Raw genomic sequence first — 72,089 nt, 5'->3', positions numbered from 1 at the left:
TCAGAGAGACACACAGCAGAGAAAACAGGCGACCCAGCTCAACTCATCTGAGCTGACCAAGTTGACTAACCATTGCTAGACCCATTTGCCTGTATTTGAACCATATCAATCTAAACCTTTCCTATCCAAATGTTGTAATTGTACTCTCCTCTTCCCACTTCCTCTAGTAGCTCTTCGAAGTATACACAACAACACTGAGGGAAGTAGTTACCTCTCAGGTCCTTTTTAAATCTCCCTCCTCTCGTTTTAAACCTTTGCCTCCTAGTTTTGGACTCCTCATTCCTGGGGGAAAAAAGACACTGACTTATTGATACCCCTCATGATTTTATAAAGCTCTATACAGTCATTTCTCAGCTTCCTACCTTATTGATACCCCTCATGATTTTATAAAGCTCTATACAGTCATTCCTCAGCTTCCTACACTAGGGGAAAAAGTCCAAGCCTACCCAAACTTGCCTTATAGTTTTAACCGTGCAAACCTGGGAACATCCTTGTAAACCTTTTTTTTTTATTTAATCCTTTCTAGCTTTCATTATTTTGTTTACATTAATGGTTGTGTTAAATGGTTCTTTTGCCAGCATCAGAAAATGTGCAGAGAGAATAGAACCACTTTCATTCCCCCTCTCTCTATGAATATGTAGGCCCCTGACTCCGTCAACCTTCACTGATACCCTCTGCTTTGCTGATCACCATGGTAAATTAATCAATTATTACCACAGGGACTGAGATACAGTGAAAAACATTGTTTTCAGTTTGTGTCTTTCTTGCCTCAATAAAAAATAGTTTTTATCTGCCACATTGTGCCTTACCATAGAACAGAGGACAGGACAATACACCCTATACCTATTGGCCTGCACAAGAAACTATTATCCCTCCATTCCCTTAATGTTCATATGCCTGTCTAATTACCTCTTAAATGCCTCTTAGGTGTCTGCATCCATCATGACCTCTAGCAGCCCATTTTAGGCACCTGCCACCTTCTGTGTAAAAAAAACTTTCCCTTCTCATCTTAAAGCTACGCCATCTAGTACTTGACATTTCTACCCCCGAAAAAGAAAGATAATCTTCCATGTCTATTCCTGTCATAGTTTTATAAACTTCTTGCATTTAGCATTGCAATGAAAATCACAGAACTGCTGGTGCTAGAAAACTGAAATAAAAACAGAAGTTTCTGGAAAAGCTCAGCAAGTCAGGCAGCACCTGCGAAAAGAGAAACAGCTATCATTTCAGTCTGAAACACTTTATCAGGATTGCAATGGCATTATGCAACTGGCACACACATACCAGATTCACAAAAAAATCATTTACAAACCAACCACAAAAGGTCTGTAACTGTAGCTGGCAACTCACTATGAACATTTTAGCCCAGTAAATCTGCATGGATCAAAAAGGCACAACTTAATACCTTTTAACTGAAAGATTTATTTAAGCCAATTTAGTCAATGAGATTTGAAGCTGCGACAGTTTTCTATTTAAAATGAGGATTGCACTTCCTGAATTCTGTTGTTTTTGGCAGCAGTTAACATACCATAAGAGACAGAACAAATACAGTAATTGTAAATGGAGTAGTTTAAATTCCAATAAATGTTCTAAATTGGAAACAAACTAGCCAGTAAAGCTTTAAGAAAAATGGGAGATTTAAATAAATCTTTTAATTTAAATAGAATAATTAAATTCTCAAAAATAATTAAATTTTCAGAAAAATACTGCATTTTGAAGAGCTATGGCATGTCAACAAATACACTCAAAAACTTATATAGTTGTACTGTAAAGAACATTCTTTTTTATTGTTTTTTTAATGCATTTTTTACAACACTACAGATAAGAAAAACCCCCAAACCAAAATAAAAAAATTAATACAGTGCAAAAATAAACATACAATAATAATCATTGAGAAAGCACCCAAATTGAAGTCATGTAAAGTTAGTATCCTCCCCAAGCCCCACAGCAAAAAAAAACTCCAGACCAACCACAACACAATATAGAGAATATAAATCAGGACATTCAAACCCCCAAAACTGTAAATATGCTTGAAAACAGAAGATAATAATGCCTACTACCAAAAAAAAAGCTGAAAGTAAGGGACTGAAAATAAAAACCTTAATTAAGAGGAAGGTTATGAAAGTACTCAATAAAAGGTCCCCAGACCTTATGAAACTTTATATCCATATAACCATATAACAATCACAGCACGGAAACAGGCCATCTCGGCCCTCCTAGTCTGTGCCGAACTCTTAATCTCATCTAGTCCCACCTACCCGCACTCAGCCCATAACCCTCCACTCCTTTCCTGTCCATATACCTATCCAATTTTACCTTAAATGACACAACTGAACTGGCCTCTACTACTTCTACAGGAAGCTCATTCCACACAGCTATCACTCTCTGAGTAAAGAAATACCCCCTCGTGTTTCTCTTAAACTTCTGCCTCCTAACTCTCAAATCATGTCTTCTCGTTTGAATCTCCCCTACTCTCAATGGAAACAGCCTATTCACGTCAACTCTATCCATCCCTCTCAAAATTTTAAATACCTCGATCAAATTCCCCCTCAACCTTCTACGCTCCAATGAATAGAGACCTAACTTGTTCAACCTTTCTTTGTAACTTAAGTACTGAAACCCAGGTAACATCCTAGTAAATCGTCTCTGCACTCTCTCTAATTTATTGATATCTTTCCTATAATTCGGTGACCAGAACTGCACACAATATTCTAAATTTGGCCTTACCAATGCCTTGGACAATTTTAACATTACATTCCAACTTCTGTACTCAATGCTTTGATTTATAAAGGCCAGTGTTCCAAAAGCCCTCTTCACCACCCTATCTACATGAGACTCCACCTTCAGGGAACTATGCACTGTTATTCCTAGATCTCTCTGTTCCGAATTAAGAATTGAATAATGAATTTTTTCAAGGTCTAAACAGGACATAATATCATTAAGCCATTGAGCATGGGTGAGCGGGGCAACATCTCTCCATCTAAGGATGATTAAATGGCTAGCCAGGAGAGAAGCAAAAGACAATATTTGACACTTAGTCGAAATCAAACGTATATCTGTCTCACCCAAAAAACCAAACAGAGCAGTTAAAGGGTTAGGTTCTAAGTGGCGATTCAGAATACAGGATAAAGTTATAAAAACGTCCTTCCAAAATTTCTCTAAGAAAGGACAGGACCAATACATATGAATAAGAGAAGCTTCACCCCTTTTGCATTTATCACAAAGAGGACTAATATTAGGGTAAAATTGAGATAATTTAGATTTAGACATATGGGCTCTATGATCAATCTTAAACTGTAAAAGGCAATGGCGAGCACAAAGAGAGGTTGAATTAACTGATTTGTGAATCGAGTCCCAAATCTCATCAGATAAGGAGATATTTAAATCATACTCCCAAGCCATTCTAATTTTATCCACAGGGGCACGCCGTAAGAATGCTAATTTATCACGAATAAATTATATTAAACCTTTACCCAGTGGATTAATAGAAAGAAATAAATCCATAACATTTTTCTCAGGCATTTCAGGGAAGTTAGGAATTAAAGGATTAATAAAGTGTCTAATTTGGAGATATCTAAAATAATGGGCAATAGGCAGATTGAACTTAGCAGAGAGCTGTTGAAAAGATGCGAAGCAATTATCGATAATAAGATCTTCAAAATGTCTAATGCCCTTCCTATACCAATCATAGAATATTGAATCATACATAGTAGGTAAAAAAAAAGGTGATTATGTAAGATAGGACTAGAAAGAGAAAAACCATAAAATTTCCTAAACTGAGCCCACATTCACAAAGTGTGTCTAACAAGAGGATTAATAATTAGTCTAGACAAACTAGTAGGGAGTACAGAGCCAAGAAATGCAGAAATAGATAAATCTTTAGTGGAACTCAACTCCATTGCCACCCAATTAGGGCACTCAGGTTGGCTATGAAAAAAAGACCAAAAGGTAATACAACGTATGTTAGCTGCCCAATAATATAAACGAAAGTTAGGTAAGGCCATGCCACCCCCTTTTTTAGATTTCTGAAGATAAACTTTATTAATTCTAGAACGCTTATTCTTCCACAGATAGACAAAATAATAGTCTAAGGAATCAAAAAAGGTTTTAGGAATAAAAATTGGGATTGATTGAAATAAATATAAAAATTTAGGGAGAACATACATTTTAACAACAATAATACGACCTACCAAGAACATAGATAGAGGTGACCATTGTGACAGACTCTGTTTTGTAGTAAATAAAAGATTGGCAAAATTTTCACGAGAAAGATCTTTAAACTTCCTTGTAACTGTAATCCCAAGATAAGTAAATTGATTATGAACTACTTTAAAAGGGATGTCACGAAATGCTAATTCTTGTGCTTCTTTATTAATTGGGAAAAGTTCACTCTTATGTAAATTAAGTTTATAGCCAGAAAACTGGCTAAACTGATCTAGAAGTGAAAACATTGGAGGTAAGGATGTGGACGGATTTGAAAGAAAAAGTAATAAGTCATCAGCATAAAGAGAAATTTTATGCTCAACACCACCCCCCCCCCCCCCCCCCCCAGATCCCGGTCAGTTCAGGACAGCTTCGGAATGCTATCGCCAGAGGTTCTATAGCCAAATCAAAGAGAAAGGGACTTAAAGGGCATCCTTGACGGGTGCCACGTTTGAGGTTAAATAACTGGGATTGCTGAAAATTAGTCAAAACAGAGGCAGTGGGACACAGATACAGCAATTTGATCCAAGAGATAAAACTTTGACCTAAGTCAAATTTTTCTAAAAGTGCAAAGAGGTAGTTCCATTCTATACGATCAAATGCTTTCTCCGCATCGAGAGAAATAACGCATTCAGGAATCCCAGTTGGAGAACATTCTGAGAGGCTGCATCACTGTCTGGTATGGAGTGGCTACTGCACAGAACCAAAAGAAGCTGCAGAAGGTTGCAAATCTAGTCAGCTCCATCTTGGGTACTAGCCTACAAAGCACCCAGAACATCTTTAGGGAGCACTGGGTCTCAGAAAGGCAGAGTTCATTATTAAGGACCTCCAGCACCCAGGGCGTGGTGCCCTTTTCTCACTGTTACTATCAGGTAGGCGGTACAGAAGCCTGGAGGCACACACTCAGCGACACTTCCCCTCTGCCATCTGATTCCTAAATGGACATTGAATCTTTGGACACCACCTCACCTTTTTTTTTAATATACAGTATTTTCTGTTTTTGCAAGTTTTTATAATCTATTCATAATTGATTTCCTTTTTTTAGTTTTATTATTATTACTTTTTCTCTGCTAGAATGTTTTGCATTGAACTGCTGCTGCTAAGTTAACAAATTTCACGTCACATGCCGCTGATAATAAACCTGATTCTGATTCACTTTCCTAGTGAGCTTAAATCTGAATATAGCCTAATATCCTTTCTTTGATTAGTTTTTACAAAACTACAAAACTTTATTGACTTCACAAAATACAATGATCAGATATTTACAAAACTTTTAACAATTTCAAGTTAAAATAGGGTTACTATCATCAACAGAACACTCAATTCCCTGCCCCCACCCCCCACCATTCTCAGAACTTATTCTTCTTTGATTACTTTATGCTCCAATACTTGAAAATGATAAATTCTCAAGGACTGGAGAAAGGACAAGGATTTGAGACCAACTGTTTAGCTCTTTTAGAAGTGGCAAAAACATAAATAAGCATCATGTCCTGGTATTGAAACACCAATGGCCCGGAATGGAGAAGTCCACAGAAAGTGGTAGACACATCCCAGTCCACCACAATCGTTCCCTGCCATGAGGCACATTTACAAGGAGATTTGCCGCTAGAAAGCACCATCCAGGCCATATACCCTTATTTATTTACCTAATGAGATGCAGTATGGAATTGGCCCTTCCAGCTGCACTGCCCTGCAACCTTCAGTATAACTACATGGGATGATTTACAATGATTAATTAACCTACCAACCAGAATGGTTTTGGACTGTGGGAGGAAGCCACAGCACCTGGAGAAAACCCATACAGTCATGGGGAGAACGTACAAACTCCTTACCTCTCGATACTACCATCAGGCATGAGGTACAGAAGCCTTATACCTCATACTGTTAGTTTCAGGAGCAGTATTGCCCTACAAACAACAGGCTGCTGATCCAGAAAATAAACTAGAGAAAATCTGCAGGTACTGGAAATTCCAGCAACACACACAAAATGCTTAAGTAACTCAGCAGGCCAGGCAGCATCATGGAATTTGTTGCCACATGCAGCTGTGGAGGCCAGGTCATTGGGAGTATTTAGGGCAGAGATTTTAATAGGTTCTTGATTGGACTTGGTATCAAAGGTTACGAGGAGAAGGCCTAGAACTAGGGTCGAGGAGGAGATAGAAAAAAAAGGATCAGTTATGATTGAATGGCAGAGCAGATTCGATAGGCCAGATGGCCTAATTCTGCTCCTATGCCTTATGGCCTAAAGAGAAAAGTACAGTTGCCATTTTGGGCTGAAATCTTTTGGCATGGCTGGAAATATTTCATTCAGTCTCACTTTCAAGGGCCCCACGACTCATATTCTTAGTATTATTTGTTTTTCTTATTTGCGAACTTTGTCTTTTACATATTGTTGATCTTTATGTATATTTTCATAAATTCTATGGTAACTCCTTGTTTACCTGTAAATGCCTTCAAGGAAATTAATCTCAAGATAGTATATGGTGACATAGGTGTACCTAATAAAGTGACTTCTGCGTGTACACTGTACGTACTTTGATAAGAAATTTACTAAGAGTTCAAAGACTTATTTATATGGTAAGCTCATGGTATACTGTTTGATCAAAATTTCAAAGAAATACTTTTAGTATGAACCAGAAGATACTTGAACCATATTCAAGGACATATCCTGTCCCCTACCCTATATCAAGCCTTTGCACCATAATCTGTAGGTAATAGCCAAATGAGGGGAATATCCTCTTGCCATGTTTCTTGTCATTTGAATATGAACTTCAAGAGAACGTCAATAAGATGGATGTAGTAATCCCAATTACTTCAGAAATGTTGTATTAAGAAAATTGTAAGTGAAAACATGAACAGTGTCTGCACTGTTGAAACTATATGTAACTATGTGGTTTTATGTAGGTCCTGTAGCTTTAGTTTGTCTGATGGGTTTGTAGTTCCTTTCCGGGGGAATGTGCTAGGACAGTAGCGCGATATCGATACTCAACAGCCTCTCCGGACTCTGGATTGGGGATTACCGAATGTTATGTGGTTTTTCTTGTGTGGTCTGTTTTGTGCTTTTTCATGATATCATTCCAGAGAACGTTGTCTCATTTTTAACTGTATTGTATTTGTGGTTTATAAATGACAATAAACTGAATCTGAATATAAACATGCAGTAGTGTTAGCTGAGATCAAAGTAGTGTATATAATCAATATGATTGCCTGGTCAAATTATAAGACTGGTTGTCCGTCATATCCAACAGCAGTGCAGGAAAGTTTTAAAGTGGAAAAGTCAATGCTCTAGGGCAGATCCACTCTCTTGACCCTGGAAGTTTGGATGCAATATCAGTGGTTGTTACAAATCGGATCTTCCTTGTTTGTAATGGATAGCCATGATTACTACTGTGCCTTACCATGCTCTTTGCTCCCCATGAACTGTTGCAGAACCAACTTCCTGCAAGATCTGTTAATTTCATCTGCGCAGTCTGCTAGAGCTCCCTTCATACATAGGACAGGCACATACATCCCTATCTCACCAGGGTACAAGACCAGACAGCTTCCCTCCCTTGATTTAGCCCAGTTGTTGATGAGGTGTACCAAGGTACGACTGCTGTCAGTTGCAAACTGCTACTTGGAGCCACAGGTAAGAGCTGAAAGTCTGGTGGTGAGTGAACTGAACATGGTGTTTACTATGAACGCAGCAAGGATGAGAAATGACAAGCATGGGAGTAAACAGGACCAAATGCTAAACTCTATGGATTAAATGAAATTGGAATAGTGGAATAGGACTGAGGAAAGCAAGATGTAGGTTTCATTAAAGGGAAGTACCAGTTGAAGGAACAAGATGCTGGAAGTAAAGGCATTATTAAATGCAAAGTCATTTTTTTTAGTGTGGGAGACTTTTAAAAATGGAAAAGGCAAAAGTGAAATATGATTTACAGCAGAAAATAGTTCTGAGTTTGTTCTCTCCTAAACAAATGTGCGTGTAGTGACCCATTTCTTTCAGATTAGGCCTCAAGGATGTTTAATGAGAATCCAAATGAAGATTGAGTGAAGATGTGGGTAGGACAGTAACAAAACAGAAGAGCTGCAGCCTCATGGCACCAGAGATTCAGGTTCAATAATGACCCCGAGTACATTACTTCCAGATGTTCCAGTTTCTTTCCCAAAGACATGCATGCTGGTTGGTTAATTGAATTGGTAAATTGCTTCTAATGCATGGGTGAATAGGAGGAAGTTGATGAGAATGTTGAGATTAGTGTACTTAGGTTGTTGATAGCACAGATTGGTGGACTGAAGGATCCATCTTCATGCTGCATCCCTCTATGATGAAATGTATGTACATGGTGGGTGTGGGTAGTTAAAGAACAATGCAGCTACCTATGTATATTGCAACAGTAAGGTCTGTGAGAGATTCAGTGGGAATGAATACTTTAAAAAGTATACATGCTAAAGAAGTCAAAAGAAAGTCTGCGGTTATTAAACAGCACAAAAGACACTAATCTCATGGGGAAATTTATGCAAACTAAACCAAATGTGTTTTTTAAATTTTCTGACCAAATTCTCCTCCTGGAGACTTCAATCGTTTACTGAGACAGGCTCCTTGGACAGCCTTCAGTAATTGCCTGTAATAATTTTTCATCAGCTTGGCCTGACTGGTGAGAAATTACATGTGATTTGTCAGACCCAAACACAAGCCACTTCTACCATGAATTATTGAAGTAGAAATTGGTCAAGACTTCAAATAATAATTAAATCTAGTAATTTCTGAATAAACAAATGTTTTGGTCAACTCATTCAAATTGGTTTAATAATACCTTCCTCAAAAATACCTGTCTGAATTAGACAAAGTCTTGTAGCTGTTACATTAAAACAAACCGTTGAGACACCAAGCCAGGAGATTGACACTGTATGGCACATTTTGAAATAACCAAGTTCCAAAGTAAGAAAAGATACTTGCAATCCTTTATTACAAAGCCAAAGACCAACGATCTCGTAGTGATGAAAAAACTAATAAAACAAAATTAGCAATTAACGCTCAAATTAGCGAAGTAACAAAGTTAGTTCAACTAACATATTGAAACGAAGTTAGCAATCTGCTTAGCAATAGACAGTAGGTGCAGGAGTAGGCCATTTGGCCCTTCAAGCCAGCACCACCATTCAATGTGATCATGGCTGATCATCCTCAATCAGTACCCTGTTCCTGCCTTCTCCCCATATCCCTCGACTCCGCTACCTTTAAGAGCTCTATCCAACTCTTTCTTGAAAGCATCCAGAGAACTGGCCTCCACTGCCTTCTGAGGCAGAGCATTCCATAGATCCACAACTCTCTAGGTGAAAAAGTTTTTCCTGAACTCCGTTCTAAATGGCCTACCCCTTATTCTTAAACCATGGCCTCTGGGTCTGGACTCCCCCAACATCGGGAACATGTTTCCTGCCTCTAGCGTGACCAATCCCTTAATAACCTTATATGTTTCAATCAGATCCCCTCTCATACTTCTAAATTCCAGTGTGTACAAGCTCAGTCACTCCAATCTTTCAACATACGACAGTCCCACCATCCCAGGAATCAACCTCATGAACCTACTCTGCACTCCCTCAATAGCAAGAAGGTCCTTCCTCAAATTTGGAGACCAAAACTGAACACAATACTCCAGGTGTAGTCTCACCAGGGCCCTGTACAACTGCAGAAGGACCTCTTTGCCTTCAGTCCCATCAGTCTACCCAACACTATTTTCTGCCCAAGTTCCTCCATTACCCTAGGTCCTCTGGCTACTATTACATCTGGGAGATTGTCTGTGTCTTCCCTAGTGATGACAGATCCAAAGCATTCCAATAACTTCCCAATTAGCCTAAGTAGTGAACTAAATTAGCATTCTACACATATTTAAGTGTACTAATACCAGTCAACAAAAAAATTCTCCGTGGCTTACCACCCTGCCTCAATTAAACTAAACAACTAACAAAATGAGAATACTAACTATACCCATTTGATTCTACCATGCCCCAACATACATGACAGGAAAAAGATACATGGTTCCAATAGACAGAAAATAAATACATGGTTCCTGCAGTTGCTGTACAAAACTTGACCAACTATGACAAAGGAACATCTTTCTAATGTCACAGAAGTTATAACCATGGTTCAGATATATGCATCAATTTCTTCTGCATAGGAAACCCAAAAATGCCATTATAAACAACATTTGCCATCTGCTCAATTAATTGACAGATTAGTATGCATGCATGGAATGAAACATTTCAAGCATGGTGGGATTCAAAACACTAACAAAATGCCATTAAAAACAACGCTGGTAACTAAAAAATGTGCATGCCATTCATTTATTCCTTTTGCTAATTTTACATTCCTTCTGAGTAAAATAGTTAAATAATCTGGGCTCCATTATGACTGCATACAATCTTCAAAATACTTTTCTTTACATTTATCAAAATAATTTCCCAAAAACAAAAAAGCATACAACAATAATGAAGCTTTTTAATTTCCTTTAAGTTCTGCAAGCTGGAACTGAATTATGTCAATGAAAAGCAAAAGAAAGGAGCAACTCCAGACATTTTCCCATTACAAAGTACAGTTAGATCAAAAAATTAAAGTGTAAATAACTTGGAAATATAAACTGCTATTCATCGCTTCTTCCCTCAGGATGTGACTTCCCAACTTTATTCATCAGCATCATCAAACTGTCCCTGCACAATAGGAATTTCTACAATATATGTTCTTGATGAAGGAGCATGATCGTGGCTTGGGTTGTACATTTCACCATCTTGCCAAACAAGTGGTCCTTCACAATAACTTTTTCTAAAGATTATTTCTAGGTCATCATCATCTAGAAGAAAACACAGCAGTTAAGAAACTGTGTAACGTTTATGGTGTAGGAATCAAATGAAATGCCTTAATGTGACCCAAGACAGATAGTCAAAATTATTCATTTTAGCTAAGTAATCCAACTTCTATAGTAATCTGTTAGTCTGTTAATACAGTGGGCCTTCCTTATCTGCGGGTTCCGCATACGCGGATTCAACCATCCGCGGAATGGGAAAACCCGGAAGTTATCTCTCCAGCACTTGTTTGAGCATGTAGACTTTTTATCATTATTCTCTAAACAATATAGCATAATAACTATTTACATAGCATTTACTTGTGTTAGGTATTATAAGTTGGAACAGGTACATCTGGTATTATTTAGCGTCAGTTAGTCAAACGTTTCTCTTAGTATATATTTTACCTTTCTATGCATATAAAACACTTAAGAAACGTGTATTTCAATAATTAAACTACTGTGTTGCTTAATAATAATTGTAGCTTTCATTGGGGCAGGGCCTTTCACATGCTCCATTATTCTCACTTTATTCTTTAAAATTGTTCTGATCGTTGACCTAACGCTTCTCTAATGACCGATGGCATTTCACCTCTTTCCGATTGCTTTATTATCTCCACTTTATTTTCAATTATGATTGTTTTCTGTCAGCAGAACAGAAATACTGTGGATTCAGCAGCAGCCACGGGAGGCGGGTCCCGATCTCTGCAGGGTCCTAAACTCCACCGCCCTGAACAGGTTAATTAAGGGACTTGAGCATCCACGTTTTTTGGTATCCACGGTGGGTCCCGGAACCAATCTCCTGCAGATAAGGAGGGCCGACTGTATAGCTTTTACAAATGGCAATTTTACACAACTATTCTGAAATGTCAAAACTCAATGACGAGGTAAAATTAAAAATGAGACCTTTTTCTTTGAATAGCTTTTGATATTCCTTTTGACCTTGAATATATCAGGAAATAAACTACACATAATACATCACATTCCGTAGAAAGAAAAGTTAACATTTCTGCTTGAAGACCATCAAGAGAACTGTTTTGATTCATGTGCAGTTTTTTAAGAAAATATTTTCATCTACAATCAGCATTCTTAAATAGGCAAACACAGGTGGTGATTTTTAAAAAAAAAAAATTCTACAAACACCAAGATCAATGCATCCTGCTGCTCGGGGTGTTGGATTCAGTTAATAAAACTCCCACCTACAGCTTTAAAAGAAAATGCTGCACAAGGGTTACTGAGGATTATCTAGAGAAAATGAAGTCCAGCAGAAATCTTATTTAGTTGCTTAAGATCTAAAAGGGTCCACACACACTGAATTTTAAATTGCTTGATAATCAGACTTGGCAGATTCAGTACTGGTACCACTGCAATAAACCCAAAGAAGGATAGATAAAGAAGAAATTTGATTCTGCTGCTACACAGTATAAAGTGAATGTATCATACTATGTGAAAGCACATACTACATACAAAGTTAAAGGAAGTTACAGCACAATTATAAAAGCTTGACAACATGGCAGTACTTTAGGACTTTCTAAATAGACCACTCACAACTTAAGGGATCTTTGACTTGAAATGTTAATCTATTTTTCCCACTACAGATGCTGCCCTGACCTGATGCACTTGCAATTTCGATTTAACATTTTTGTGCAATGCGCTGCTCACCATAGTCTAGCCCTTAAATTAATGCAATTCCTCAAATTCCATCCTCATAGGCAAAGTTTACGGAGCTATTTACCATTCAGGTACATAAAGAATGGCAACAGAGTTAACTTTGCTTTAGGAATTAATTGTTTATATAACCATATAACAGTAACAGCACAGAAACAGGCCATCTCGGCCCTTCTAGTCCATGCCAAACGTTTAGTCTCACCTAGTCCAACCTACCTGCACTCAGCCCATAACCCTCCATTTCTTTCCTGTCCATACACCTATCCAATTTTTTTTTTTAATAACAATATCAAACCTGCCTCAATCACTTCTACTGGAAGCTCATTCCACACAGCTACCACTCTGAGTAAAGTTCTCCTTCATGTTACCCCTAAACTTTTGCCCTTTAAATCTCAACTCATGTGTTCTTGTTTTAATCTCCCCTACTGTCAATGGAAAAAGTCTATCCACATCAACTCTATCTATCCCACTCAATTTTAAATACCTCTATCAAGTCCCCCCTCAACCTTTTACGCTCCAAAGAATAAAGACCTAACTTGTTCAACCTTTCTCTGTAACTTAGGTACTGAAACCCAGGTAGCATTCTAGTAAATCTCCTCTGTACTATTTTGTTGATATCTTTCCTATAATTTGGTGACCAGAACTGTACACAATACTCCAAATTCAGCCTCACCAGTACCTTGTACAATTTTAACATTACATCCCAACTCCTACACTCAATGCTCTGATTTATAAAGGCCAGTATACCAAAAGCTTTCTTCATCACCCTATCCACATGAGATTCCACCTTCAGAGAACTATGCACCATTATTCCTAGATCACTGTTCTACTGTACTCAATGCCCTACCATGTACCATGTATGTCCTATTTTGATTAGTCCGACCAAAATGTAGCACCTCACACTTATCAGCATTAAACTCCATCTGCCATCTTTCAACCCACTTATTCTAACTGGCCTAAATCTCTCTGCAAGCTTTGAAAACCTACTTCATTATCCACAACGCCACCTATCTTAGTATCATCTGCATACTTACTAATCCAATTTACCACCCCATCATCCAGATCATTAACGTATATGACAAACAACATTGGGCCCAGTACAGATCCCTGAAGCACACCACTAGTTACCAGCCTCCAACCTGACAAACAGTTATCCACCACTACTCTCTGGCATCTGCCATCCAGCCACTGTTGAATCCATTATACTACTTCAATATTAATACCCAACTATTGAACCTTCCTAACTAACCTTCCATGTGGAACCTTGTCAAAGGCCTTACTGAAGTCCGTATAGACAACATCCACTGCTTTACCTTCGTCAACTTTCCTAGTAACTTCTTCAAAAAAATTCAATAAGATTTGTCAAACATGACCATCCACGCACAAATCCATGTTGACTGTTCCTAATCTGACCGTCTATCCAGATAATACTTTCCATTTACCCACCATTATTTTAGTTTTAATTAATTTTGTTGTAAAAGTAATCATTTGCTGCTACATATTATTTAAAAATCACTTTTTATTGCTATTATATATTTTATTGTTTTATGTGAACAGACTTGGAAAAAATCTAACAAAAACAAAAAAAAGGAAAAGAAAAAAATATACAGCACAACCACAGCAAAATCAAATTAAAAATTGAGCAGCAAAAGAGAAAAAAGCCAAAAAGTAAACATACACAGCAGGGGTGCACCGCATCAAAAAACCTCAGACCTCACCCTGTAAGAAAGATCAGTACAGGGCCCCATATCCTTTTAAAGGTGTCCCCTCTGTCCTTATTACATAGTCTCAGTCTCTCCAAATGTAAATTGTTTGCCAGTTCTCTCAGCCACAGATTGTACGTAGGCACAGAGTCCATTTTCCACATTTGCAGGATTAACTTCTTAGCAGTCACCATTCCAAACAATACAGCCACTTTTTCCATACATACTGGGTGAAAATAAGGAGCCTGTTGCTCCGAGGATGGCTATAAGCAGGTCTGGTTCCCACTGCTTCCCAAAAACCTCAGAGAAACAGTGAAAAATACTTTACTAGTATGGATAAAACTTACAACATGACCAGAATTAATGTGACAAGTTACTGTCACGTTTGTCTATTACAAACTGGCAAAACATCTGGGTATAAACTATGCAACTTTTCTCTAGAATAATGGAGTCTATGTAATGTTTTAAACTGTATGAGACTGTCTCTAACATTGACCAATCATGTATACTCTTTAAACATTCATCCCAGACCTCCTCTGTCAGTTCTACACCCAATTCATCCACCCATGCCTGTTTAAAACCAGCAGTATTGACCCGAGCTCCACTATGTCAGATCTGATAAAAATAGGATACAGCACTACAAGTAACAGGATAAAATTTATTTATTGCCTCCAGGGACTCATGTTTGTCCAAAACCTCGAAGTTAGGTATACATTTCCTACCATAATCTCGAATTTGTAAATACCTAAAAAAGCTAGATGCACGGATATTGTAAACTGCTTGTAACTGTGCAAATAAGGCAAAGTTTCCATTAATATACAGGTCACCTATACTACAGATGCCTCTCTGTTTCCAGGTGAAAAAAAAGTATCATTCAGGCCAGGCAAAAAGGAACGATTGTCACAGGTTGGAGTGTCAATATAAGTTTTTGAAGCCTTAATGTGTAGTTGAATCTGCTTCCAAGTTCTTATAGTGCTGCCGACCACGAAGCTGTTACTAAAATGTGACTTATTAACTGCAGTGGGGCTATTAAGGAGAGCTGGTAAGGAAGTCTTCTTACAAAGCATTCCCTCTATGAGTAACCATGCTGGGCACGAGTCTGAGGTAGAAGGTGGGCCTTTTTTCCACCAAGAATGGATAGGTGGGCAGCCCAGTAATACATTTTAACATTTGGTAGAGCAAAACCGCTTGCTTCCTTAGGCTTGGACAAGTGTTTTTTAGTAATTCTAATGGATTTATAATTCCAAATGAAGGGTATAATTGAATCCAATTGCTTAAAGTATGACTGAGGAATAAAACATGGAATTGAATGGAAAAGATGAAGAAATTGTGGCAGTACAATCATCTTGATTGCATTAACTCTCCCCATCAAAGAAATTGGAGGAGTTTTCCAAAAGTAAATATTGCGTTTAACCTGCTCAACTTTGTTTCGTCAATTCACTTGCAAAAGATCATCTGGGTTTTTGTAATAGTCATACCAAGATAGGAAAAATTATCATAAGTTATTTTAAAGGGAATGGACTGTACATATGCTGCATCAACCACTGCCAAAATTATTAATTAGAATCACAAGGGCGGGTATTGATGTTTGTATATACAAAAAGACGTCGTCAGCATATCACGAAAGGTGATGTTTATATCCATGCATATCAATGGGAGATATCAAAGGGTCCTGTCTGATGCTAACAGCGAATGGCTCATTGATAACTGTAAACAAAAACGGAGAAAGGGGGCAGCCTTGACGTGTCCCACGATGAATTGTAAAAGGGGAGGAAATAGAGATTCTAATCAGTGATAAATTGAAGCAGATGGTGTGAATAAATTATCTCAATTTATTTAATGAAGGATGGTCCAAATCCAAATTTCTTAAGTGCAAATATCATATATGGCCATTCCGCCTTGTCAAACACACATTGCGCATCTAATGAGATGACTGCAGCCTCTTCTACATGCTGGCATAAAGCCAGTTTGCTCTGGATGAATGATAGAACAAATGCATTCTTTTTAACTTATTGGCCACGAAAATATGAAAAATCTTTCTTCGTGGGATTAAGAAGCCTCCAAATATCCACTATGTTATACGACTGCATGAGATAATTAAATGTTACGCTATTTTTAAGTGAACAAACTTGGGGATGTTGTCTATCTAGGAAGGAGTCCAAGATGCAATTAAAGCTCCACCTGCAATCATGTTAGTCAGACAGATTAGGCATGGCCTTAAAGAGGTTCTGAAAAAAAATTGGATCATCAAAGTTGGGCCCATACGCATGCTATAGTGTATATAGTATGGAGTTTAATATTCCACTTACTATTACGTATCTGCCCCTCAGGTCAGCAAGTGTATGAATAAACTGTATTTTTTTTAAAAATTAGGATTGCAACACCTCTAGCTTTAATACTAAAATTCGATTGGTAGACCTGAGATGCCCAGGAGGGACAAAGCACTTTTGCTGCTGTTAGGGTGTGTTTCTTGGAGAAAACAAATACTGTATCAGCCTTAAGTGTACGAAGATGTGCATACACCCTCCCTCTCTTCAGTGGACTATTCATCCCCTGTACATTCCAGCTGACAAGTTTAGTCTCACCAATGCTGTGCAAATGCAGATTAGATGTCATGTCTGCTGCTTAACAAAAAATAATATGCTGTATGGTCATGGCGTAACACAAACAGTAACTCGAACAAACAGATGTGCTGTAACAACCCCTTGAGAAACACAACAAACCCACCCAAAAATAAAAACACACCAGCAGCAGTACTTCCACACCCCTAACCGAGAGTCAAAGCTATATCCAAGAGCCAACACTTGGCCCAGAAGAGCGAGATAACTACCCATTATTAAACGCGAGAGAAATGCCTCTTCACAAATACGCTATGAAATAAAAAATAAACAATAACAGTCCTCACCCACATTTTAGTGTGAGCTTATTTTTCAGTTCCTCATGTGCTGAACATAATAAAGTCTCCAGAAGAAGCCGCTAGCAATCAACAACAAACCCAGCACGAATCTGTTTTTAGGTTGATACAGTGTCAGAATGCCAATCTTTTAACTTCTCGGCTCAGGAACTCCTCAGCTATGGCTGCAATGCTGAAAGTACTGGTGGTGTTGTTTACTGTAACCATAAACCTCGCCAGGTACCGGAATCCACACCAAATTTTCCTGGCTTTGCATTTCTCCTCAATGTTCTGAAAATCCTGACATTTCCTCATGGTGGCAGAGGTTAAATCCGGGTACGTGAACACTGAGCACCCGTCATGTAGCAGCAAAACTCTCTCCCTGGACAGCCATAGCACCAGCTCTTTAACCTGGTAGTGGTGTAGCTCTTGGCCTGCCATTTTTAGCTGGTGCTAGGCTCTGGTGGGCATAATCCACTTCACTTGGCTGGTGGAAATGTTCTTCCCCCAGCAACTTCGGAAGCAACGTGGCTACAAATTCCGTCGGCTTATTGTTCTTGGCTTTCTCCTGAACTCCGATAATGCCAATGTTTTGGTGGCAAACCCAAGCTTCAAGGTCATCCACCTTAGCCTGTAGCTGCGTGTTTTGGGTTACTGGCAGTCCCCGAGTTACAAACGTCCGACTTACGGACAACTCGTACTTATGAACCAAGTAAAGAGAATGCCGTCGGCCATCTTAAGTCGGATCGCAACATCGTCCATCATTTTAAGTCATTGCCGTTGACACTGTGTTGAGTGTTTAACTTTGTATTTGGCTTAAATTTTTCTTAGTAAGATTCACTTTGACCCTGCCCCCCCCCACCCCATTCTGGTCAGCTGGTGGCGCTGTGAGATCAGCGCCGGGCTGGAGAACGGAGGTTCGCGAGTTCGATCCAGTGACAGACCGCTCCCGTGCTGGGTTGATGTCAATCCAGTGACTCCCGTACCATTCGTGCTGGGTTGATTTCAAGCTTGCAACTCGACCTCATAAAAAACACTGCCACCTCCAGTTTAAATTCCCACGCAGAATATTGTGGAGGATCAAATACCCAAACCCAGCACAGTCCCCACTCGTCCCATTTAGCCTGTCTTAGTGCGGTGCAGTTTAGCACCGGGGGAAATCAGTGCTGTGGTCCTTAGGACCCAGTGGACCTCGTGAGCCAGCGGAGCTCAGGTCCTGCCGCCCGCAATGTTTCTGTTCCATTGATGGGAAGTGGTCACGATTGAAAATAAAGTGGAAATAATAAAGCGTTTGGAAATAGGTGAAACGTCATTGGAAAAGCGTTAGACTACAGTCCGTCAACGATCAGAACAATTTTAAAGGATAAAGTGAGAATAATGGAACATTTGAAAGGCCTGCCCCGATGAAAGCTATAATTATTACTAAGCAACGCAGTGGTTTAATTATTGAAATACATACATTTCTTAAGTGTTTTATATGCATAGAATGGTAAAATATATACTGTATACTAAGACAAACGTTTGACTGACACTAAATAACACCGGATGTACTTGTTCCAACTTACGTACAAATCCGACTTAAAGATGGACTCAGGAATGGAACTCGTACGTAACCTGGGGACTGCCTGTATTAGGCTATCAAGCCACCTCTCCAACTCTTCAATTCGCCTCTCATATGATTCAGCAGTATCCTCCATTAAAGAAACAGGCTTTCTGACTTCGGCTAAAGCTGTTAGGTTCATGATTGACTTATCGTGCTCAGCATGTCTCCCATCTACCAAACTGTACAGCTCGTTTACTGCCATAGGGACTTCTTCAGTTGTAGTTGGGACCATGGCACTAGCAGTATTAGCTTTAGCTTCTCCTAATATAATTATGAAAATATGTTCAGATGTATCTTATAAAATTAAGAATGATTGGGAAAGGGAACTTAAGTTTACTATACCTATTGAGAAATGGGAAAAAATTCTTCAATTAGTTAATTCATCCTCTATATGTTCCAAACATTCATTGATACAGTTTAAAGTTTTGCACAGGGCTCATATGTCCAAGGATAAATTAGCTCGTTATTATTCCCACACAAATCCTATATGTGACAGATGTCATTCTGAGACAGCCTCTCCAACTCATGTTTTGGTTATGTCTGTCTTTGAAAAATTACTGGAAAGATACCTTCAATATTATTTCAATGGTATTGAGTATTAACTTACAACCTCACCTTATTACCTTAATTTTAGGTTTACCAATGATACAGCCAATTCATTTAACTCCTTCAGCTCGTTGAATGATTGCATTTCTTACATTAATGGCTAAAAGATCTATTTTGTTGAATTGGAAAGAGATTAATCCCCCTACCACATTTCATTGGTTCTCTCAAACTATGTTATGTTTAAACTTAGAAAAAATTAGCTTTATATATGATCCTCCTATTAAATTTAAAAAGACTTGGCCATTTATTCAATATTTTCATATGATGTAATATGGCCTTTTCTCAAACCGATTTCTTTCTTTTTCTTCTGATTTTATACATGTAGAGGGGATCGGAGTTGATGACACCTATGATTCTTTTTCTTTTCTTAAGATATTATAAACAGCCCATGTTTCTTTTTCTTTTTTTTAGTTAGTGGTTAGCCTTGGATAAATTAGTTTTTCATTTGGGGTATATAATTTTTCTCTTTTTTTTTCTTAGTGTTATACCAATTATCTTGCCTTGTATACATTATATTTGTATCATGTATGATTTTGGGACACTTAATTCTCTTGTACCTATTGTTTATATATCCATGTATGTTAACGATTAATGTAATACCAATAATTATGTATCAACGTTTGTTATTTTTAATATGTTGATATTAATGAAAAGATTGAAAAAGAAAAAGTTTTAGCTTCTCCTGGGCCCGCTAGCTTCGTGGAACCCTCGCCAGAAACCTCCTTCTCCTGCGCCCTTTTCTTGTTTCTTCCCTTTACCTGGCTTTGTCATTTCGTTCAGCCCATTACAACTCACTTCAGTCACTTAAAAAATAAGAATTAACTGCTATTTGGGTGAGGCAAAAGGTGAAGGTAGGCACAGCTCTCGGGACACATATCTACTCCATACCAAGACCCCCTACATGACTATTTACTTTATTACATAGTGTAAGTACACTTCTCTGGCTTTGTCACCAAGCCTTTTTGTTTCTAATCAATAGAATACTCACTTATCTTTCCATCTATTTGATTTGCTGACTAGAATGATAAACACATGCAAGCGCACCAAAACAGTACACAACCTTTAATAGTTACAGGAATGGTCTTCGCTCTCCACCTTATTTTTGTTCATTCATACCACCCCCCACAGCTTTCTCCAATTATTAGTCAGAGGAGACTTCTTAAATAGTCTTTCCACTACTGGAAACAGTTTCTCATTAGAGTCTAATATCAACTACAGTAAGCCTCCTCTAAACTTTACGGTCATTCTAAATATGCATTTAGAAACGGAAAAAAAAAGTGAAATTCTACCTCTTACTAAAGGAGATTATAGTCAATGTCGATTAATAACCCAATTTAGATGGCCGGCAAATGGTATAAAATATTTAGGTTTAAGAGTTGATAATGATATAAAGAATTTATATAAATTATATTACTTACCACTATTGAAAAAAATTCAAGAAGATCTTGATAAATGGATGGTATTACCAATAACATTAATAGGTAGAGTAAATACCATAAAATGAATATATTCCCTAGATTTCAATACTTATTTCAATCACTACCAATACAAATATCCCAGAAGTTTTTTCAAGAGTTAAATAAATGTGAGGAAGTTTCTTTGGAAAGGTAAGATGTCAAGAATATCGTTGGAAAAATTGACATGGAAATTTGATCTAGGAGGGTTACAACTTCCAAATTTTAAGAATTATTATAAAGCAAATCAACTTAGATTTATTGCATCTTTTTTTGAGAAAGATAAACCGGCATGGATTAGAATAGGACTAGATAAAATAGGAGAAAATATAGCAGAAGATTTTATAAATAAATGGGAATCTAAATGGATACAGGAAAAGAAAGAATCTCCTATATTAAAACATTTGATTGACTTATGGAATAAGATAAATGTTGACGATGAGATAAAGAAATCCTTATTAGCAAAGAGATCTTTAATTCAAAATAGACTTATTCCTTTTACAATGGATAATCAACTTTTATATAATTGGTTTCAAAAAGGGATTAGATATATAGGTGATTGTTTTGAAGGAGGTATATTAATGTCATTTGATCAATTAAAGAATAAATATAAAGTATCAAACAACACTTTTTTTGTTACTTTCAACTAAGGGCTTATTTAAGAGAAAAATTAGGTCAAACAATGTTATTGCCAAAATCTAATGAAATAGAAACTTTAATTCAAAAAGGAAAGATTAAAAAATTAATTTCTCGTATGTATAATTTGATTCAAAAACAGGCAATTAAACAAGGAGTCCATAAGTCAAGACAAAAATGGGAAAGTGACTTGAATATTAAAATTGAAGAAAAAAATTGGTCAAGACTATGTCTTGAGAGTATGACAAATACAATAAATGTCCGATTAAGATTAGTGCAATATAACTTTTTACATCAATTATATATTACACCACAAAAAATAAATAAATTAAACACAAATTTATCTGATCAATGTTTCCAATGTAACCAAGAAATTGGTACTTTTTTACATTCTACTTGGTCTTGTTCTAAAATTCAACCTTTTTGGACAAATTTAAGAGTTTTATTGGAACAGATTATTGGAATACAACTTCCACATAATCCGATATTATTTTTACTAGGTGATATTGAAGGGATAAAACCGATACCCAAATTGAATAAATATCAGAAAGAATTTATAAAAATTGCATTGGCAGTAGCCAAAAAGGCTATTGGTTACTTGGAAATCGGATACATATTTAAGTATAGATCGTTGGAAGAAAGAAATTTATAGCTGTATTCCACTTGAAAAAATGACTTATAATTTAAGAGATAAATATGAAACATTTTTGAAAATTTGGCACCCTTATTTACAAAAGACAGGATTAAATATATAGGTGCTCCGAAGATGAAATAATTGGTTATTTGAGGAAAGAAATAAATATATATACTAAAGGTATTATGAACTCCATGGAGCATGTGGGGATCTTCCGATATCCAGGCACTCTTTCTTTCTTTTTTTTTCTATAGGGATGCTAGGGGGGAGCGGTTAAGGGGAGGGGGGGAATGGGTAACATACTTTTTTCTCATACTTTTATTTTGTAACTACTTGAAATACAATAAAAAATGTTAAAAAAAAAGAAACGGAAAAAATTTGAGCCGAGGCACAAGATTATTGAAAAGCACAGTAGGAATCCAAAGGAAAACACAACACTGGGAACATGAGACACTTCAGACAGCATCTCTGGAGAAAGAAACAGAACGTCCACCCATCACCTTCCAGCTTTTGTCACTGTTTTCACCCCCGTCTGCCTATTACCACTCCTCTCCTGGATCCACCTATCACTTGCTAGCTTTTACTTCATCCTTTTTTATTCTAGCAACCCCTCCTCTATCGTTTAATCCAGAGGAATATTTCCCTCTGTGAATGCTACCTAACCCACTATGTTCCTCCAGCATCTTAGGTTTTGCTCCAGATTTCAATATCTGCAGTCTTTTGTCTCAGGTAGACTATTAACTCTGTTTTCTCTGCATAGATGTTGCTCCAATCTTTCCAGTATTTTCTATTTTTACTTCTGATCAATGGTTCATAAACTACAACAGCACAGTACAAACTCTTCAGCCCATGTCATGCTGACCTTTCAACTTACTCCAAAATCATTTTAACACTTCTTTTCCACATAGCCCTCCATTTTTTTTTGTCCATGTGCCTACCTATCATCTCTTAATTGTCCCTAATATATCTGCCTCTACCACTTTGTAAAACACTTGCCTCTGACATCTCCCCTATACTTCCCTTCAATTACCTCAGAACCACTTCGTTTCATATTAGCAACTGCCACTCTGGGAAAAAGGTGCTGGCTGCTCTCTTTATTTGTGCCTCTATCATTTTGTACCTCTGAGGAGGAGACCATTGTTTTCTCCCATCTTTCTTCATTCCAAAAGGAAAAGCCCTAGGTGTCTCAACCTTCCCTTGTATGACATGTTCTCTAATCCAAGCAGCATCCTGGTAAATTTCCTTTGCAATCTCTCTAGAGTTCAGCTAGATTTTTAGCATAACTTCCAATGCAATTGTATTGTAAGGCTTATGAGTACTGAGGATCACAACTGTATTTCCACCTGTAGAACATACCCCCCAATTTGTTGTCCACTTCGTATCCATTTTGTAAAAATATACAAAATGGCTTGTTCGTTTCCTCCTGGCGCCTTTAATTTTTTTTGATCCCATTGATTACAATATTCTAACTTCAAACATCACAGAAACCTGAACTTCTCTTCCAACTCTTAACGCACTTTCAAATTTCAACTCCTGAAATGAACATGAATGCAATCAGTCTGCCTCCCTGGCTGTTACTTCCTTTCCAAGATTCCATCATAAATCTGGAGCTTGCATGAAGTTATAGCCAAATTAACTCATTCTTATAAATTAATGTTGTAAGTGCAGGTGTTTCATTAACTAGATTTGACTTACACCACTGACCTTGCCAATCACAAGTTTATAAAGAAGTATAAGATTAAACTTCAATAATGCTTAACAAGTGTAAGAAATGCAGAATGAAAGTAACTTCCAAATGAACATGGTCCAGACTAATTCACTTTTCGGTAAAATGCAAGCATTTCATCATTTATGCTTACTGAGATAATTCATATACAAAATTAGATTAGCTTTAAATATATTAGCATTGGCATTTAATCTACAGTCAGATCCTCCCTGCTTTTGTTTTAAAATATCCAAAAATGAAACTAATTTGATGAAAATAAAATTAAGCTGCAGATTTACCTACTGGAGTAATTCTGACAGAAACAGGTCCTTCAGCAAGGAGTCTGTACCAACCATTTAAACTAATCTCCATTTTATTCTCAGCTCCTGAAACTCGACTATTCTCCAACACACAATGATGATGATGACGTTGACTCAGACCTGAAAGGCTAGCATTTTCATGCCTTACAAGGCACAGAACAAAAGACTGTGTGGCACGCCACTCCTCACACGGACACTTCGCAGTATTTTTTCTTTTTTATTTTACGAGGTCGAGTTGCGAGCTCAACACTCAATCCGGCATGGATGGAAAGCTTACTCAGGAACAACCCGACTGGATTCGAACCCAGGAACCTCCGTACCAGAGTCCGACACTGATGTCACTGCACCACCCGCCAACAGTACTCTGCCAACACACAAGGGGCAATTTAAATTGTCAATTCATTTACCAGCATATCTTTTACATGGAGCACTTGGGGGAAACCCATAGTGTTACAGAGTAAACATGCAATCTGCACCCCCCGCCTTGGGAGAAGAGGACTGAATCTGGGCGATATAGCACCTCCGTGAGCTCTCCAGTATGACACCTTCAGGTTGACTGAGAATCCTCTTCTCACCAACCCATCATACCTTAACAATGGGCCGATTTAAAAAAAAACTGATAATAGTAAAAACAGTCTATTAGCTCACAATAACCGAAAGCCAATTTAACTTCCAATTTCTACAAGCCTATTTATTGCACAAAACACAAGCTAATCATCTATGCACCCACCACCCTAAACAAAAACGTTGGCCCAGGTTAAACATGCAACTATGTAGAAGCAATTTTCAATAACTACAAAATACCATGGAATATCTAACCAATGACTGAGCCCTTTACAAATACATTACCGTAGGGACAAGCTTCATTAAGCTCTTTCTCCCAGTCCTCTTTCTCAGAAAATAGTTCAACACCTATTCCAGACAAACGAGTGGCCTCTGGAGTTGAAGAAATGTCATAGTCACTTAGGTCACTGTCCGAATATTCATGATCATCAGCTTCATCATCTTCTAGTTCATTTTCATCTTCTGTGCTGCAGAGTGAGGTGCTCTGTAGCTCCAAATGTTCTGAATCTGAAACAAGGGTACTATCTTGGTCCTTTCTTGTTTGATCTATTTTAAAAAGTTAAAATACTGCACATTCGAAATCAACAGGGCTTTGACATAATATTTTTAGTGTACAGGCAATTACAATAATTAACTTTCAATTCATGTAAGAGTATGTGCATTCAAATCCAATTTGGAGAAAGACAGTGATAATTAATGGTACTGTAATCATCTCAAATGAAGGCTGTTTAGGTATTGTCAAACCATTAACAGATTGTAACTTTTCAACTGTTCAGTTTTAACTGACATTAAATTATTAATGCTATTCACAAGCACAATTCTGACCACTTAGAAGAACAAACTCTTTGGAGAGAGCACTGAACAGATTTGCTAAATTATATCTATCAATGGAAGTTAGGATTATTTTTAGGCTGATTTGAAATATATTGATGTGTTTAAAATTAAAGGTTTAAATTTTAATTTACTCAAGTGTAAGATGATGCATTTGGAAAGATAAACAGAACAAGATTTACACAGTAAATTACAGGGTCCAGAGGAAGTGGTAGAAGTCGGTACAATTATAAAGTTTAAAAGACATTTGGACAGTTCATGGATAGGAGAACCTTGGAGGGGATTGGGCCATAAATAGGCAAATAGGATGAGCTCAGGAAGGCATCCAGGTAGGCAAGGATGAGTTGGCTGAAGAGCCTGTTCCCATGCTGTACAACACTAACTCTACATAATTTTTAAAAAGCTGACAACACATTTCAAAGCACATAAGACTAAGCAGACTGACATCAGTACCATTAGCACCAAGAGCAGGAAAATATTCTCTAAATATAAATGGTTAGGATTTGGAATGCTCTGTCCAAAGATTTATTGAAACTTTCAGATGAGAACTAGATATACTGCAGTAACATGTAAGAGCATGGAAGCACTGTCACAAACTTAGTAATGACCTGTTTCCGTTTTGAATGATCCTGACTTACTGAGCTCCTTCAGTATTTTGTGTGTATTGTGCAAGATATCTAGTATCTGTAGAATCTCTCATGTTTATGATTCTAAGATTGGTGTAGTTTAGACGAGTGTGCACAATAAAAATCAAGTCTTCATTTTCAATCACAGAATAATGCAGGGAGCAAATCCTGAAAACAGTTAAAATTGAGAACAATGTCCTAGTGTGATACTAATGTTATGGTAGCTTCCCCATGACTTACAAAGAAAATCTACCCTCCAAAACCAATCAGCTTGCTGTGCCTCTGTGGGTGAAATGGCAAAAATGGAAGCACAAAACACTCAGGTGGCAGTAGATGGCTATCATGGCTCTAATCTCTTATACTGTTGTTAAAATTAGACCTTTTCCCAGGGAAGGAGTTTGTTATTCTTGTTAGATCCTTACTTCTTTAGTCAAGGATCAGTAATTCTGGTTTTGGTGCTAGTTAGTATATTTAGTTACTGTCAAATATTGTACACTCCAGATAACCTGTTTACTTTTTGCACCTTCTGTGTAATAGCTTCTGTGTAATTCCTTCACTTCAATGTCCTGAGGTTAAACTGATGGCACTAAATGCTTAATGACAGGAAGGGAAGGGGAAACAAAGGCACATTTCTTCAATTCTCTTCACAATCTTAAATAATCCCCAAGTGAATTACAGTCAATGATATCCTCTGACATGCAGTCATTGCTTTAATGTAGGAAGTGCACAATGGGTTAAACAAGTTACAGATAAGCATTTGTAAATGGGAGTGTTCAGTATAATTTGGCTTGTTGATGAAATACATTCACCACTGTTTCAACAATATGCATTTGTATCTCATTTAAAAAGGCAGGAAACAAACTGAAGGCTGCAAGATCTGATTATTAAGAACATAAAACAATACAGCATAGTATAGCCTCTTTGGTCAATGATGCTGTTTCAACCTTTTAACCTACTTCTAGATCAACAGATCAATCTAACCCTTCCATCCCACATAGCCCACCATTTTCCTTTCATCTATGTGCCTATCTAAGAATCTCAAATATTCCTAATCTGCCTCTAGTACCACTGTTGGCACTGTGTTCCATGCACTTACCACTCCATGTAAAGAAACTACCTGATAACTTACCTACACTTTCCTCCAATCAGAAGTATGTCCTCTGATATTGGCCATTGTTACTCTGAGAACAAGGCGATGGCTCTCCAATCTATCACCCTATCACACTGTGCAACAATTCTGAGGGACCCCTAGATCCCTCAGTTCCTCTACGTTGCCAAGAATCCTGCCATTAACCCTGTGTTGTCTTCAAGTTGGACATTCCAAAGTGCATCAGTTCACACTTTTTCGAATTATTGTGGGCCAAAGGGCCTGTTCTATGTTCTCAACTCCATCTGCCTCTTCCCAGCCCAGCTCTGCATACTGTCAATATCCCATTGTAACCTACAGCAACCTTCAACACAATCCACAAGACCGGCAACCTTCCTATCATCTGCAAACTTACGAACCACCGCATCTAAGAATAAGGTTCCTAGAACAAATCCCTGTAGGGCACTACTAACCACAGACCTCCAGGTAAAATACGCTCCATCTACAAGCACCTTCTGCTTTCCATGGGCAAGCCACTTCTGAATCCATGCAGCCAAGATCCCAATGCCTCCTGACTTTATGAATAAGCCTACTAAGTAAACCTCATTGAGGGTCTTACTAAAATCTAAGTACACCATTTATTCAATGCTCATCTTCAAGTTGTCTTGTCACTTCCTCGAAAAAGTCAAGCAAGCTTGTGAGGCACGACCTGCCACCCTCAAAGCCATGCTAACAATTCCTAATCAGCCATGCTTCTCTAAATGCTCGCTAATCTTGTCTCGGAGGACCCTCTTCAATAGTTTGCCCACCACTAAAGTAAGACTCGCTGGTCTATAATTCCTACGATTAACTTGAATACCTTTCTTGAACAAAGAAACAAATTTTCCATCCTCCAATATTATTGAAGATCAATCATTCAATCAGACACCAATATGGTTTTACTTGTTCACAGTTCTTATGCAGCATTTAACAGAATAAATCCCAGACTGCATTAACGTCCCTCTGGAAGACATCAGAGAATTTTTTACTTGAGAAACAAATGGCAATATTTCTACTTTAAATTTACTAGAACTATATTGAGCTTTCCTCCTTAAAATAGTTGAATGATATTTTCCCCTACTGAATGATCGGAGAGCTAAAGCCACCTCACGTGCAGATAACAGTAAACCTGTTGCCTTTCATCTTGTAATAATGTAAGGTTCCCCACAGAAACATTTTCGGTCTGTATTCCAGGCATTCCTAGTAGTTTAAAATGTTGCCTGTCTTGAATTTTCTTTGCAGCATTTCTCTCAGGTAACTCAGTCTTATGGCTTTGAGGTTTTACTTCTTACACACTAACTTGCATAAGCATCTGTAAAGATTGGGGTTCAGGAATACTAAATAATTTTGTAACTCTAGAGATAGATCATTCTAGCAGCTCTTTTTTTTTGTAGAGTTAAGTTGCTGTGGAGGGGCAGAGGAGATACATTCTCTCACACACCTGTCTGGAAGTGCACAAAATTCTGTTTAACTATCAGTAAATTAGCTTTAAAATGCTCAAAACACTTATGCCACAACAGCAGGGGTAGCAAAACTCAAAAACAGCTCAGAATCTTGGTAAAGCACCAATATTTCCAAATGTTTTAACATCCCAATGTACAAAGGAATTAAATTCCTAGCTCACTATATTATTGTAAGCTTACTCTACCTACATTTTATAATGCTTATATAACAGATCAGTGAATTCATGCCTGGGATTGCTTTCACTTTTCAACTTGTATTTCACCTTTTCCAGTTTTCAATAACGTCTCCCAAATTTCTAACACTTATTTCACAGAGGAATAGGATTTTGTTCAATTTCACTGACAGGAAAATTCTATTCAAGTTCTAAGGAATAAAATATTTCTTTGCAAATGGTAATCACTTCTGTAGCAGTATATAAAATGAGCTTCAGAATATGGCAAACTTGACAGCAAATGTCAAACATACCTTTTCTAGGCTGCAATATAGGTCTTTTTTTCCCTTGCCAAACTGGTGTAATGGCCAACCCTTCAAGTTCTTGCCTTAATCTGTTGTTCGTTTCAATGGAAATCTACAAAACGAAAATAGGTTTTAAGAACATACACGAGGATATTAAAAAAAATTACAACCTAACAGAGCTCAGCTCTAACCTATACCAAAATTCACCTCTTATCTTGCTCTGTAGATTATCCAGCTCATCTGTTTAGTGCAGCGGTATTTCTTTTTAAATGAATTACAAAAAAAGCCACAGATGTTGGAAATCTGATATAAAATCAAAGGAAATTGCTGTAAGTCAGGCAGCATCTGTGGAAAGACTTGATGTTTCAGGCTGTAAACCTATTTTTGCTGAATATTTTAAACATTTTCTGTTTTATGTTATGTTTCCCCATTGTCACTTTCTGCTATTTTAAATAGGACAGACTGCAATTTACCAATGAACAGTATTCCCTGTCAGATTTCTAGAGTGCCTCCTGTAAGCAATGTGCATTTCTACAACATGCAGCAAGAAATCCCCATGCCCTGTGCAACATTTTAGACAAGCAATTAAAAGCTTGATTAAGGAAAAACTTTTTTAAAAAAGGGGTTTCAGAAAGACATGTCCAGGATTTAACACATAAGAGCTGAAAACAATGCAACTGGGGTGGGCAAAGTAAACATGGATACAGCAGGAAGAGAACAAAGCTACCATTCAGGCCATGGTTTCTTCTCATTGCTTCCAATCGGAAGGAGGTACAGCAGCCTTAGATCCCATACCACCATGGTTCAGGAACAGTTGTAACATTTCATCCATCAAACTCCTGAACAGAGTGGATAACTTCACACACTTCAACACAGAACTAACCACTGAACACAACCTGTGGACTCACTTTCAAGGACTCTACAACTCACGTTCTTAGTATTACTTATTTATATCTGTATTTGCACAATTTGTCTTCTTTTGCACCTTGGCTGGTTGTCCATCTTCGTGTGAAGTTTTTCACTGAATCTATTATATTTGTTTTACTGTGAATGTCTACAAGAAAATGTTTAAGGTAGGGTGACCTACATGAACTTTGATAATTTACTTGGACCTTTGAAAATGAGAAATTAAAGAGTCTCCACAAGATTTTCAAGATCATAAAAGTGGGAAGAATGAAATTGCACAAGATGAACAATTTAAATTTGATAGTGTAGAAGCCAAAGCATAAAGGTAAAAGATGTACAAAATTCCTTGTGGTTGCTAGATTTTGAGAATTGTTCAGAATTCTGGAATTCTTAGCCTAAAATAACAGCACAAGTAGAGCAACAGATCAGGCGTGCCACAGAAAGACAGTCACATTGAGACAGCATTAACTAATCTGGGATAAGGCAAATAAATAACCAACCACAAACTATTTCCAACTGGACATGAACAAAGATGCTGAGCAAACTAGCCCTGGACACTTGAAAACTGCACAAATGTAGTGTAGTTTCAGTTGGTGGACTAATGTCCTCAAAAAGATACTAAAGGAAAAACAAGCACATAAGAATGTCTTAGAAGTTCATAAAGGTCACATTTAAAACAGTATTAAAATAAACAGTAAAATAAAAACTTATTATAGGAATATTCCAGATTTAAAGATTGCCCCTACATGATTTAGACCAGAGGTCCCTAAACTGGGGACCATGTTAATAGTAAGGCTCCATGGCATAAAAAAGGTTGGGAACCCCTGATTTAGAACATTAGTTTGGAAACCACTGGATGAAACACATGACCCGAAATATCCCAATTCCCTCCACAGCTGCTGCTCAACCCACTGAGTTCCTCCAGCACTTTGTGTTGCTCCAGATTCCAGCAACTGCAGTCTCCTGTGTGTCCAAGAACTGATGATGTCTCAGGGCACCGTACCTTCTTCAGAATATCACTGCTGCCATCTGACACCAACTTGAGATCTCATCATCACCAGGCTGGGGGGGGGGGGGGGGGGGGGGGGGAGGAATAATCACAATAGACCTCATGCTGATTCCCCAAAGGGAGGCAACCTGGTTCCTACAACCCAGTCCCCATTAAACCAAGCAGTATCAAGGCATGAAATTCATTATAGCATAGCCACCATTATCTGGCTATGCTGCCCCCAATTGTGATTCCCTTGTCTTTGAGTTCCTCCCGGCATTTAACTCTCCAAGCGAGACAAGTACTACCAGTGCTGTTTCACCTCTTCCCTCATCAGCAGTCCTGCCAAGTGAGGCAACACTTCACCTGCAAGTCTGTCAGGGTCATCTACTGTATCCGACACCCCTGGTGTGGCCTCTTCTACATCACTGACATCCAATATAGATTGGGAGTGTGCTTTGTCAAGAGCATTCACTCTGTGCACTGTAACGTGTGATTTCCCAGTTGCTGCCCATTTTAATTCTACTTCTCAATCTGCCATGCTGGTCCATGGCTTCCTCTTCTGCCATGATGAGGCCACTCTCAGGTTGAAGAAGCAACACGTATTTTATCTGAGTAGCCTCCAAACTTATGGCTTAAATATTGATTTCTCTAACGTCTGGTAATCCCTCTCGTCCAACCCCCCCCCCCCCCCCACCCTCCACCAACCCTCTGCTTTCTGTCTTTTTACATTCCCCATTCTGGCTCTCCTCTTACCCCTCTCTCTGCTCTTCTGCCCATCACCTCCCTCTGGTAGCCTTCCCCCTTCCCCTTTTCTCATGGTCCACCCTCCGATCAGATTCCTTCTTCACTCTTCTAGCTCTTCCACCTCTCTCCCAACATCTCACTACATCACCATTCCCCACCCATCTACCTACCTACCTTCCCCCTCACCTCTCGCTTGCAAGCTTAGGCTCTTTCCCCTTCCCCACCTTCTTGCCCCCTCCTTTCCAGTCCTGATAAAGAGCCTCTGCACGAAACGTAGGCGGTTTACTCCCCTCCAAAGATGCAGCCTGACCTCCAGAGTTCCTCCAGAATTTTGCATATTGCTCTGTACTTCCAGCATCTGCAGAATGTCTTTATTTGCGGCTGTTTAGAGGCTTTGGATACTCAGGGTGAGTAAAAGCCGTCGACGAATCTTCCCCTCTGACCACCTGCACGGTACCGAAGGGGTGAGAGCAGCAGGGAGTCGTACGCCAACACGCCGACAAAGACTCGCACAGGCGGTCCGCCGTGCTGAACCGTCTGCGGCTGCGCAGTTTGGGACTCCGGACAGAAGGGCGCTGGCTCGCGCCACCGTTTCAGGCACGTGCCGACATAACGCTCTTTACGCGCCTCCGTATTCGTGACTACTGATTGGCTGAGACTTGAGGGAATGGCGTTGATTGGGTCAGTTGGTTAGACAGGTGACCGTGGCTTGAGGGAGTGGCATTGACTGGTCAGTTGGGTGGACAGGTGACCGTGGCTTGAGGGAGTGGCATTGATTGGTCAGTTGGGTGGACAGGTGACCGTGGCTTGAGGGAGTGGCATTGATTGGTCAGTTGGGTGGACAGGTGACCGTGGCTTGAGGGAGTGGCATTGATTGGGTCAGTTGGATAGACAGGTGACCGTGGCTTGAGGGAGTGGCGTTGATTGGGTCAGTTGGATAGACAGGTGACCGTGGCTTGAGGGAGTGGCGTTGATTGGTCAGTTGGGTGGACAGGTGACCGTGGCTTGAGGGAGTGGCATTGACTGGTCAGTTGGGTGGACAGGTGGCTGTGGCTGGAAGGAGGCAGGGTGCATTGGCCAACCCAGTAAGGTATTTTGTGTAGCTTGATGAACATTATTCTGGACAAGTCCGGTTATTGAGCATGTTAGGTCTTTGGCGATGCCGGCCTAGCAGATTTTACGAGTGCAACACATTTTAATTCGTGTTTTAAAATAGTACGCAACATTATAATAAATTTGCCAGTGTGCTGATAGTTTTACAATAAAGTGTGGCAAACACCACCTGGTCAAACATGCCAAACGATTAGGCTTTCCGAATACAGGTCATTCCTGGGTTAGGAAAGCCTGAGGTATAGACACCCATAAACAAGAGAAATTCTGCAGATGCTGGAAATCCGAGCAACGCACACAAAATGCCGGAGGAATTCAGCAGGCCGGGAAGCATCTATGGAAAAAAGTACGGTCGACTTTTCGGGCCGACACCCGCCAGTCAATTTCCATGCCGTTCAATTTAAAAGTCCGACCTAAGTAGACCATGAACGATAGAATTTGTTTCGTCTCCCTGTATACCTTTAGTAATTTTCTTTATTGATCTTTTGATCCCGTTCATTACAATACTGTGGAGGCGTGGTTGCATTATTGAGTATTTTTGTGTATTTTTTGATTTATGAACAGAATCGATTTTTTTTCTAAGTTATGGACAGAATCGATTGAAAGACATCGATGAGAAAAAAGGACCTAGGCATTACCCGGGGATGTGCCCTTCAGCTGAATAACAGATTATCAGAGTTTTTCACTGTGTTTTCACTGTGTATTAGAATTGAGTAAGAATAGACGAAGTATGCAGATGTTTGAAGGGTGAAAATGACAGAACCAAGAATATTATGAAGAGCGGAAAGTGGAGATGCAGTGAGTAAACTGCTGATTTTAGGGCCCTGAGAGGCAGGAGGCGGAGTAGAGGGCGAATCTACAAAAAAGAGGCCGTCGGATTAGCTAATTAGGGAAAACAACATTTCTAATTGGTCAATAAAGTGAAAGCAAGCTGTAACTGAGTGGACCATCAGGCAAGGTTCATTGTATTTCTTCTGTGAGCTCCAGTGCTCCTCTTACGGGATATGGAAAGACGGGGAGAACTCCAGAGTCCCTGACAACAACACCTGCAAGAAGTGCATCCAGCTGCAGCCTCTAACAGACTGTGTTAAGGTTTCGAGCTGGAGCTGGAGCTGGAACTGGTTGCACTCCAGAGAATTCGAGAGACCGAGAGATTGATTGACAAGATATACCGCCAAGGCACCGGACACAGGTAACTGAGTGACCGTCAGAAGGGAGAAAGGAGATAGGCAGAGTACTCCTGAGGCAGTTTCCTCTGCTTTGGATACTGCTGAGGGGAGGAGGTGACCACAGCGGTCAGGTCTCCGGCACTGAGTCTAGCTCTGGAGGGAAGGGAGGGGGTGCGGAAAGAAGAGGCGAGATATGGTGATAGGTGATCCGATGGTTAGAGGAACAGATAGGAGGTTCTGTGGACAAAACCGGACTACCTGCGGGAATATCTGCATTCCTGGACCGGATGGTATGTTTTCTCCCGTGTGCTATGATCAGGGGCATCTCAGATCGAATCCATAGTGAGAGGACGAGGAGTCAAAGGCCGCGGTACCAACGAAATAGGTAGAAAGAGTGTGGGAGGCTTGTAACGTGAGTACAGGGAGTTAGGTACTAAGTTAAAGGACAGGACCTCTGGGGTGGTTATCGCAGGATTGCTACCCGAGCCACGTGCTAGCGAGGCCAGAAGTAGGAAGATTATGCAGTGTAATATCCGAGATGGTCCAGGAGGGAGGGTTTCAGAGTTTTGCATCATCGGGCTCTCTTCCAGAGAAGGCGGGATCTGTACAGATGAGGCACAGTATTTGGCATCTGAATTGGAGGGCAACTAATATCCTTCCTTTTCCTAGCTGGAAGGGTTGCTGGTGCTGCATGGTGGGGGGAGGGGTGTTATCTAGAGTTGCAAGGGGATGGAAACCAGAGCGACAGGGAAAGATGTTGGTAAGCTTACATAGAAAGTCAGGAATCGAAAGGTTGAGCACAGGGGCAGTAATGTTCCTAGTTGTGTATCCTGTGTTTTAATGCAAGGAGGATTGTAAGAAAGGCGGATGAGTTTGGGGCTGGATCAGCACGTGGGACTATGACATTGTTACCATCAGAGAGACTTGGTTGCAGGAGGGGTATGACTGGCAGCTCAATCATCAGGAGTTCCGTTGATTTATACGTGATAGAGCAGGAGGGATTACTCATACAGGACGGGTCGGAGAACTTGTCTGTTGAGGTTTAAGAAACAAGAAAGCTATAACTAGGGAATAAAAAAGGGATGTCCTCAGTAATGGGATTAAAGTGTCGATCACCCCATAGTGGTGTTTTCTTGGACTTTGTGGAAGGCAGGGCCCTAGCAGAGTGATTTAAAACGCCCTTAGCACCAGGTGAGATGCCGGAGGACTGGAGGATAGCTAATTATAGGTTAGTGAGCCTTACATCAGTAGTGGGTAAATTACTGGAAGGTATTCTAAGGGGATGGACATATAAGTATTTGGATATACAGGGACTGATTAGGAACAGCCAGCATGGCTGTATGCACAGTAGGTCATGTCTAACCAATGTAATAGAGTTACTAGGAAAGTTGAAGGCAAGGCAGTGGATCCGTCTACATGGACTTTGACAAGGTCCTGCATGGGAGGTTGGTCAGGAAGGTGTAGTTGCTTGGCATTCAAGCTTGAGGTAGCGAATTGGATTAGACACTAGCTTCACAGGAGAAGTCAAAGAGTGGTAGTAGATGGTTGCCTTTCTGACTTGATACCTGTTATGGTGTACTCTGGAGTTAGGATATATAGCAAATATTAACTTCACCAGCAACTAGCCTTCAGATTTGAATGTGGATTGCGGATTGAATTTACAGTACAGCTCAGAACAATTAGACTTCAACTGCTGGCATATGCATGAATGTGGTCTACAGTCAATGGAGATTAACATTCATTTTGAGTGTCTGATGTGTGGGTGTGAAGAAAGAGGTGTTTGAAAATTATATGCAATTCAAAGGAAGCATTGTAGATGCATTGACCTGCATCAACTATAGAATTGACCTGCTGTTACCTTTGATCTTTAGCATATAAAAATGTCATATAATATTGGAATGAGCAGACCTGTTTTTCCAAGCGTGTCTCAATATGACGCCTGTTGCTTGTTTTTGCTGAATAAAGCATTTCTATATCCACTAGCTTCAGTGTCTCTTCAGAGATTTTGTTCATGTTACAACATATGAACGTGTGGGGAAGCAACAGTGGCTGTACCTGTGGCACTGAGTCTGGTCCTGTAGCTCAGAAGGGTAGGGAACTGAAGAGGATGGCAGCAGTAATAGGGGACTCTAGCCAGGGGGACGGATAGGTGATTCTGTGAACACGAAAGGGAAACATTGATGGTAGTTTGCCTCCCAAGTGCCAGGGCCCGCAATGTTCCTGGATGCGTACACAATATCCTGAAGAATGCAAGTGAGCAGACAGAAGTGTGGTACGTATTGGTAGGAAAAAAAAGGGAGGAGGTCCTGAAAAAAAAATATAGGGAGTTAAGAAAGAAGGGGAGAAGCAGGACCTCAAGGATAGTAATCTCAGGATTGCTCCCTGTGACATGCGACAGTGAGGATAGGAATAGAATAGGATGGCAGATAATTGTGTGGCTGAAGAATTGGAGCACGGGGCAGGGATTCAGATTTCTGGATAATTTGGACCTCTTCTGGGGTAGTTGGGATCTGTACAAAAGGGATGGGTTGTACTTGAATCCAAGGGGGCCGAATTTTCTTGCGAGCAGGTTTACTAGAGCTGTTGGGAGTGGTTTAAACTCATACAATAGGGGGATGGGAACCAGTATGATGGAGCTGAGGATGAGCCAGCAGGTTTACAAGTAGATGATGGGTGTAATATGAATGTAAGGAAGGACAAGCCAATGATTGGGTAAGAGTTAAGTTGTACCAGAGGCAAAATTGAAATGGGTAAATATTACAGGACTGAATGTGCTGTATTTAAATACATGTAGCAATTGGAATAAGGCAATGACAAAGGTTATGACACAATTGTAATGGGGGACTTCAACATGCATAGGGATTGGGAAAACCAGGTTGATATCATGGTATAAGAGAGTGTTACAAGAGAGGGAATTTCTTGAATGCCTACGAGATGCTTTTTAAGAGTAGCTTGTGCTTGAACCTACTCTGTGAAAGGCTTTCTTAGATTGGGTGTTGTGTAATAACCCAGACCTTATTAGGCAGCTTAATGTAAAGGAGGCAGTGATCATAATATGATTGGATTGATATTGCAATTGGAGAGGGAGAAGCATAAGTCACATGTATCAGTATCGCAATGAAATAAAGGGGCATGAGAGAGGAGCTTGCCCAGATGGATTGGAGGAGGATATTTTGGTAGGAATAATCCAAATAGGACATACATGGTACATGGTAGGGCATCGAAGAATGGAGTAGAACAGAGTGATCTAGGAATAATGGTGCATAGTTCCCTGAAGGTGGAATCTCATGTGGATAGGGTGGCAAAGAAAGCTTTTGGTATGCTGGCCTTTATAAATCAGAGCATTGAGTATAGGAGTTGGGATGTAATGTTAAAATTGTACAAGCCATTGGTAAGGCCAAATTTGGAGTATTGTGTCCAGTTCTGGTCACCGAATTACAGGAAAGATGTCAACAAAATAGAAAGAGTATAGAGAAGATTTACTGGAATGTTACCTGGGTTTCAGCACCTAAGTTACAGGTAAAGGTTGAACAAGTTAGGTCTTCATTCTTTGGAGCATAGAAGGTTGAGGGGGGACTTGATAGAGGTATTTAAAATTATGAGGGGGATAGATAGAGTTGACGTGGATATGCTTTTTCCATTGAGAGTAGGGGAGATTCAAACAACAGGACATGAGTTGAGAGTTAGGGGGCAAAAGTTAGGGGTAACACAAGGGGGAATTTCTTTACTCAGAGAGTGGTAGCTGTGTGGAATGAGCTTCCAGTAGAAGTGGTAGAGGCAGGTTCGGTATTGTCATTTAAAGTAAAATTGGATAGGTATACGGACAGGAAAGGAATGGAGGGTTATGGGCTGAGTGCAGGTCGGTGGGATTAGGTGAGAGTATGCATTCAGCACAGACTAGAGGGGCCGAGATGGCCTGTTTCTGTGCTGTAATTGTTATATGGTTATATGGTTTTTAAAAAGTTACAGAATGATGATCAGACTTAGAGACTTATGTATGTGTGAAGATATTTATTTTACCACACTGAAGCCTGCAGTATATTCGATGCATATCACCAGAAATAAAATGTAATGTTTTTGCAAACTCCGTAGGTTTGCAGTTGGCGTTGAACATAGAACTTACAGGGAAAGGCCCTTCAGCCTACAATGTTGTGCCAAATCAATTAAATTAGTAATCAAGTGGCGAACTAATCTAATCTCTTCTGCCTACATAATGACCACATCCTTCCATTTCCCTCACATTCATGTGCTTAACTAGACATCTCTTAAAAGACTAATGTTTCTTCCTCTACCACCACCCCAGGCACTGCACATCTCTTTTGAAATTACCCCTCTCACCTTAAATGCATGCCTTCTGGTAGTAGACATTTCAACTCTTGGAAAAAGATATTGTCTACCTACTCTATCTATGCCTCTCATAATTGTATAAACTTCAATCAGATCTCCCCTCAGCCTCAACCGCTCCAGAGAAAACAACACACGTTTGTCTAAGTTCTCATTATAGCACAGGCCTTCAAATCCAGGCAGCACCCTGTTAAACCTCCTCTTCACTCTCTCCAAACCCTCAACATCCTTCCCTTAATGGGGTTACCAGAACTGTATGCACTCCACTAGATGCAGCCTAACTAGAGTTTTATAAAGCTGCAACATAATTTCCTGACATTTGAACTCAATGCCTCAACTAATAAAGCTCTGATCTATATCCTCCTGTATTTTTGTCAGTCTTCTATGCTATTCGCAAAACCACCAATCTTCGTATCATTTGCAAACTTACCAACCCACCCATCTACATTTGCATTCAGGTCTTCTATATATATCACAAACAGCAGAGATCTCAGTGCAAATCCTTGCAGAACATCTCTAATCATAGACCTCCAGCAAGAAACAGTCCTTTCGACGACTACCCGCTGCTTTCTATGGGCAAGCTAGTACTGAATCCAAGCAGCCAATTCATCATGTGCCTCATGCATCTTAATCTTCTGGATGAGAGACTTTGTCAAACGCCTTACTGAAATCCATATAAACAACACCCACAACTCTACCTTCATCAATCACCATGTCAAAAAATTCAATCCGTTAGTAACTTGACCCACACAATGCCTTGCTGGCTCTTCCTAATTAGGCCACAGCTTTCCAAATGCTCATAAATCCTATCCCTAAAAATTATTCCAGTTTTCAGGATTTTCCCTGGTTCCCTGGCATGTTCAATGTAACACAGATTCAAATTCCACTGTAGAGATTTAGCACATCAGGAAGTTTTGAATTTTCAAAGTGTTGTCTTTTAGATGAAAAGTCAGACTGAGGTCCTGTCTTGCCTCTCAAGTGGATCAGAAAGACAAAATAATATTTTTCAAAGATGAGAAGAAGAAGTAGTCAGAGTAAATGTATCTCACAAGTCCACAGTTAATAACCAGCAGTTAGTGCCAATCAGGAACTGAGGAGCTTTAAGGAAAGGGACAAGGTATCTTTTCCCTCTGAGGATGATGTGTCATTGGAACTCTCCTCCTCAAAGGGCAGTGGAAGCAGAATCGTTGAACATATTTAAGAAAGAGATAGGTATGTTTTTGATAAACAAGGGGATGAGAGGTTACAAAAGTAGTATTTAAAATTTAAAAGGCTTTTAGACCATCAAATGGATATGCAGGGAATGGAGGGATATGGGTCATGTGCAGGCAGATAGGTCTTGTTTAGTTTAGTATCATGATCAGTAAAGACATGGTGGGCAAAAGGCCTGTCCTGTCTTGTGCTGTACTGTTCTATGTTATGGTGCATAGTTCCCTGAAGGTGGAATCTCATGTGCATCGGGTGGTGAAGAAAGCTTTTGGTATGCTGGCCTTTATAAATCAGAGCATTGAGTATAGGAGTCAGGATGTAATGTTAAAATTGTACAAGGCATTGGTAAGGCCAAATTTGGAGTATTGTGTCCAGTTCTGGTCACCGAATTACAGGAAAGATGTCAACAAAATAGAAAGAGTATAGAGAAGATTTACTAGAATGTTACCTGGGTTTCAGCACCTAAGTTACAGGTAAAGGTTGAACAAGTTAGGTCTTCATTCTTTGGAGCATAGAAGGTTGAGGGGGGACTTGATAGAGGTATTTAAAATTATGAAGGGGATAGATAGAGTTGACGTGGATAGGTTTTTTCCATTGAGAGTAGGGGAGATTCAAAGAAGAGGACATGAGTTGAGAGTTACGGGGCAAAAGTTTAGGGGTAACACGAGGGGGAACTTATTTACTCAGAGAGTTCTGGCTGTGTGGAACGAGCTTCCGGTACAAGTGGTAGAGGCAGGTTCGGTACTGTCATTTAAAGTAAAATTGGATAGGTATATGGACAGGAAAGGAATGGAGGGTTATGGGCTGAGTGCGGGTCAGTGGGACGAGGTGAGAGTAAGCGTTCGGCACAGATTAGAAGGGCCGACATGGCCTATTTCCATGCTGTAATTGTTATATGGATATATATATTGGATACTGGTAGGGATGACAGCAGAGCAGAGGCAGCTGAAGTTTCTGGGAGTAGTCCACAAGGCACAGGATAGACATGCCCCACAGAGGAAGAAGTTCTCAAATGGCAGGGTTTGGCAACTGTGGCTGACAAAGGAAGTTAAGGACTGCTTAACATCCAAGAAAAGGGCATATAGGGTAGCAAAAGTGAGTGTGAAGTTGGATGATTGGGAAGCTTTTAAAATTCAAAAAAAGGCAACTAAAAAGCTATAAGAAAGGAAAAAACAAAATATGAGGGCAAACTAGCCAATAATATAAAGCAGGATACCAAAAGTTTTTTCAGTTATATAAAGGGTAAAAGGGAGGTGAGTCTTGATATTGGACCACTGGAGAATGATGTTGGTGAGGTCATAATGGGGGGGAGGGGGTGGGGGACAAAGAAACGACAGATGAACTTGATGACTACATTGCATCTGTCTTCACTGTGGAAGACACTAGCAGTGCGCCAGAGATCCGTGAGTGTCAGGGAGCAGGAGTGAGCACTATTGCTATTTACAAAGGAAAAAGTGCTAGGTAAACTCAAATGATTTAAGGTAGATAAGTCACCTGGCCCAAAGTCCTGAGAGAGGTTTGCTGAGCAGAAAGCAAATGCATTGGTTAGGATCTTTCAAGAATCACTTGAGTCTGGCATGATCCTAGAGGACTGGAAGACTGTAAATGTCACTCAACTTTAAGAATGGAGGAAAGCAAAAGAAGGGAAATTAGGGTTAGTTAGCCTAGCCTCTGTGGTTGGGAAAGTGCTGGAGTCTATTATTAAGGATGATGTTTCAGGGTCCTTTGAGACTAATTATAAAATAAGTCAAAGTCAGTATGGTTTCTGTAAAGGGAAATCTTGCCTGTCAAATCTGTTAAGTGTTCTTGGAGGAACTAAGATGTAGGGTGGACAAAGACAAGGCAGTGGATGTCATTTACTAGAATTTTCAGAAGGCATTTGATGAGGTGTCACACGTAAGACTGCTTAACAAGATAAAACCCTATGGCATTCCAGGAAAGATACTGGCATGGATAGAGGATGACTAACAGGCAGGAGGCAGTGAGAGGAAATCAAAAGGGCCTTTTCTGGTTGGTTGTTAATGACAAGTTGTGTTCCTCAGTGGTCAATATTGGGATCTCTACTTTTCACATTGTTCGTCAATGATTTGGATAGTGGCTTTGTGGCAAAGTTTTTGGATGATATAAAGATAGGTGGAGGAGTAAGTAGTGCTGAGGAAGCAATGCAATTGCAGCAGGATTTACGACAAATTGGAAGAATGGCAAAAAGGCAGCAGATGCAATACAGTGTTGGGAAATGTATGATAATGCATTTTGGTAAAAGGAACAATAGTGTGGACTATTATCTAAATAGGGAGAAGGTTCAAACGTCAGAGATGCAGGGGAACTTAGGTGTCCTCGTGCAAGACTCATAGGTTAATTTACAGGTTGAGTCTGTGATAAAGAAGGTAAATACAATGATTGCATTTATTTCAAGAGCTATAGAATATAAAAGCAAGGATATAATTCTGAGCCCCTTTATAAGACACTAGACAGGCTGCACTTGGAATATTGTCATTGGTTTTGGGCCCCATATGATAAAAAGGATGTGTTGTCCAGAGGATGCTCATGAGGATTACTCCAGGAATGAAGAGGTTAACATATTTGAAACATTTGGCAGCTTTGGTCCCATAGACACTGGAATTTAGAAGATGCAGGGGTAATTCCATTAAAACCTACCAAATGTTGAAAGGACTAGATAGAATGGATGTAGAGAATATGTTTCTTGTGGTGGGGGTATCTAGAACTAGAGGGCACAGCCTAAAAATTGAGAGGCGACCTTTTAGAATAGTGGTGAGGAGGAATTTTGTTTTGCCATATGTAGTCTGGAATGCTCTGCACCAACAGCTGTGGAGGCCAAGACCGTGGATATACGTAAAGTGAAAATTGATAGTTTCTTGATTGGGCAGGGCATCAAAGATATGTCAAGAAGGCAGTTGTATGTGGTTGAGTGGGATCCAGGATCAGCCATGATAGAATGGCAGAGAAGACTCAATGGGCTGAATAGCCTAATTCTGCTCCTATATCTTTTTGTGTTAACACATGTGACTAGTGCTGGGTCCATTGCTGTTTGTCATCTATTACTATTTGGGGTATAGTTGATGGCGAGGAAGACCATCAAGGCTTGTAGTGGCATCTGGACCAGCTGGAAAAATGGCAGATGGAATTTAATGCAGGCAAGTATGAGGTGTTGCACTTTGGGAGGATAAACTAGGGTGTGGTAGGGCATAGAGGAGAGTGGAAGTACAGAGGGATCTGGCAATGCAGATCCATAACTCCTTGAATGTAGTGTCACAGATGGTTGTTGACTTCAGGAGGACATGGAGCAACCACTACCCACTGAATATCGTTGGCTCCTCGGTAGAGATCGTAAACAGCACCAAATTTCTTGGTGTTCACCTGACGGAGAATCTCACCTGGTTCCTCAACACCAGCTCCATAGCAAGGAAAGCCCAGCAGCGTCTCTACTGTTTGCGAAGGCTGAGGAAAGTCTATCTCCCACCCCCCCATCATCACATTCTACAGGGGTTGTATTGAGAGCATCCTGAACAACTGCATCACTGCCTGGTTCAGAAATTGCACCATCTCGGATCGCAAGACCCTGCAGCGGATAATGAGGTCAGCTGAGAAGATCATCGGGGTCTCTCTTCCTGCCATCATGGACATTTACACTACATGCTGCATCTGCAAAGGAAACAGCATTATGAAGGACCCCATGCACCCCTCATACAATCTCCTCTCCCTCCTGCTGTCTGGGAAAAGGCTCCAAAGCATTCAGGCTCTCACGACCAGACTATGTAACAGTTTCTTCCCCCAAGCTATCAGACTCCTCAATACCCAAAGCCTGGACTGACACCTTGCCCTACTGTCCTGTTTATTATTTATTGTAATGCCTGCACTGTTTTTGTGCACTTTACGCAGTCCTGTGTAGGTCTGTAGTCTAGTGTAGCTTTGTTTTTTTTTATTATTACATAGTTCAGTCTAGTTTTTTGTACTGTGTCATGTAATACCATGGTCCTGAAAAACATTCTCATTTTTACTATGCACTGTACCAGCAGTTATGATCGAAATGCCAGTAACATTTGACTTTACGTGACTTGAGATAGATAGGGTCATAAGGAGAGCTTTTGGCACATTGGCCTTCTGTACTCACTACTTGGTGATTTATGGAGTTGGGATGCTATTTTGAGTTGACGAGGCCTAATCTGGAGTATTGTGTGCAGTCTTGGTCATCTACGTACAAGAAATATATCAGTAAGACTGAAAAATTGCAGAAAAAAATTGCAGGGTTGTTGCTGGATTTGAAGACCGAGATTGAATAGGTTAAGATTTTATTCCCTGGAGTATAGAGTGAGGGGAGATTTGATGAAGGTATGCAAAATTATGAAGGGTAGATAGACTAAATGTAAGCAAGCTTTTTCCACTGAGGTTGGATGAGACTATAACTAGAGTCATGGATTAAGGGTGAAAGGAGAAATGTTTAGGGGGGAACTTCTTCAATCGAGGTTGATGAGAGTGTGAAACAAGTTGCCAGCAGATGTGTGTGATTTGAATAGTTGTGTAATTTGGATATAAATAGATGGGGGTAAAGAGGCTACGGCTCGGATGCAGCTCAATGGGAGTTAACAGATTAATAGTTTGGCATGGACTAGATGTGTCGAAGGGGCCTTTTTCAGTGCTCTATGACTATGTTTCAGTTGCAGGTCATTACTGATCATATGAAAGATCTGGTCATCTGTGATGCTGAGAGTTTTATAAATGAGTTTTAATGAGATGATCAGGCAGAAAATAGGTGACCAGCAGGACAGGAAAAGTGAGTAGGCACAGAGTGCAAGATTCCCCTTGAAAACAAGTGCACCATTTTGGATACTGTTGGAGGTATAACTGTTCAGAAGGTAGATGTTGCCAGGTCTTGCTCTGAGGCTTAGCAAAGACTGTAAGTGCTCTAATGATAGGGGACTCTATAGTTTGGAGATTCTGTGGCCAGAATGGTGTGTTGTTTTCTGAATACCAGAGAGCAGCTACAGAACATTTTCCCAGGTGAAAGGTGAGCAGCCAGAAGTTGTGCTATTAGCATAAATGACGTTACTCAGGAAGGGTATGAGGCACTGTGGAGTGAATTTAGGAAGCTAGGAAAGAAGTTAAAAAGCAGGGCCTCAAGGGTAGTAACATCTGGATTACTTGTGATACTATATGCCAGTGAGAGTAGGATCTGTGAAGTGAATGTCTGGCTAGAAAATTGGCGTAGAGAGCAGGGATTCAGATTTTTGTACCATTGGATCTTTTCTGGAGCACAAGTGACCTGTACAAGAGAGATGAGTCACATCTGAAATAATTAGAGCATGACCAATTTACTAGCAGGCACATTTGCTAGTCCTGCTGGCGTGGGTTTAAACTTGATTGGCAGAGCTGCGATTCCAAACATCAGGGAGGCAAATGAAAGGATAGAAAGTAAGGAAAGTCAGTGAAAGCAAGTTGAATAGGCTACTGTGCCACTGAAGCTTTATTTCAATACAAGAGGTAAGGCTGATAAACTTAGGACCCCGATATTACATGGGACTGGAATATAGCCAATATGAATATGTGACTGAGGGAGGGACAAGTCTGGCAGCTTAATGTTCTGGAGTAGTGCTTTAGGTAAGAAAGAGGAGTCAGATGAAATTACTAAAGGATCACCAGTGACAAGTGAAAAATAAGGGGATGACATTGTTAGGATTGTACTATAGACCCCCAAATAGTCAATAGAATTAGAAGAACAAAAATGCAGAGAAACTGTGCAGTGTTTTAAGAATGGTAGGATTGTTATAAAAGGGGATTTTAATTATCCTGACATAGACTGGGACTGCAATACTGTCCAGGGATGGAGTTTAAGCATGTTCAGGGAAGTTTCCTTACATGACTAGGGAGAAGGCAAAGCTTGACTTGCTCTTGGGTAATAGGGCTGGGAAAGTGATGACAAATTACCATAGCTTTAAAATGGTTATGGAACAGGACAGAACTGGTCCTCAAGTTCAAGCTCTAAACTGAGGCAAGGCAAAAAATTTTCACAGTATTAGATTGGAGCTTATTAAGGTTTATTGGCAAAGGCGGTTAGCAGGTAAAGGGACCACACACGAGGAGAGATAGTGAAAGGTCAAAATCTGCATCTAGTGAAGGCCAAGGCTGGTAGTAGAGAATGCTGGACGGTGAGGAATCAGATTTAATATCACAGGCATAAAGTATGCAGTGTAATTTGTTGTTTTATGGCAGCAGTACATTGCAATACATAATAAAATTAAATTCCAATCAAACAATATAAAAAATTAAATAAGTAGTGCAGAAAAGAGGGGAAAATACTGAGGTAGTGTTTGTGGGTTCATTGTCCATTCAGAAATCTGATGGCGGAGGGTAAAAACTGTTCCTCATCGATGGTAGCAATGAGAAGAGTACATGCCTTGGGTGATGGGGGTCCTTAATAATGCATGTAACCTTTTTGGCTTTGGCATCCAAAAATCTTTTAAAAGCACAAGGTTGAATTGAACAAATTGGTGTCAAAAGTACTTTTATAAATACTGAATGTAAATAAAATATGCTGGGGTGGGGGAAAATGAAATCAAAGGAACTTTAGTGTTTGTTTCTCAACACTGATTTCATTGTCAACTGGACAGAAATACAAATTATGATTTAATTGCCTGAAGTATCTTACAGAAACCCAATGACTGATTATATGAAGTAGTTTATTGTTCAAATACACCAAGTTGCAAGCATTCTTTATGTCAAATATATACAGAAAAAAGTACAGTAACACAGAACAGTGATTCAAACATCAAAACGGGACATTCCTCTAACACTCCAGAAGGAACATTGTGTGTCTCCTTCTAGCATTGGTAGCATACATTCAGAACATGTGTGGCTTGCTTAAAAAATGATACTGAAAACCAATACATGCCTGCTAAAACTACAACTTATAATGTCATGACTGTTGCATTTTGTCCTGTTTATCATACCATCTTTACATCAATATTTCACAGTATCTGGGTAAAACAAAATGACGAATGACAGCAGGCAAAATTTGATTGTTATGACCAAATATCATTTGCTTCCACTTAGAAACAAAAATAATCGCCACCAAATTGTGCTCAATGTTCCAGGCATTGGACTGCCTTTAGTACAGCATATTTGGTCCATGTTAATGCTATTATGTTGTGACAAACAGAAGTAATTTTAGAAACATTTAAATTATTGTTGCTTTTTCTGGAGCAGATGAACTGCTGGCGTGGTTGTAGTGTACGAAAGAATTCTTTACAAGAAATAGTCTGGAGTACGTCGAGTGACATGAGGTTCTCCACGGCGGGGTGCAGGATCAAATTGAAGACTGCAAGAGGAAAAGATGCACTTAACATAAGAAAGAACATCGACTGGCATTAAGATACAAATTTACTACTTAATGTCAAATGGGACATTGGTGCTTTGCAATAACAAAAATGTGGTTTCAAAAAAATTTCCAAATTCAGCAACACTTCAAATCATAAAAATTGTGCCGATATATGGTGCTAAAATGTTTTTGATGTCTTGTAAAGTCAAAATCACAAGTACCACATACAGGCATTTTTCAGAGTCAAAAATCTAAAATTCTTACTTTCAGTTCAATATAAATGTGATAAAATTTCTGCAATAAAATATAACAAATCAGCTGCAATCAACTCAAATTAGAGTAAAATAGATTACAATAAAGCCCATTTTAAAAACTAATATTCCAGACGGTACAACTTGTAAGAAGGATTTCAAAGTTATATACCGTACTTCAAGACTACTAAGGAATGAGTAATATAGACCAACTATTTATTTGAATCACATACTGCAACGCAGCAAATTTCCAAATCAATTTTAAACATCTGAACAGCTTATCATTAAAGACGCAATTGTTTTGCTTCTAATATGACAGTCCTCTGTAGGCATGACATACAGATTAACAATGCCTCAGTAGATTTATGAACACAAAAGCATAACTATGTTATACAAATTTGAATTCCTAAAATCTAAATATCCCACATACTTGCAAAGTTTAAAATCCAGACACAACAGACTGCAGGTGTTGGAATCTGAAGCAACATACAAGATGCCACAGTGGCTAGGTCTCTGGCACTGAGCCTAGTTCTGTGGCTCAGAAGTGGTGTGAGAAGAGCAACAGTGAAAGAGGATTCATTGATTAGAGGAACAGACAGGAGACTCTATGGATAATAGCAAAACTTCCATATGGTGTGTTGCCTTCCATACAGCAGTGTCGGAGACATCACAGACTGAATCTACAGCACTTTTAAGGCGGAGAGTGAGCAGCCAGTAGACACTGGTACCAATAACATAGCTAGGAAAAGGAATAAGGTCCTGAAGAGTGAATATAGGGAGTTAGGAAGGAAGCTGAAAAGCAGGATCTCAAGGGTGATCACCTCTGGACTGCTGCCTGTGTCGTGCATCAGTGAAGGTAAAAACAGGATGACATGGCAGGTGAATACGAAGCTGCTGGGGACATGGTTTCAGATTTGTGGATCATTGTAATCTCTCCTAGGAAAGGAATAGCCTGTATAAATGGGACAGGTTACATGTTAACTCAAAATGGGTTGAAATGTGTTTTCATGAGAAGCATTAAGAACAAGGGTGATGAACTTGGAGCACGTATTAATAGATGGAATTACAATGTTATGGCCATAACAGAAACTTGGCTGTCACAAGTATGTCGCTTGATGTTATGGGGGTTTAGATGTTTCAAAAAAGATTGTGAGGAAAGTAAGATGGGCGAGCTGTGAGTGGTATTTCTAAGAATAGTGAAACAGCTGCAGAAAGGGAAGACATCACGAAGGGATCATCTACTGAATCAGTGTGGAAGTGTAGAAGCAGGAAGAAAGCAATCACTATTGATAGTATTCTATAGTCTCCCCAATAGCAATGGGGACACTGAGGGGCAAATAAGTAGGCAGATTTTGGATAGGTACAAAAATAACAGGGTTGTTGTCACAGATGACTTAAAACTTCCCTCACATCACCTTAGCTTCAAAGGTTTAGATAGGGCAGAATTTGTTAAGTATCCAAAAAGAATACCTGATACAGTATGTGGACAGGCTGACTAGAAAAGAGGTCATAATGGAATTAATACTAGGCAATGAATCTGGTCAGATGACAGCTCTCTCAGTGGGTGGAGATTGCAGATAGTGACCAGAACTGCGACCTTTAGCATTGACATGGTATAAGGACATGAAAGAACACTATGGCCATTTATGGGGGTGATAATTAAGATGGTATTAGGCAGGAACTTGGGAGTGTAAATTGGGAACAGATGTTGTCAGGCAAATGCACTGCAGAAATGTAGAAATTGTTTAGGGAGGTTCTGGATAGGTGTGCCCCACTGAGACAGTGAGGACGCAAAAATAAAATCCTGAGGGTTCTTGTTACAAGGTTACCAGGAAGGAGTTTAAGAGTGACATGGAAACATAAGGCATTGGTGAGTAAGATAAATGAAAAGCCCAAGGTATTCAACATGTGAAAACAAAGAATAACTAGAGTGAGTGAGGGTAAGACCACTCAGGTATAAAGGGAGAAACGAGCCTGGAGGTGGAGTAGTGGGAGAAGATCAATGAATACTTTGCTTCACTGATCACCAGGGAGAGGGATTTTGATGAATGTGCTGGAGCACATCAAGGTTAAGAGACTGTATTACAGCTTCTGAAAAACATTAAGATACACAAGTCCCTAGGGCCAGATAGGATATACCCCTGGCCAAAGGATGGGATTATTGGTGAATCAATGATCTTTACGTCCTTTCTGGATGCAGTAAAATCAGAGGTTTGGAGGATATTGTTTCATTGTTCCAAGAAAGGTAATAGTGATATTCCTGGGAATTATAGATGAATGAGATTTACGTCAGTGGAGGGTAAGCTATTGGAGAGGATTCTTTGCGATGGGAATTACGAACATTTGAAGAAGCATAGCCTCAATGGATTGTCAGCATGACTTTGTGAGGGAGCAGATCATGCCTCAAGAGCCTGATTGAGGTAGTTTCAGCAGGTGACCAAATAAAAATGAAAGCAGAGCATTGAATTTTAAGGTGCATATGGATTTTAGTAAGCTGTTTGACAGGATTCCCCATGGTAGCCTCATTCAGAAAATCATGAGCGATGGGATCAAAGGAAACTTGGCTGTGTGGATTCAGAATTGGCTTGTCCACAGAAGGCAGAAGGGGTATATGGGGCATATTCTGCCTGTCAGACTAGTACATTCAGGTGACTAGTGGTGTTCTCCAGGGATCTGTTTGGGAAATCCTGACTTGGATGAGGAACTGGAAAGGTGTGTTAGTAAGCTTGCAGATGACAAAGGTTGGTGGTGTTGTAGATAGTGCAGAAGGTTGTCTGTCATTGGTTACAGTGAGATATAGGCAGGATGTAGAACTGGGAGAAGTGGCAGACAAAGACTTCAATTTGGAAAAGTATTAAGTCATATACCTTAGATGGTCAAACTCAAAAGCAGAGTGCAAAGGTAATGGCATAATCTTGTGGTCCAAGTCTATAGATAGGTCGGCACAACATTGTGAGCTGAATTGCCTGTATTATACTGTTCTATGCTGGAAAAAAGGTTTTGACCTGAATCATCAACTGTCCACTTCCCCCAGAGTTCCTCCAACATCTAATGCATTGCTCCTAACTTTAAAACCTTGTTTGACAACAAACTGCTCGCATAAGTTTAAAAATAGCAATCCTAAATTAGATAAACACATTGATCCTCTTTCCAGGAATTCAAAAGAATGAGGGAGGATGGTATTGAAACTTAGCAAATGTTGAAGGGCCCTGATAGAGTAGATTTGGAGAGAATGTTTCTTATGGTGGTGGCGGGTGGGGGGAGTCTAAGACCAGAAGGGACATCCTCAGAATAGAGGAACATCCATTTAGAACTGAGATTAGGAGGAATTTCTTCAGCCACATGGTGGCAAATCTGTGGAATTCATTGCCATGGGCAGCTGTGGAGGCCAAGACCCTGGGTATATTAAAGACAGAGACTGAGACAGACTTTTCAAACTCTTGATCAGTTTGGGTATGAAGGGATAAGAGGAGAAGGCAGGAAATTGGGGCCAGGGGAATAGATCAGCTATTATGAGATTCTGGAAGCAGAATCTGGGCCAAATGGCCCAATTCTGCTCCTGTATCTTATGGTTTCAACCCATAAAGGATAAAAAAAACACAAAAGATCTAGAAAAAAATAAATGCAAACTGAAGAGCAGCAGTCTACCCATCTGAGACAAAGCCTTGGATTAAAGGAATTAAAGGCTCACCAGCATACCCTGACCAGCACATGGAACAGGTCACCAAAGAACAATGCATGGAAAACTATAACTTAACAGAAGTATTAAGATTTCTTAAAAAGAAACTGTGAGAAGTTGAGTGGAGGAACTGGAAACAATTTGGACCAGTATTTTTACTTCTTCATTCATTTCATATTGCCTAATGTGCAAGTTATTTCAACTTTAATTGCCCTCAAATGCTTAGAAATACAGAACCAAAAAGGATTTAAATGATTTTGTCTTCATATCAGTGTGAGAAATTGTATTTAGCCCTTCAAGAAAGTTTGTTTGTATCATGTACACTAGAGTCACTTTCTTATGCCCATTGTCCTAATTTTTACCTTGCTTCACATACATGATTGAACACATTACTAGATACAAGCATTGCCCAGTGAAAATTAAACTAAGGCTTAAACTTGGTAAGTTAATTGTTAAACAAACAAACCAATATTTTATAGCTTCAAAGGCAACACGAGTGAATCTGCAGATGCTGGAAATAATGATGAACCCTCCTGATGAAGGGTTTCGGCCCGAAACATCATTATTACCTCCTCCCATAGATGCTGTCTGGCCTGCTGAGTTCTGCCAGCATTTTGTGTTTTTTATTTTATAGCTTCAATTAAAACAAAATATTGGCAATAAAAGCAATATCTGAACTGAGAAACAGCTAATATTTCAGGTCAAATAATCAAACTAGGTATTAAATTTTTCAGGTTTGTGGGACGTTTAATATTACTTAAACTTAGGAGCAATGCAAATTAGGCTCTTCAACTTGAAATATTGACTACTTATCTTTCCAAATACTGCCTGACTCAATTGTCTCCAACATTTCCTTTTTCTGTTCCACATTTCAAAAATCTGCAGGTCAATAATTTTCAACTCAACTTTTCATAAAACTGATTGGTTTAATACTTATCAGATGTATCTATATTAGAACATCATTTAATTTAGATTTTATTATACTTACAATGAATACTTCAGTGTATCGTCTAGTTCCATAATAGCAGCTTGATTACCACAGCGATAACAATAGTTGGGAGCACTGAATATTGTCACCACATTTCGATCATGGCACCAGTTGTATCCCTGAGATGAAGCAGATGAAAGCTCTTTATCTCGTAAACTAAGATCATTATTCCCAATACAAAAGATCCTATTACATTATTTTAATAGCATCAACAGAATAGGTTTCTAATGTACAGCACGAGTCATTCAGCAAATCCTCTAGTCCATTTATACGTTTTCAAACGTCTGCCAAAAGATCAAGTAAATAAAGATGATTGAAGACTGAAGGGGCATGTTAAGAGTGTTATTACAATAGCTATTTAAAAATACTAGGATGTACACAGATTTATCTACACAAGCCAAATTACAAGAGTTTTCTGAAAACCTGCATCATTACTTCAGGGTCAGAGGATTAAACTTGTGCTGTATGTACACTACTGGATGCCTTTCTTTTCCCAAACACAGGTAATGCCAAGATTGTCCATTTGTCCAAGCAGACAGCTTTACATTCTTAATTAAAAATTTCTTACTGTTTCAATTTAAACTTAATGAAAAGGAAATGGAAATTTAAGTGCAGCTGGTCTAGGTCTGTAAATATTGAAATCATAGAGAGCAAAGTTAACTCATGCATTTTAATTTTTTTTTTAAATTTTGCATGTCTTTGCACTGTACTGCTGCCACAAATCAAATTTCCCATCATCTAAGTCACAGATAACAAATCTGATTCATGTATATTTACCATGAACAGGATTTGCTATAAAGTCCAGATTTATATAATTTTGCTTAATAAATTAAAACAATTTTCTTGGCCTTCAATTGAATTAGCTAATATCCTGATCTAAAAATTTGCAGAAGCATTTATATGTAACAACTGGTCACCATGTTTTTCATATAAAGCAAGTTATAAAAACTAGAAAGAATCAATACACTGTCTAATAATGCCATCTGGTTTTGCTATCTGATAAAATTAGCCATTTACTAGCCCCTCCAAAGTCACTGTTAGTTGAACCTTAACTCAAATTATGAATACAGATTCCATGAATTAAAAAAACAGCTAAAGTTTGCAGGAGTTACAGTGCTTTTCACACCTTCACTAGGTGATTTTCTGCTCAAAACACTACAAACATTCCCCCCCACCCCAAGAAGCTTGTAGCAGACAATAGGCTTGGCATTATTCAATATACTGCAACAGATTAAACCACATTGGCAAAGCAGCACCACCAAGAGACAATACTGTATTACCCAACACATTTACAGTGGCATGCAAAAGTTTGGGCACCCCTGGTCAAAATTTCTGTTCCTGTGAATAGCTAAGCGAGTAAAAGAGGACCTGATTTCCAAAAGGCATAAAGGTAAAGATGACACATTTCTTTACCATTTTTAAGCAAGATTACTTGTTTATTTCCATCTTTCACAGTTTCAAAATAACAAGAAAGGAAAAGAGACCGAAGCAAAAGTTTGGGCACCCTGCATGATCAGTACTTAGTAACACCACCTTTGGCAAGTATCACAGCTTGTAAATGCTTTTTGCAGCCAGCTAAGAGTCTTTCAAATTCTTGCTTGAGGGATTTTCTCCCATTCTTCCTTGCAAAAAGCTTCTAGTTCTGTGAGGTTCTTGGGCCGTCTTGCATGCACTGCTCTTTAGAGGTCTATCCACAGATTTTCGATGATGTTTAGGTCAGGGAACTGTGAGGGCCATGGAAAAACCTTCAGCTTGCACCTCTTGAGGTAGTCCATTGTGGATTTTGAGGTGTGTTTAGGATCATTATCCTGTTGTAGAAGCCATCTTCAGCTTTTTTACAGTCAGTGTGATGTTTGCTTCCAGAATTTGCTGGTATTTAATTGAATTCATTCTTCCCTCTACCAGTGGCTGCAACACAAGCCCAAAGCATGATCGATCCACCCCCGTGCTTAATATTTGGAGAGGTGATCTTTTCATGAAATTCTGCACCCTTTTTTCTCCAAACATACCTTTGCTCACTGCGCCCAAAAACTTCTATCTTAACTTCATCAAACCACAGGATTTGTTTCCAAAATGCATCAGGCTTGTTTAAATGTTCCTTTGCAAACTTCTGATGCTGAATTTGTGGTGAGGACGCAGGAAAGGTTTTCTTCTGATTCTTCCATGAAGGTCATATTTGTGCAGGTGTCACTGCACAGTAGAACAGTGCACCACCACTCCAGAGTCTTCTAAATCTTCCTGAAGAATGTTTCATCTTTAATTTTGACTTTTGGAGAACAGTTCATCTTCTACTCACTTAACTATTCACAGTAACAGAAATTTTGACCAGGGGTGCCCAAACTTTTGCATGCCACTATATCTTTCTAAGCCAAACAGGCATATAAAGCTAATACATGAGATGCTGAGTTAACTTTGCTTTCTATGATTTCAGTACTTGACAGACCTAGACCAGCTGCACCTAAATTTCCAATTTCTTTTCATTAAATTTAAATTGAAACAGAACAAGATTTATAATAAAAGGCATAAATAAATATTGTGCTTCTTATATCTCATTTACAATCTAAAGAGTTCACAGTTCTACTTCAGTATAAAAGTGCATTTTCCCTACCTCCATTACAAGTTGATGAGCCCGAGACACCAGAGTAAGCCCATTTGCATGATTGAAAGTTTCAGAAATGTCCTGTCCAAAAGTATAGCCGGCACCTCGAGGAGAAATTCCCCAACCACCACGATCATCGGGATCAGACCAGAGCAGATCACACATTGGTCCCTATTTGAATGAAGTAGTAAGAACAGAAAAAGGCAGAATTAAAAAAAAATTCTCAGATTAGGTATTACCCAAGATATTGGATGCAATTGCTCTTCTCTTAGCAGCTTATGTATAAAATTAGCTTTAGGCTCAACTCTCAACAGTTGAACAAAAACACCCTAGGTAATTAGCTTAGTCAATAAATTAAAAGACTGTACACTTTAAAATGCTTAACCCTTACATACTGTTCATATTCTATACCTTCACAGTATGGTCCGGGTCAATTTTGAACCAGCCCAAGAATACCCTCATAACAAGTGTCTATACCAAATTTTGAATCACTGATCTATTTAGAATGGATAAATAGCCTACCTGACGTTAATAAGTGTGTGATTAATCCTTAATTAATGTTTCAAAGATCTAAAATCCATTTCAATAGATACGGGTCAAATTTCAGCTAAAAAAAAAGGCATTTAGGGTGTTTTTACTGCTGTCAAATGTCAAAACAGGTCAAATTTGACCGAACCAGTATGTAAGGGTTAAATATTCTAAAACTGAAACAAAATCTAAATTAACAAATACTTCAACCTGTCAAAACTGTCCTCTCTGGATTCAACAGAATTAATCAGTGCCAGGTGCAACCCAGTACTGGATGGTCTTACAGATTTGCTAATATAATAGATGGTGAAATATTTGGGTTTTCTTGCTAGACTACCAAGAGTCATCTAACATTGATGTTTATTCAGGAAAATACAACTGTAAGTAGTTTGTTTGCAATTTGAGATTCTGTATTTAAGGTAACAAATCTACTGAAAGTTATATGGAGACATGTCAGCAGCCTGTCAATTTCTTATAAAATTAAGCCATTCCATTCACATTGGTCTGGTATATTTACACTAATCCAAGTATTTGGTCACTAGAAAACTTCTTACTAAATTTATGTTGTGCACTGTAAGTTTTATTTTGACTGTATATCAAAATAAAGGGCATGACGTGAGAGAAGGTTCTTGGGGAACTAAAAGGTCTGAAGGTAGATTGGCCACCTGGACCAGATGATGTACACCGCAGAGTTCTAAAAGGTGGCTAAAAATAGTAGAGGTATTAGTAATGATCTTTCAAGAATCACTAGATTCTGAAATGGTTCTGGAAGACTGGAAAATTGCAAATGTCATCCCAACTCTTCAAGAAGGGAGAGAGACAGATGAAAACAAACTATATGGAAGTATGTTCACGAAGGGTCTCAGCCCGAAACATCAACAGCGCTTCTCCCTATAGATGCTGCCTGGCCTGCTGCGTTCCACTAGCATTTTGTGTGTGTTGTTGTTTGAATTTCTAGCATCTGCAGATTTCCTTGTGTATACAGAAGTTAGTGTGATCCCAGTGGCTGTAAAGATGTTGGAGTCGATTATTAGGGATGAGGTTCCAGGGTCACTTGGATCCACATAATAGGCCTTAGTCAGCATGGCTTCTTCAAGGGAAAATCTTGCCCAACAAATCCGTTGGTATTCTTTGAAGAAATAACATGCAGGATAGACAAAAGAGTATTGGCTGAATGTATACTTGGAGTTTAAGACGACTTTTGACAAGGTGCAACACTAACAAGGTACGAGCCCAAGATTCTAGCATGGATAAAGCAGTGGCTGATTGGCAAGAGGCAAATAGTGAGAATAAAGGGAGTCTTTTCTGACTGGATGCCGGTGACTAGTGGTGTTCCACAGGAGTGAGTGTTGGGACCGATTCTTTTTACGTTATGTGTCAATGATGATGGAATTGATGGCTTAGTTGTAAAGTTTGCAGATGATAAGAAGATAGGCGGAGAGCCAGGTAGTTTTGATGAAGTAGAGGCGCTACAGAATGACTTCAAACAGATTAGGAGACTGGGTGAAGAAATGGCAAATGCAATACAGTGTTGGGAATTGTATGGCCATGCACTTCAGTAAAGAAATGAAGGATTGGCTATTTTCTAGAGGGAGAGAAAATACAAAAACAAAAGTGAGATGCAAGAGGCCTTGAGGGCCCTTGTGCAGGATTCTCTAAAGCTTGTTTTACAGGTTGAGCCTGTGATGACAAAGGCAAATATAGTATTAGCATTCATTTCAAGAGGATTAGAATATAGTTACAAGGATGTGATGTTGAGAATTTATGAAGCACTGGTGAGGCCTCACTTGGAGTATTGTGAGCAGGCTTGGGCCCCTTATCTTGGAATGGATGTGCTGAAACTGGAGAAGGTTCAGAGGAGGTTCACAAAAATGATTCCAGGATTGAATCGCTTGTCATATGAAGAGCGTTTAGATAGCTCCGTGCCTGTATTCATTAGAATTCAGAAGAATGAGTGGGTGACCTCATTGAAACCTATGGAATGGTCTTGACAGAGTGGATGTGGAGAGGATGTTTCCAATGATGGGAGAGTCCAAGATCACACAGCCTCAGAATAGTCTTTATGTATATTTAAGGCAAAGGTTGAAAGATTATTGATTGGTCAGAGCCTAAGGGGATACAGGGATAAGACAAGAGATTGGCGGCAAGAGGAAAATTAGATCAACCATGATGAAATAGTGTAACAGACACAATAGGCCAAATAGCATAGATCTGCTCTAATACCTTATGATATAGGCTAGCACATAGAACAGTACAGCACAGGAACAAGCCTTCAGCCCACAAGGCCTTTGCTAGTCACGACACCAATCCAAATAATGTCACCGGCTTTACATGGTCTACATCTCTCCACTCCCCATCAGTTCATATGCCTGCCTAACTCCTTACTGTCATTGCTCTCAGTGAACACTCAGCCAGTTGATCGGCACAGGTCTTTAGTACTTGGCCAGGTACCCCATCTAGGCATGCTGCTTTCACCCTCTTCAAGGATGCATCTGCATCAGAGAATGAAATAACAAAGGTGTTGTAGGCTACAGGAGTTCATAAAGGAGCCTCGATGTTTTGACGGTAAAAACTAGGATAAAATACATTGACCTTATCTGAGAGCGATATCTTCTCACCTACTATATCACTTGGTTTCACTATGTAAGAGGTACTAGCATTCAAGTGTTGCCACAACTGTCAAGCATCCTTCAGTGATTCAAACTTGCTCTGGAATTTGCCACTTTGCGTGTCTCCATAGGCAATAACAGAAGACAGGATGAAATCCAGGTTACTAAGAGTTGTAGGTCAGCAACATCACTAGCTGCACTCTACATTTATTGCACCAAGTCAAAAGAACTTTGTAATTAGTGCTAACCAGACAGAATTGTAGGCAGTTTACCTCATGTGGCACTTCCTGTAGTCGATCCAAGGCTCGAATGTGATCCAATGTGTCAATGGATGGAGAAAGTCCACCATGCAGGCAAAATATCTGTGGATTACAAATCCATAATTAAAGAAAAACTGTTATCTACTGGGTATACTGGAAAAATACTCAGATCACTACAAAATGATAACTTTAAAAAGCTTACAGTAATGCAGAATAAATGTTCATTACTTTAAAGATAGTAGAACTAATGTTTGTGTACTTTTTTTCTTTTATTTGTAATTGATTTGGATTAACATCCTTGTCTTTCATAATCCTCATTGATTAGACCAAGTCACAAGACAAAATGCACCAGCTCAAAAAAGGGATTGCAAGAAATAATTGAGCATACATGCAAAGTACAGGAGGAACTCAGCAGGTCAGGCAGCATACATGGAAAGGAATAAAGATCAGCATTTGAAGCCGAGACCCTTCATCAGGACTGGAAAGGAATGAGGAAGATGCCAGAATAAGAAGGTGGGAAGAGGGGCAGCAGTAAAAGCTAGAAGGTGGTAGATGAAGCCAGGTGAGTAGGATGATACAAGAAGCTGTGAGGTGATAGAAGGAAAAGATAAAAGATTGGAAAAAAAGGAATTTGATAGGAGAGTAGACCATGGGAGAAGGGGAAGGAGGGGCACCGGGGGAAATGATAGACACGTAAGGAAAAGAAGGGGGAGGGAGAGCTAGAGTGGGAAATTGAAAAACAGGGAAAGTGGAGAGCATAAGCATTACCACAAGTTGGAGAAATCAATATTCATACACAGATATCAATGCACCAATCTACAAACGTTTGTACATCAGGTCTCACCAATGTTGAGGCGGCTGCATTGGGAACACCAGATACAGTGGAGAACCCCAACAGATTCACAAGTGTTGCCTCAACTGGAAGGACTGCTTGGGGCCCTGAATGGACGTGAGAGAGGAGGTAAATGGGCAGGTGGAGCACCATTTCCATTTGCAGGGATGACTGCCAGGAGGGAGATTATTGGGGAGGAACAAATGGATGAGTAAATCGCAAGATCACTGTAGAAAGTGGTGGGGGAGTTAAGACACATTTGGTGGTGGGGTCCAATTGAAGATGGGGGAAGTTGCGGGGAACGATGTGTTGGATGCGGAGTTTCCTGGGGCGGTAGTTTAGTACAAGAGGAACTCTATCCTTGTTAAGATGGCGAGAAGATGGGGTGAGCACAGATGTCCCGGAAATAGGAGATGCAAGTGAGGGCAGCGTCAATAGTAGAGGAAAGGAAACCCCATTCTTTGAAGGAGGAGGACATCTCTAATGCCCTGGAAAGAAATGCTTCATCCTGAGAACAGACATTGGAGACAAAGGATTTGAAAAAAGGGAATGGTATTTTAACAGGAGACAGGTGGGAAGATATATTGCGAAGACAGCCATAGGCAAGATATTGGTAAATAGTTTGTCTCCAGACATGGAAATAGAGCGATAGAGAAAAGTGGATGTGTGCCATAAATGGACCAAGTGAATTTCAGAGCAGATGGAAGTCAGAGGTAAAGTTGATGAAATTGATGAGCTCAACATGAGTGCATGAAGTAGCACCAATACAATCGGAAACGTAGTGCAGAAAGAGTTAGAGAGTGTTACCAGGGAAGGCTTGGAACACAGACTGCTCCACAGAGTCAATGAAAAGGCAGGCGTAGCTGGGGTCCATGAGGGTGTCCATGGCTATATCTTGAGTTTAGAGAAAGTAGAAGGAGCCTGTTGAGGGCGAGGACCAGTTCTGCCAGATAGTGGTGGTGGAGATTAAAGAAAAAGAGAGCTTTAAGGTCCTCTAGATGGGTTAGAAGTGTATAGGGCATGGCCATCCATGGTGAAAATGTGGTGATCAGGGCCAGGGAATTGAAAGTTGTTGAGAAGATAGAGAACATGATAAAATGATGTCAAGGCATATGGAGAGAAGTTTAGTGAGGCAGGAGCAGGTAGAAACAATGGGCCTACCTGGAGAGTCAGGTTCGTGGATCTTTAAGCAGAAGAAATGAACAGTGTGGAGTAAGAGAAATAAGAGGTTCGTAGCAGCGAATTAGCTATCTCCAGATTTGATCAGGTTTGTGATGGTGCAGGAAACAACGCCCTGATGGTCCTGAGTGGGGTCTTTTACAACGGGAAAGAAATCTTTCTAATAAGAATCATCTGTATCCATTCTAGGAGTCGCTAATATTGTATTGTCTATTCATTACATTCATAAGAACAATCTACGATTTAAGTTTAAAAAACATTTTGAGAGAACAAAAACCACCCCAACTTACTAGACCACCTCCTTGCTTATTTTGCAGGAAATGAACCCTTAAGCTGATTTTCAATCTTGAGACTTGACAAAATATATTGGAATTAGAAACTGGTGCCTTCTGTGCGAGTATGCTACTGATAGCAAAAAAAAACAATTTGATACCCCACTCAAATCAAACAACTGAAGAGGATTTAGATATAGTATAGCCACTCAAAAAAGCCTTAAAACTTGCAAAAAATGATTCTACTTAAATAAATAACTCTACTCACCTGACCATCTACTAAGGCTGTCAAGGGCAGATAATCAAACAGGTCTGTGAAGTACTTCCAAACACTAGCATTTCCATATTTTCTTAAACATTCATCATAAAACCCATATACTTGTGTGATTTGTCTGCTTTCATGGTTCCCTCGTAATATTGTGATGCGTTCTCGATATCGAACCTATCAAAATACAACAATTAATATGGAACAATGTTCTCACTAGTTATGCCTTAGAACCACTATTACAACATCATAAGCAGTTTTATCAGTAGTTCAAATAGTAACTTGCCAAGTAAGCATTCATGAGAAAGCCAAATATAACTTACATTCCAAAAGATTCTACAAATTAGCAAAGGAAATAACATACCTTCAGTGTTACGAGCAATGTCACAGTTTCAACTGAATAATAACCTCTGTCAACATAATCTCCCATGAAAAGATAATTGGTGTCTGGAGATCTGCCTCCAATTCTGAACAGTTCCATTAGGTCATGAAACTGTCCATGAACATCACCACAGACAGTGACGGGACATCGTACTTCCTGTACATTTGACTCTTTTGTAAGAATTTCTTTAGCCTACAGAAGAAAACAGGAAGGAAATTTAGTAACAAATTCTGGAAATCCAATAAATGATCAAACAGCCTGTACAAAAGATGACTATTAAGACTGACCAAATATCACAAACTAAAGCGACTTGGTATTTTAATGAGTCCTAGGAACACTGCTTGGTGCATTTTATTTTCCATGGAATCTATTAAATGTACACCCTTTTAAAACATAAATGAATTGAGAATACATTTACTTTGTGCAAATGTAAAGCAGTACCGCCAATAGGAGTGAAAAGAAAGTACCTTGGCATCAAATATGAACCAGCAATAGTATGACTATATTCTATGCAAAAAAATGATAGCCAGTTGAAATTAATTTAACGATTTGCATTGGCAAATGGGAATAATTTTGGAAATAGAAGATATTAAACATAATTTGGTGAATATCATAGCCAGAAAATTTCACTGATGACACTAGCCCTTGGACCCTATCTCAGCATACAGTATACAAGTGTACCCCGTTTCTCCAACTTTTGCTTTACGACACCTTGCTGTTACAAAAGACCCTACATTAATTACCTGTTTTCACTAACAGAAGGTGTTTTTACTGTTATGAAAAAAGGCAGCATGTGCCCTGAGCAGCCAAGCTCCTCCCCGGAACTGCATTCTAGCTGGCATTGCTTAAACACGTGCCTGTAATCGTCTGTGCTTTATGTCAATTTATTTTGTGCACCTGTTAGCAAGAGTTCTAAGGTATCGGAAAAGCCTAAAAGAGTGTGTAAGGGTGTTACACTTAGTATAAAACTAGACATAGTTAAGTGTTTCGATCATGGTGAACAAAGTAAGGACCACAGTGAGTTTGGCTAAGGAGGCTGGGTTTGTGGAAGTTGACAAAGATGATGTTGAAGTGGTTTTGGCATCCCGTGACCAAGAACCGACAGATGAAGAGGAAAGGATAACAATTGAAACCGAACGCAGTAGTGAACGGCCTGAAAGTGAAGTCATCCAGGAACTGAATGTGAAGCAACTGCGTGAGATTTTCACTGCAATTGACAACGCTGAAATGGTTGCAGAAAAGTATGACTTTATTTTGAAAGGGTACGTAGGTTTAGGGCATATTTGCAGGGTGGTTTGAGTGCTTACAAAGAACTGTACGATAGAAAAATGTGTAAGGCTAAGCAGTCAAGCATACTGTCGTTTCACATCAGCTACAGCAGACGACGAATCTTGACCTTCGACATCAAGGCAGGCAGACATAAAAGAAGGTGCCCTGCCTGTCCTGATGGAAACAGACGACGATGAGATGACACCCCAGTCTCCCACCACCCCAACCTCCAACGACTCAGCTTAACACACCATCATCAGTGTGCTCGCTGACTTCCTGATTCCGGTAAGTGAACTACACTGTACATACATTATTTCTACTTTATATAGGCTATGTATTTTTATGTGTTATTTGGTATAATTTGGCAGCTTCATAGCACAAAGGTTACTGGAAAGAGTGCTTTCTGCCGTGAGTGCTTGTGCCAAGTGTTTTTTGCCACAAGTGCAGTTGAGAGCACTTGCACGAGTCTTTCTGCTGAGAGCGCTTGCGTGATATTTTCACTACGGTGGACAGTGCTGCAATGATTGCAGAAAAATATTCCTACTTTATATAGACTGTGTATTTATCAGATCATTCCTGCTTTTACTATATATTACTATTATTTTAGGTTTTGTGTGTTATTTGGCATGATTTGGTAGGTTATTTTTTGGGTCTGCGAATGTTCACAAAATTTTCCCATATAAATAAATGGTAATTACTTCTTCACTTTACGACATTCCGGCTTATGAATCGTTTCACAGGAACGCTCTACCTTCGAATAGTGGGGGAAACCTGTATTCACAAGAACATATTCATGCTCTAGTCTCCTTTGCATAGCACCTATTGCAACAGTGTTCTTCTTTCCTGTCTGCATTGTATTAAGTGAACCTACAGTACATACTGCGTGGTACAAGACACTGATGTCTCAAAAATACACAAAGCAAGATTCTGTATTGGCAAAGATATATTGTGGAACTGGGAATCAGTTTTAACAGCTGGATGAAACATAAAAGCTAGGTTTATTCTTTGCAAACAGCATAGCTCAGTAAACCACTTCCACCAAATCAATATTTTTCATTTCATGAACCAGATGTCCAAGGGCATGGAGAATTTTCCAACTCAGAAGCAGCCGCTGCCCCACCCATTTGTGCAAGATGGATATGCTTGACAGGCATGTAGATTGTTCTCCCAGAAAGATTCAACACAGAAAGCAGTTACTGTTCAAATACAGTACATAGATTTCATCTCTGCCACTTTAACTGCTAATTATTTTGTACAAAATTCTTTCCACCTCCTCTTAAATTGACAGCTTCCCAATAGTTCTGTATTCTGTCAAACTAAAATAAAATGTGTGTTACTTTGCTATACTAATTATTTTATTACATTCTTTTAGGGATTACAATCCCCTAGTATGGGTTGGAAAATAGTTAGAACTGACAAATTAATATCTAATACATGCTACTAAATAGATCAATTAGCCTTTCTTATGTTCATGACCTCCAAAATATGCATTAGAAATTTTGTCTTTTTTTTTTACAAATATAGTGACCAGTCTTTTACTCTTCTTTACACCTTATAGTAAAGTTTAATCTGTTACGGTTTTATACAATATAGTCACTATCTCATATTTCCTGAAGATTTATGAAATTTAAGTGAGACTAATTTCTTACAACAAAAAGGCAAACCGGGTGCTTAATTAGATGTGTAACATCTTGAATACTTCCTTACTTTGCTAATGGGACAAACATAGGGACTATTTAGAGATATTGTTGCAATTAACTGGCACTTAGTGTAATAACCACTATTTCATGTGCCCTTTCATTTCACAGATTTTGCAAGAAACAGCTTGCATCAAATGTTAGCCTTTAAACTGGCTCGAACCATATCCACACTGCAAAAGAGGAGTCACTTTAGCATAAAGTGGATAAATCCTGAGAGCTTAACCAAGGGTATTCTAGGACATTGAGAGAGGCCAGAACATTGCTAGGACTCTGGGAAATTGTTAATCACAGGCAAAGTAGCAAAAGACAGCATAGCAGTTGTTCCCTAGCTTGTTAAGGCTGTTAAGTAAAGGCTAGTGACCCGAATATCAGTCATGGGCAAGTTGCTGGAGGGGATTCTAGAAGATAGAATCTAACTGCATTTGGAAAGGCAAAGTCTGATTACTGATAACCAGCATGGCTATGTGCATGAAAAATAGTGGCTCAAGAATTTGAGTGAAGCATTACTAATAATAATAAAAAGATTTAGAAAGAAAGAATTTGAGTGAAGCAGTGACGAGGATCAATGAGGGCAGGAAAACATTTTCTAAAGATTTTAATAATCTACGAGTCACAACTGTTAGATCACAAGGGATCCAGAGTGAACTAGTAAACTGGACACAGAATTGGCTTGGTAGTAGGATTAAGAGGGTAATAGATGACTGTTTCTCAGATTGGAGGCTATTAACCAATGGTGTGGTTCAAAGGTCAGTACTGGGTCCACTGTTTGTCATCTATAATAATGAATTGAATGAGAATGTAGTATGCATGATTGGTAAATTTGCCTGTTACACATAAAGCAGTGGTCTATGGACTGTGAAGATTATCTAAGATAACAACATGATCTAGATCTGCTAGGAAAGTGAGCCAAGGGCTGGTAGATGGAATTTAACTTGGACAAGTGCAAAGTCTCACATTTTGGTTAGTTAAACCAAGGTTGGATGCACAATAAATGGCAAAGTCCCAAAGGATGCTGTAGAACAAAGAGAAGTAGAGAAATAAGTACAGTTCCCTGAATGAGGCAACATAAGGAGAGAGAATAGTGAATTTTGCCTTTGTCAGCCAGGGCATTTTAGCACACGGAATGGGGAGTTACGCTACGAAGTGCAAGATGTTGTTGAGACCAGCGTATGGTTCTGATCACCCAGCCCGGGGGTCGGCAACCCGCGGCTCCGGAGCCACATGTGGCTCTTTTACGTCTGTGCTGCGGCTCCCTGTTGCTTTGGGAAATAATTGGTCAGTATTTAATTAAAATGTATTTTATGTTAGTTTGTTAGTTTTTGAAATGTAATTCTAAATTTGAAGATTATGGTGATCTTGTACAATCTAAATAAGACGTTGTGGCGACCCATTTCCTGACACATCCGAACCGGCTCACCATTAGCCAGCGTTCAGGCTAAGGGAGATAGCCTACGGGGGTTTGTGAGTACGTGTCTTTTGCAGCATCCGCGCCCATGGGGGCAGGTTGAGGGAGGCTTAAAAGCAAGGCTGTTTAGTTCGAATAAAGCTATCTTTGACTGCAGTTTACTGACTGCGTGTAGCACACCGCTACAACGTGTTTTTAATCGCTGGCTGTCCAGAGGGGAGATGCTGAAACGCTTTGTCGCGTGTCTGGAAGAAGTGAAAACTTTCCTGGGCAGCAAAGGGCTCACCTTTCCTGAGCTGGAACAGCTACACTTCATGGTGGACATGACAGCGCACCTGAACACGCTGAACACAGCTCTTCAGGGGTAAGGACGTACAGCCCTGCACATGTTGGAGGATGTTTTGGCATTCGAGCGCAAGTTGACAGTGCTTGCCAGAGATTTACAGAAAGGCACATTGTCTCACTTCCCCAATTTGAGGGAGTTCAAACAAGGTCACGACATGATAAATTCGGAGTATTTACATTCTTCAATCATCGCAATGCAAGCATCGTTTGGGAAACGCTTCTGTGAGTTCAGAGAGGAAAAAAACACATTATCCTTCCCGGTCACTCCCCTAAGCATCGATCCATCCCTACTGAATACGACTGCATTGTCAGGTTTGAGTCAACCTGACCAAGTATGATAAATATTTTAATTGCCTATTATTTTACGTATGTTCATCTGTTTTCATTGTTCAGTGAAATAGTCATTTTATTTTTCAGGTTGACAGCTGGCTGACGTTATTTTTGGTTTGCTGCTGGCGGCAAATTTAAGTTTGGCGTTTTTCATAAATATAAGAAGGACTCAAATAGACGTTGAGTATTTTACTTAAAAGTAACCTTCAATCCAACGTCTTTTTTTCGGAGTTCAAAATGTTTTTGTTGCATGCAGAAATGTAATTTCGTTTTCTCTGCAGGAGTTCATCAATTTCATAAATGCAACACATTATACATAGCATAAAGGCAAAACAAAACGTTGTATGCAGTGTTATTTCATTTTAAATGTCAAACGGGTTTGGCGGCTCCCAGTGTTTTCTTTTCTGTGGGAAACGGGTCCAAGTGGCTCTTTCAGTGGTAAAGGTTGCTGACCCCTGACCTAGCCATAAGGATGTCACCAAGTAGAGAAGGGTACATAAAAGATTCACAAGGGTGTTAACTGGGTGTGGAAGATTGGACTTTTAAGGAGAGGCTGGATAGGCTGGGACTTTCCACTTTGTACCACAAGAGACTGATGGGTGTCTTTATAGACATAAAATCATGAGGGGCATAGATAAGATGAATAGTCAATCTTTTATCCCACGGTAGGGGAATTTAAAACTAGAGGGGAAGTTTTTAAAAGGGCACCCAAGGGACAACTTTTTGTACATAGAGGCTGACTGGTATGTGGAACGAGCTGTCAAGAGGAAGTGGCAGGGCTAAAGTATAATTATGACATTTAAAAGACATTTAGATGAATAGCGACTTGACTGCTTACACTTCCCATTGCCTGGGAAAGTGGTTAATATATTGAAGGACAAGGTTATTCTCTCTTCTCCCATTGGGCAAAAGATACAAAGGTTTGAGAAGATGCACTATCAGACTTAAGAACACCTCCTATACCATCAGATTATTGAACTGACCTTGCATATGTTAAAAGATGCACTGAACTCTATTTCCCAATCTACTGTTTCACAGCTCTTGCCCTCTCTACAACTACAATTACTATATTTTTGTTTTCTATTTTACTATATTCTACATTTTCTTTTTACTATCTCAGCGTAATTACGTATAGTGTGATCTGTCTGAATGCCATGAAAAATCAAAGCTTTTCAGTGTCTCTCAGAACGTGACGATAATAAACCAATACCAATAGAGAGACACGGGCAAAACACAAATAGGATTAACTCAGATAGGCAACTTGGTCGACATGAATGAGATGAGCCCAAGGGTCTGCCTGCCTGCTGTACAACTCTATGATTATTTCACTGTAGGCGCTAATGGACCAAGTGTACACATCTATCATTCATGGTATTCAGCTTTTCGAAATCAAGTCAAACTTTTAATCTATTAATAATCATTTAAATCCAGAATAAATAAATGTTAGATTTATCTGCAGTTGGCCATGACATGTTTGTAGAGGGCATAGAGTGCTCTTATTCATGTTTCAGGCAAAACAAGAGATCTCATTGAATGGATAAAAGAAAAACAGCGGTTGAGAACACTGTGATTTACATGCCCTGCAATTTCAAACTATAAAAATGTTACTTGTCATTGTATGTGGCTTTAAATAGCAGTTTAAAAGCTATTAAAAAAAGGAAGGTTTTGCATGAACCCTCAATGTGAGCAATGTTTTCAAATCGATTAAACTGATCTTTGCAATGGAATGCAGTTATTCTGCAGCCGTACATAGCAACTAAAATCAAAATTGTTCAAATCCAATGCTGTTGATGCTTCATAGATAACTTTCTCAAATAAACATGAACAGATGCATAATCATTCAGTGATTGATATAGATTCTACACAAAACATCTGAAGTAGGTGTATATAATACTAAATAGAACCTTAGAAATGTATAATTACATTCTATTAGCAGCTACAGCAGGTAAAGACGACAATGGCTCTCTGCAGCCTTGATCTTGATTCCTTTTAATACTTTTATTCATACATATCTTCCTCTCCCCCTGCACATCCTACTTGAAACATGAACCAAAAACTACCTTCAGGCTTATGGATGTCTAGGTCAAACAAAAATAAAGCTTTCACCAGAAATATTTTATCCAATGACATTATTTTCATTTTGATGTACTGTGCTGAATTGAGTTATTCTTTAGGGAAAGAGACCCAATTTATGATACCAACGGGTAACAAAGCTCAGTTACAGTCTTCTGAATACACAGAGGTCACAAACAAGCAAAAATGTTCAGTTGCAAAGTGTCAGATTTGCATTCCACTTATTCTTGAAATAGAAAAACTGGTTCTAAAGATATTCCCCAAGCATCAAAATTGAATGTCATTCCTGATTTCACATGACATCCTATATGACTTGTAAAGCCGATGAGATTACTGTCCGTTACATGAACGTCCTTGCAATTGATCTTAGTTGGCTATATGGTTGAAATTAATACATGTAAACTCAAGATAACCCATTACACCATCTTTCTGCAGAATCCCAAATAAAGATAAAGATTTTCTAACAAGAATTCTTAGAAGCAAAATATGTTCTACAGTAGTAATTTCTCAGTTCAAAACCAAACATGATAACATTGTATGTCATTGCATTTATAGAGGAAACAATACCAGCAATTTTCAAATCAAGTTACACATCTCAATTAGGCTAAGAGGAGGAAGAGAGATTAGTTTTGCTACTCATTATCACCAGGAAAATCTACCATGTGATACCAACTCAGTTGAGGAGATTTGTAAACAATCACTGTCAGAACTTAAAGAGCTATGTACTTCGAAGCAAAGGCCTGGAAGGTCTTAGTCATTACCTTGATGGACTGTACAAAATTCTACAAAACGTTAAATACATTCACAGAATAGAGTACAAAGATCACTTAAAATAATCTGTTAGAAACTTTGGTTTGAATAGAAATTTATCAAAAGACCAAAAAAACCACATAATTGTTCACACAAGAAAATTTCATTCTTTGAAGATAATTTGATGCCACAGAAGTTTGCAAGTGTCCATATCCTAAATATTAATAGAATGATGCTATTACATTAATGAAATTAAACTAGGAAGCACTGACCTGAACAGAGATAATTCTCTTGGAAACTTCATACTATCCAGTATAATATATTGCACTTCAACACCAACATGAATATCTATGAACATCCAGATTTGATATTACAGGAAAAAGGCAAACTGGCAGCCTCTCACTTATACCATCTAAGCAAGAAGTTTCATAGAATAGAGTGAGGCTAAAACATTTATTCTTTTACATCTGAGTCATAAACCAGCCTACACAAATTGGATAAAGTATTTCTTTCCAGCTGTAAAGGGTTCTATTAAGAACTTTGTCATATTTGTCCCAGAAATATTTCCCTAAAACTGAACAACTGAAATCTGCAATAGCTTTAGCATGTGTATTAAACCAAAAGCTTCCCTCTTTCATTATTAGCTATAAATTAGAATCAAGCATTTTCACTCATGAACTGGCAAGTGTTCAGTTGATAAAACATGATGCCAAAGAGCTAGAGTCATACAGTTCAGAAATTGGCTATTTGACCCACCAGGTCCATCTTGACCATTTTGCTTATATCAAAACGATATCCTTCTGTGCCTTGTCTATTTTAAGTATTTGGATAAATGCCTCAAATGTAGTAATTTATCCAGATCCACTTTCTTCTCTGGTAGCAGATCCCTATGTCATCCTATTTTGAAACCCCTACTAGGGATGAAGATTTTTACCATCTAACCTACTTATGCTCTCATAACTTTGTATTCTTTACTGCTCCTGGAAAAACAAGCTCAGCTTAGCCAGTCCCTCTTTCCATAACTTAATTAGCAGACCCTACTGTATTCTCTAATGCATGAGTAGAAAGGCAAGAAGCTGCACACAAAAATAAATGATAGCCAAAACAAACACACTATAATTGGAACAATGTAGAGTTTGTAGAGTAAAAATCTTAGAACAGTAATGAAGATGACGGGTACAGCTTTCATTATTTGGGGTCACATCAGAAATTGTGCTTCTCTCTGCAACACAGCAGACTTGGATGTTCAAAATTATTTGTTAAAGAACCAGAAGGAAGGCAGGGAGATAGTGCTTTATAATTTGAGATGTTGCAGTCTGGAACAGGATAATCAAAAGGGCAATGACACTGGATTCACTGGCAGCTTTCAAGAAGAAAATGGTGAAATATGTTTGCAGTAAAGATTTGCAAGCCTCTGGGAAAGCACAAAGAACAGGCTAATTGGGCAGATCTTTCAAAAGGCTAGCAAACTAAGCTTGAATGGCTGCAGCACTGGGTGAATCTAAACACTATATAGACATTAACCTCAAATATATTTAATACTTAAAACATTAACAAGCTTTTAAATTGGAACAAGTATTGACTGCACTAGATGGTGTTCATTTGCAAAGCCATCAATCTTCAAAAGAAATTTTTAACTAACTGCAGTTGATGAAATTGTAAATAAAAACAGCCAGAAATATTCAGCATACCATGAAGTATTTGTGGAGAGTAAAACAGAGCTTAACTTTCAGATTAATGACCCTTCATCAAAACAGGAAAATTGGAAAAATATACAAGTTTCAGAGGGAAACTTAAAATCCAACTGTTTTTTGTCCTCTTCAGGGTTATTATCCTGAAATATTAACTTCATCACTCCATCTGCTAACTATGCAGAACAATTTGTTTGGAAAGTAACTAAATAAAAAAGTTACTAGTACAAAATAAATGCATGCTGGAAAACAGAAAACAAAGTGTTTGAAATATTCAACAAGTCAGTCAGCATCTGTACATAGTTAAAAACTTATTTACAGAGAGCATAACAAAACTATGTGTACATGTATAGTACCAGTGTATATTGAAAAAAATAACTTGAAGCAGCTAAGCCCTCAATAACAAAATTATACAGCAAGTTTACCAGAGGATAAAAAACTTAAGACGGGTGACAGAACAATTTCATCATATCTATGGTAAAATCAAGAGGTTGGGAGTTCAGCCAGTCTGACAATAATTGGGAAAGGTCAGTTGTTGATTCTCGGTCCACAAATGCCGCCTGAATTCATTATTACTTCCATTCCCTCAAATCTGTTTCGGCCTCCGAGCAGCCGTTATCATTTGCCTTTACACCCGTAGACCAAGAGAGTGTGAAACCCTTTCGGCTGCACCTCAACATCGCAAATGCCCGCAGCGACCGGAGGATGGGGGCGTGGTATGGGGCCCACTCTTTGGCAGCCGGAAGCAGCGGCGCCCCGCCCGGCCTGTGGCGCACTATCTGGCGGGGTAAACGTGGCCTAGCCGCGGAAGGCCCGGACCCGCTTCCTCAGACAACAGCAGGGCCGGTTCAGTCCCCGGCCTCGATCTATCTCTACCCCCACCCCACTCACCTTCTCACACAGCGTCCGCACTTGGTTCTCGTTCAGTTGCTTGCACTCGTTCAGCTGCTCGATCCATTGGTCCAGCTCCTTGGTGAACGCCTTGTTGTCCATAGTTGCCGGCCGGGGCGGCCGCCGCCTCCGTTAACGGTGGCTCGATGAGATGGAAGGGGTGGGGGTTTAACAAAAATAACAAACCCCGGCGTTCAAGGAGCGGCGATCGATCAATTACATGGATCCGAGAACTCGGCAGTGTCCGTGAGAGGAAACCAGAGCGGAAAAAAACGTGCGCGCGCGCGCGCGACTGAGAAAGACCGAGCGAGGAGACTTGCGTTTGGCGCGCGCGCGACTGAGAAAGACCAGGCGAGGAGACTTGCGTTTGGCGCGCGCGCGACTGAGAAAGACCGAGCGAGGAGACTTGCGTTTGGCGCGCGCGCGACTGAGAAAGACCAGGCGAGGAGACTTGCGTTTGGCGCACCCGCGGCCCGTCCGTTAAGGTTTGAATGAGTGGGCGCGTGCACGCACGAGCGTCAATCCGGCTCGCCTCTCCATCCCACCCACGATCTCCTGACGTCATCGCTCAGGCACGTGTATCGTCATCGTCGTTTCCCCCACCCAACACCGAGAACCCGCCGCATAGCCACGTGGTCCCGCGGAACTCCAGCCTCCGTTCCTTGCGCCACC

The 72,089-nt window shown here is 39.4% G+C and overlaps 1 protein-coding gene across 1 annotated transcript; it reads right to left on the bottom strand.

Moving 5' to 3' along the window:
• Window positions 1-46,460: 46,460 nt before the first annotated feature.
• Window positions 46,461-71,759, bottom strand: ppp2cb (protein phosphatase 2, catalytic subunit, beta isozyme). Its single transcript, XM_059965369.1, has 7 exons — window positions 71,418-71,759; window positions 60,946-61,155; window positions 60,585-60,758; window positions 58,046-58,135; window positions 54,646-54,807; window positions 52,038-52,156; window positions 46,461-47,119 (listed from the first exon to the last, which is right to left on the bottom strand). The coding sequence occupies exons 1-7, from the start codon at window positions 71,517-71,519 to the stop codon at window positions 47,047-47,049; spliced, it is 930 nt and encodes a 309-aa protein (XP_059821352.1). The 5' UTR covers window positions 71,520-71,759; the 3' UTR covers window positions 46,461-47,046.
• Between the last annotated feature and the right edge of the window lie 330 nt (window positions 71,760-72,089).

Source organism: Hypanus sabinus, chromosome 3, assembly GCF_030144855.1.
Source record: "Hypanus sabinus isolate sHypSab1 chromosome 3, sHypSab1.hap1, whole genome shotgun sequence".
Taxonomy (NCBI): Eukaryota; Metazoa; Chordata; class Chondrichthyes; order Myliobatiformes; family Dasyatidae; genus Hypanus; species Hypanus sabinus.
The sequence above is the reverse complement of the archived record's forward strand: the minus strand, read 5'-3'. Positions and strand labels throughout refer to the sequence as shown.

What these genes read in the sequence shown, in the direction of transcription:
- ppp2cb (XM_059965369.1), bottom strand. Translation starts at nt 71,519, where the DNA reads ATGGACAACAAGGCGTTCACCAAGGAGCTGGACCAATGGATCGAGCAG. An exon ending in CTCATCAACTTGTAATGGAG is followed by an intron (nt 52,157 to 54,645) that starts GTAGGGAAAATG and finishes GCTTCATCTCAG; the next exon opens with GGATACAACTGGTGCCATGA. An exon ending in GATACACTGAAGTATTCATT is followed by an intron (nt 47,120 to 52,037) that starts GTAAGTATAATA and finishes TTCCTCTTGCAG; the next exon opens with TCTTCAATTTGATCCTGCAC.